This window comes from Euleptes europaea, chromosome 3 (genome assembly GCF_029931775.1).
Source record: "Euleptes europaea isolate rEulEur1 chromosome 3, rEulEur1.hap1, whole genome shotgun sequence".
NCBI classification, from domain to species: domain Eukaryota; kingdom Metazoa; phylum Chordata; class Lepidosauria; order Squamata; family Sphaerodactylidae; genus Euleptes; species Euleptes europaea.
In genome coordinates, this window is record NC_079314.1 from 111,821,966 (window position 1) to 111,894,054 (window position 72,089).

General features: G+C 45.7%; 2 protein-coding genes across 2 annotated transcripts in view; one reads left to right on the plus strand and one right to left on the minus strand.

Annotated features, from left to right (window-relative positions):
- Nucleotides 1-258: 258 nt before the first annotated feature.
- LOC130474916 (solute carrier organic anion transporter family member 1A2-like) lies at nt 259-38,117 on the minus strand. Its single transcript, XM_056846608.1, has 15 exons — nt 38,103-38,117; nt 37,110-37,220; nt 33,569-33,710; nt 30,935-31,067; nt 28,995-29,095; nt 24,952-25,098; nt 24,444-24,542; nt 22,621-22,854; nt 12,052-12,216; nt 9,768-9,963; nt 7,937-8,102; nt 6,446-6,630; nt 4,616-4,680; nt 2,074-2,191; nt 259-496 (listed from the first exon to the last, which is right to left on the minus strand). Exons 1-15 carry the CDS (start codon nt 38,115-38,117, stop codon nt 259-261), a joined length of 2,115 nt encoding a protein of 704 aa, XP_056702586.1.
- Nucleotides 38,118-62,007: 23,890 nt separating this feature from the next.
- IAPP (islet amyloid polypeptide) overlaps nt 62,008-72,089 on the plus strand; it is a 15,506-nt gene continuing 5,424 nt past the window's right edge. The window contains exons 1-3 of the mRNA XM_056847560.1: nt 62,008-62,105; nt 62,546-62,642; nt 62,799-62,936. Coding sequence (XP_056703538.1) covers nt 62,563-62,642; nt 62,799-62,936 — 218 coding nt within the window. The 5' untranslated portion in view covers nt 62,008-62,105; nt 62,546-62,562. The remainder of the gene's footprint in view (nt 62,106-62,545; nt 62,643-62,798; nt 62,937-72,089) is intronic.

Genomic DNA, 72,089 nt, shown 5'->3' on the forward strand with positions numbered 1-72,089 from the left:
TTGCCCGCTTACATTGATAGCAAAAGCTGTGCATAGACAGTAGAAATGCAGAGGAAGAACTGACCTACAAGATGAGGCATGGAAGTAAACATGAATACACAAACACACCTTACAACCTTATCGACGGAGAATTGACAGCAGATCCCAAAATTATCTTGAAAAAGCTGAATGTTTTCAGCTTTTTTGGGATTGGGATTTTCAGTTATAATTAAAAGACACCTTTTTCAGTCTGTATTTCTCAAAGGCACACCCCTAACTTCAGTCTTTATTGAAGTCCATGTTTACACGATCAATTACTTCTAGGGGTAAACTTATACACTGTTGCGCATCTGCGACATCGTTTTGTTCAGCCGATCCATTTTCCTCTTCTTTGGCTTCGATCTCTAGGTCTCCACTCGTCAGGTTCTTAGACCGTCTCCTTAAAATCAGGATTACGCACACACAAGGGATGTAGGATACCGCACGGATGATAGCGGGCACCGTCAGATACAGCAATCTGGAATGCAATTTCAATGGCATTAACCAAGAACCACCAAAATTCTCCATTCTCTGCCTATTTCCTATTATCTGCCAATATACACAAATGCCCCACAGCATTCCAGAGTTTGTTTCAGAGCCAGTGTAATTTAATGGTTAGAGTGTCAGACTGGAATCTGGGAGACCCAGGTTCAAATTCCCACTCTGCCATGAGCTAGTCACACACTGGTGTTTTCTACATAAGGACAGGCTTGTATAGTTTCCCTGGTTCTGAAGCCACCACAAATATGGTGCAACGGCAACAGAGCCTCCATGCAGCAGGTTTTTTTAAATCAGCAATTTAATAACACTATGGTCGTTTATGCATGGGAGTTTTACCTGAGGTTTGTTGCTGGCTGGACTCACACTTTCCTGTTGGGAATCTCTGCACCAGCAGTCTCCAAATTCAAATCAAGTCCCACCCCTTTAAATGCTGCTTTGTAATTGGCAGTGCTTACTGAAAGAACCCCCACCCCACCCAAAACCAATTACTGCATTAAAAAAAATTAAGGACAAAAAGCACAAAATGGAGCAATCTGAAAGGAAGCGGAGGGAGAAACCCAAGCCTCGGTTTTAAAAAACCTTTCTTTTGCTCAGAAAGAGCCCCCAGGAAGCAGGAAGCATTTGAATCCCCGCCTCTTTACACACTGCTTTGTGATTGGCTGTGAGATAAATCAGTCTTCTTTGTCCAGTGCTTTGCCTTCTGCATAGAGATTTCAGCCAGGCTAAGGTCAGGGAAGAGGGAAGAGTCAGGTAACAGAGGGATGGGAAGACCCGGGCATTGCGAGGGCTGGCAGCGAGGTTGTTTCTAATGGGCGGAAAACTCATGCAGAACTCCAAGGAACAACCGAGTCAGACAGAGGGTGAACGTGAGTCCAAGTACCCATACATAAATGACCTATATTGATATGTCATTATACTAGAATCTAGGTTTCAGAGTTCCCAGAACTTATTTTTTTTAAAATAAGTGAGTCCCTCGTCCATTTTGTTGGAGAGATATACTTTTCCCCCATATATCTCTCCAAGGAGAAAAGGTAGAGGTTTACCTTTTTAAAAAAATGAAACCAGGGAATTCAGACAACCTGGTGCATGTTTTGGAATAACAGTATTTTGCCGTAAGGCAATTAAATCACCGATTAAACAAAAAGAAAAACCCTCTGCAGTAGAGAGGGGATATGGCTACCTTGGGGGGAAATGGCTGCCGTGTAGGTAGGACCAAGGGAATCCAGATTTTTTCACCCACACAGAGGCGACCCAGGCTTTGCTGCTATCTTTCCCAAAATTTAGGAGCAAAGCAGGTTTGGGAAAGATTGGAGAAAAGGTGGGGAAACCCCAGGAGGTGCACAAATGGAGTCACTATTAGAGTAATGCATAACCTCACCCCCTGACATTTTGTGGTTGGTTCTGCCTACTCCTACAGCCACTTTGAGGGTGCGCCCACCACCCTGTGTCAGAATTCCAAAAGTGACCACAGGATCAAAAGGGCTGGGTACCTTTGCTCTGTAGTATAAAGTTTTTTTTGGGAAAGCAACAGAGGAAGTAGTAGAACACGGGTACCTGTATGTGTCCAAATCATACATTCGGCACGCTCCTTCTCCTCCACAGCGCTTGGTCCCCCATTTCAAGCAGGTGGTATCTATCATAGCTCCAAAATAAATGGGTGATGGTATTCCGGCTATATGGGACAGAAAGGATTACTTTAGTGCTTTTTCTAAGTCTTTGTTCCGCTGCTTAAGATAATCAATGCCAAAGTCCCTGAAACTGCATGTTTGTGGCACGACTTGATATGCTCTCTGGACTTTCAGATGTGATTCAGTGTGTTTGCCACATGATGGACTCTTACAGTGCAATCCTAAAGAGAGGGACTCCAGTCTAAGCCCATTCACTTCAATGGGGTTAGACTGGAGTAACTGCATTTACGATATCACAATTAATCTGCTACAGTTTTGTCAAGGTACAAAATCTGCATCCAAAGAGTGCAGCAGGATCCTAATAGAGTGCCCAGTTCTATGTGGGGTGAAGGTAAATATAGTTACACAGGGATAAACAGATCCCCACCCATTCTCCATTGCTATATTATTTTGCAATTAGTCTGCACTAGGGCTGTGTTGCGCCCATGCATAAGGGCTAATATAACACACACACACACATATGCCCTGAATGTTTGGGAAGTTGGCATCAGAAGATTATAAGCCACAACGCCTTTTCTTTGTGATAGGGCCCCTCACCTATTAAGCGTAGCCTTCCTTGAGTTAGCGAGTGGACTCTCTTATTTGTAGTTAGGAATGTAGTTTCTGTTTCCCGCTTGCGAAAACAAAGCACTTGTTAAGAACGCCTTCGGGCCACATTATAGGCTATGCTAATTAATGTATTCAGGTATGTAATTGTGTATTGGCTCTTTTGTCTTTATGATGTAATGTTCCTGCCCCGATCCTAAGGCATAAAGGATCCTAGCTCTCTTTTGTTCTCTTGTGGTGACTCTCCGCTCTGGTATTAGCAGTTAGCTCCACCCAGCTAGTTTATTTAGCTAAATAAAGAACTCCTGCTTTAATTCTAACCTCCTCCTAATTGTCTGTTTATTGGACTCTACGGAAGATCAGGCATTTCAGCTGGAGGTCCCCCCTGGCCACTGGAAGGGGATGGGGTGTATGGTTGCCAGATCCAGGTTGGGAAACTTCTGGGGATTTGGGGATTGAGCCTGGGGGGGACAGGGACCTCAGTGGGGCACAATGCCATACATTCCACCCTCCAAACAGCCATTTTCTCCAAGGGAACTGATCTCTGTAGTCTGGAGATGAGCTGTAATTCTGGGGGATCCCCATGTCCACCCAGAGGCTAGCATCCCTAATCTGCCCTGCATTCTACTCTGCCTTCATTCTAGTTTAACATGACTTTTACAAGTTAATTGCACAATTAGATCATGCACAGTTTGTTATATCTTTAAGCTGATTTGAGTTTTTCCTCACCTTTGGACTTATATGCACTGATAGATAAAACACCATTTAAAAGCCATCTTTGGGGTCTTGTTTCAGGAGATGTCAAGTGTGATCCAGTTTGGGAAGCCACACCCCCTCTGAATTAACATGAATTCTTTTCTCTCCAAACACAGGCAATCCCATTTCTTTGTTTCTGGTGATTCCTTGGCTCTTATATTAAGAGCTGCCAGCATTACCACCACTCATACCCTGCTCCAGATCTTGAGATTTTACTACTATATACCCTGAGTTCTAACTTTCTTCACATGTCAAGTTGCCAACCTCCAGATTGTATTGTATTGTGCAATTTGAATCATATGAGGAGCATTCACACATCTGATGAAGACATCGCGAAACAGGACAGCTTTACCGGAATCCTGTCACACTTATTGCCTCGCCGTTTCTACCACTACAGTGGTCTTTTGATATTGGGCCCATGAAAGCATTTAGCTATGACTTAGCTCCTTGGTATATATATTTTGTATGTTGTTATATTTTTGTGATTTATACATCATTGTGTGTGTATCTTTGCTGGCTCACACAATACAGTGTATCATATCTTTATTGTCACTTATTGTGTATCATTTTGGCCTGCGCTGCTGTGAATTTGTTAGCCTACATTATTTCTGACTGAAAAAGCAGGAATTCCATCAATCTCTATAGCTTTTACCATTGAGATCCGGGAGATTCCTGGAACACATCCACAATACTTGATGTCACTTCCTGTTTGTTTTGGACAGAAACAATGTTGTGGCAATGCGCGATCCCATTTTGGGCTCCCTGTTTCCTTCTACAGTTCATTGGAGCAGTGGTGGATGATGGGGAGGATTGGTGGGCGTCGTCTACTGGAAGCTGGTAAGTGGCATCCCTAACTGCATTCTGTACAAAATGCAGCAATGAAAAAAATGGAACCAGGGAGGGTTCCGAATGAACCAGTCCCACTTTGCAAACAAGACCAGATAATTTGCAACTTTATAGGGAGAGATTTGGATGGCAAGGATTTCAGAAGCATTCTTACACCCAATGTTGGAAACTACTTCCAGAGTAAACTCTCAGGGAACAAGGAAAATGTATTATTTCTCTCATTCTTAAGAGGAAAGCAGTTTAAAGTGACAGTGACTTACCAAACAGTCTTTCTGCCAGGGTGTGGAGGCCCACCCCAAACGATTTCTCCTCAGGCTTTAGAGACCTGGGTAATAAGAACATTCCATATTAAACCAATAAATGAAGTACGTTTTCCCCTTGGCTGTTTGCATCTGATTGCTGTTGAATGGCTTCCAGTTAAGGCAATTTGCTCCGTTGCACCTGATGCCCATCTCTTTAAAACATACTTTGCTTTTTATTGCTGTTTCAGACATTGCACAGTGGCAAACACGGGTTCACCACAGTGTGAACGCTCAGCAAGTCTCCACAGCCGATCCTGGCTGTCTAACTAGGGCTACATCCATGTGGAGGTCTTTCTCTACCATGGCATCCAGGGTACAATTTGGGGGGGGGGGGTGTCCACACAGCATTGTCCTGTAATTACCAGCTTTCCCCAGCCTCAGTATATTCTTTCAAACTCCTAGTCCGGTATAATCTTTCTCTAAAGAATACATTCCGAGCATGATAGCAAGCTATCTGGACAAGGAAGCCAAACGTTTTCAACAGTCTCATTCACATTGGTGTCATTTTCCATGACACAACACCACGTGGATTTTGAGAGCACTTTTTAAAAAAAAATCAGGAAGTGCTATACTACTACAGTGCTGTAACATTATAAGAATATATTGCCACAGTCTACCTCTTTTTGTTGTGCAGCTATAAGAGTAGATGGACAAATCTCCCATGCTTTGGCATTTGCAGCATTGATAACAGGGGAATGGAGAATCCTTACAGGGGAATGGAGGATATGAGGATTCATATCCTGGGATGCAGCCCAGGTAGGGTTGCCAAGTGCCCGGTGGTGGTGGGTAAAATCCCGCCAATCCACCGGGCTGTCCGCTGACCAGCTGAGGGCCGGCAGGCAACGTGTGTACGCGCGCCTGCGCGATGCACCCACATCACCTCCGGGTTTACCCGGAAGCGACACGGACCCTCTAACAACCTCCGCAGAAACTCTATGGAAACCGTACTACTATACTATACTATACTATACTATACTATACTATACTATACTATACTATACTATGGAAACCATAGAGTTTCAGCAGAAATTGATAGAGCGCGTCACTTCCGAGTAATCTGGGAAGTGATGTGGACGCACCTTGCAGGATGCGCGCATTGAGCCGGGCGCACGCGTGTATTGCGCGCTGTTGAAAAGCTCCCACCGGTGGAGCTGCCAGACCTGGTAAGCCTAAACCCAGAATATATGTAGATGCAAACTTGCTGTTTTAAGAAACCAGTTGAAGAAATCACACAAAGATGTGGAGTGCAGGGTTATCATTATGCTGATGATACCCTACTGTTTTCTCCTTTCCCTCAGAACTGTATGAAGTGTGGAGATACCTAGAATGGGCTGGATTCTACTCCTGTTTTACCACTCCTGATGAAAGGAGCTTGGACTCTCGAAAGCATATACCTTGAAAATCTTCTTAGTCTCTAAGGTGCTACCAGACTTGAATCTAGCTCTTGTACAGCAGACGGATACGACTACCCTCTGAATCTATCTTGCTGGAAATCTTGCTGATCTTTAAGGTGGTACTGGACTTGGATCTTTCTCTTCTACATCTGGGAGCGACTGCAAGGCTGTTTTCCTCAGGAGAAAAACCCCAAGGCCCTAAAGCAGGAGCACTGAAAAATCATTGCCCCATGCAGAAGCCAGTATTATGTCAAAAGAGAATCAGTTTTTTAAACGGACAAAACCTGCCCCAAAATATAAAGCTCAGCTGTTCGCAGGGGATACGAATGTGACTTCTTATGACAACAATTTTACTGGTCTTTAAAAAACAAACAAACAAGTATTACCCGCCTACCTTATTAGGACCATGTAACCTGGCATGGCACCAAAGGCATAAACAAAGCAGCAAACTAAAGACACAATTAAATAGTAGTTTAACATGTTGCCACACGCCTTTTCTCTGCCACACTGGCCTAGCACTGCTGAGCTGCTTCCCAATGGAAAACCCGAAGCTGGAATGCAACTGCAGTTTCCAAATACCTGCAAAAACATAGTTTGAAATCACGTCAGGATCATTTGTGGGCTGCTCCTAAGACCAGGAAGTATCAGGGGAGTTACAGACTCAAGAATACAGAACTTGGTTGTAAAGCTTGTATTTATCTCTGGGCAGATACTGGAAATTCCCCTTCCCCCAGCCTAATGGAAAGAGACATCCCAATTCATGTGCAGAGGAAGTAACTAAATTGCCTTAGGGTATTACTCTGTGCACACAGACTAGCTGGAGCTCATCAGATCTCAGAAGCTAAGCAGGGTCAGCCCTGGTTAGTACTTGGATGGGAGACCACCAAGGATGTCCAGGGTTGCTAAGCAGAGGCAGGCAATGGCAAGCCGCCTCTGAACATTTCTTGACTTGAAAACCCTACAGGGTGGCCATATGTCAGCTGGGACACAACAGCACTTTCCACCACCAATATTCTGTGCTGCCTGTTGGTAGCTCCTCTCATCTGTGCTTTGGACAGTTAGACATAAAAAGTCCCATCTTTGGTGGCACATCACATTTCAGCTTTCTCTCTGGAGTGGGATCTGAAGCATTAAATCATCTTAATCATTTTGGGGTACAGTTTCCATCCTCTATTTCACACATGCTTCTCACACTTTTCTGAATTTTTCTAATCTCTCTCTCTTTTGAGATACAGAGTCAGTATGATAAATAATTCCGCAGATAAGTATGCTTTCGCACTATTCTTTTACAAGAGCGCCGGATCTTTGTTCCAAAGAATGTCCTGTCTTGCAAGCAGCTTCTCAGTCATCCAGATGGTTTCAACAAACTGACCATTAGGTATGTTACTTCTCAACTGCTAAAGCAGGAAAGAAGGGATATGTTTGCCAGCTTTGTAACATCTTTGCTTTTCCTCTTCCTGTCTCAGGTACCTGAGTTTGATAGCCAGAGGCTCTTCAGCCAGAAGGGAAGGATGGAATAAGAAGAGGGACATCTTTACCAGCTGTGTCAGTATCTTTGCTGAAGACTGCAATTCCCTTTCCTCTTTCAGGCCGTGGCCAGAGGCATGAGCTATTGGGCACAAGCCAAGGAGCAAGAACCAAAGAGCCTGTGGCTCACAGCCTGTAACTTCAGTCAAGCCAGCCAATATTTTTGCTTTTTGTTTGTTTGACTTTCATTGGTTAATTTATGTATTTTTCTTGTTATTCAGTTTAGGTCCTTTCCAGAAAAAGCAGGATATAAATGCTTAAATAAATAAATGAACTAATAAAAAAGAGCTTTAAATCACTATGTCTATCATAGCTGCATGGAAAGGCAGCTGTGTGCTGTCCAAGTTGAGGGCCTTACTGTATTTCTCCCAGTTCCATTTATCACGTCACATCCAGCAAGGCATGCCGAAACATATGAAATTCCATTTTCTCCACAAACAGGGTCCCATTCTTTGGTTGAGCACCCACAGTGGCTGTTGCAGTCTGCAAATAAGCTTGTTTCCGAGTAGAAGACACGCTCTGCCCTGGAAAAAAATATTCAGAAAGGTGATCAAGAATACATGAAGCAATGAAATAAGCTCAAAAAACTTTTTTTCCTAAAGAGGAGTTCAGTGGTTGACCATATAGTCCAGATATGGATCATTTCTGTCTTGTGGGACTGCCAAAGACTTGTCAGATAATTTCAGGTATAATTTTGGCTTGGGTGTACCTGAATGCACACTAGGGTTGCCAACCTCCAGATACTAGCTGGAGATCTCCTGCGGTTACAACTGATCTCCAGCTGATATAGATCAGTTTTCCTGGAGAAAATGGTTGCTTTGGCAATTGGATTCTATGGCATTGAAGTCCCTCCCCTCCCCAAACCCACCCTACTCAGGCTCCGCCCCAAAAACTCCAGGTGTTTCCCAACCTGGAGCTGGCAACCTTAATGCACACCTCTAACCCAAACCGTTCAATAAGGGCTCAGACTATACAGAAGCTTGCTAATGTGCTTTCAATGCCATTCTTTGTGGTAGGGAGGCCTTGATTAGGGTTGTTGCCAACCTTCAGGTGGTGCCTGGAATTTTCCCAGAATTACAACTGATCTTCAGAGATCAGTTCCCATGGAGAAAATTGTGTATCCAAATCTGTGGCATCACATCTCTGCTGTGGTCCCTCCCTTCTACAAACCCTGCCCTCCCCAGGCACCACCCCCAAAGTTCCAGGAATTTCCCAAGCCAGAGTTGGCAACCTTGGCCTTGATTCATAGAACCACAGAATCATTGAGTTGGAAGGGACCACCAGGGTCATCTAGTCCAACCCCCATGCACAATGCAGGAAATTCCAAACTATCTCTCCCCCACACCCCCAGTGACTCATACTCCATGCCCAGAAGATGGCCAAGGTGCCCTCCCTCTCATCATCTGCCTAAGGTCATAGAATCAGCATTGCTGACAGATAGCCATCTAGCCTCTTCTTAAAAACCTCCAGGAAAGGAGAGCTTACCACATTCCGAGGAAGCCTGTTCCACTGAGGAACCGCTCTGTTAGAAAATTCTTCCTAATGTCTAGAATGGAAACTCTTCTGATTTAATTTCAACCTGTTGGTTCTGGTCCGACCTTCTGGAGCAACAGAAAACAACTCAGCACCCTCCTCTAAATGACAGCCCTTCAAGTACTTGAAGATGGTTATCATATCTCCTCTCAGTCTTCTCCTCTTCAGGCTAAACATACCCAGCTCCTTCAACCTTTCCTCATAGGACTTGGTCTCCAGACCCCTCGCCGTCTTTGTTGCCCTCCTCTGGACACATTCCGGCTTGTCTACATCTTTCTTAAATTGCAGTGCCCAAAACTGAACACAATACTCTAGGTGAGGTCTAACCAGAGCAGAGTAAAGTGATACCATCATTTCATGTGATCTCATTTCTGAGAGGATTATAGCAAGCACCAAAGAAGTTCTCTACACCCCAGTATGCTCTTGAAGGTACCATCGATAGCGTGCCAGACACAGAGGGCTTTGACATTTAAACTAGGATCTAGATGTAGACAGAAAATGCAAACCCCAAAAATCCAATTGGTGGAATGAGATCTAGTCCCCAACTGCTCCATCATTAGATGACTGTTCTATTCCTTTCCCCCCAATGTATTTCCATTATCTACTCATATGTTAATTACAGGCAATATACGGATTATCCCAGAGATGACATGTACCCTTCATAGGAGATAGTTAAACCAGCAACAGACAAATTTTTGCAGATCACGAAATAGGCACCGAAGTAGATGAGATAGTCAGCCATAGAACTCCAACAGCCTATGTGGGCAGCTTTGTAGGTGCTTATCTTGAATTTCTTCATCATAAGGCCTCCCAAAAAATATCCAGCGCATATAATTGGTAGAGTGTAAACCGCTGGGGCAGGGAGGGGGGGGGGGAAGCAAAAATCTGGTTTCAGATACATCCAAGATAATTTAAATCGCCAAAGCTGAAGCAAACATTCAAATTATGAATGTAGAATTACAAGTAGAATTATGTTGTAAATTTCAGGGAACACCACTATATATTTCCACTGAGATGCCTTTGCACCTGTGATAAGATTCTGGGCTGGATGAAATAATACATTCTTCAGTTAGGGTTGCCAAGCTCCAGGTACTAGCTGGAGATCTCCCGCTATTACAACTGATCTCCAGCCGATAGAGATCAGTTCACCTGGAGAAAATGGCCGCTTTGGCAATTAGTCTCTATGACATTGAAGTCCCTCCCCCCCAAACCCTGCCCTCCTCAGGCTCCACCCCAAAACCTCTAGGGTTTCCAGGTCCCTTTTCGCTACCGGCGGGAGGTTTTTGGGGAGGAACTTAAGGAGGGCGAGGTTTGGGGAGGAGAGGAACTTCAATGCCATAGAGTCCAATGGCCAAAGTAGCCATTTTCTCCAGGGGAACTGATCTCTATCGGCTGGAGATCAGTTGTAATAGCGGGAGATCTCCAGCTAGTACCTGGAGGTTGGCAACCCTAAAAACCTCCCACTGGTGGCGAAGAGGGACCTGGCAACCCTATCTCCAGTTACACCTCTATTCACAGAATATATTATCTAATACAGCCCTGTTGGATTCCCAAGAACCACAGGTTACACTTAAAAAAAAAAAAAGCATATTTCTAGTCCTCATGCCTGTTAGGACTGCCAGGTCTCCTGCTATGGTGTTTTACCATAGAGTTTCCAGTGATTCCTAGAGCTACTCTATGTCTTTTTCAGGTTTTTCCTGGAAGTAACATAGCAACGTCACCATCATCACCCCTCCATGTCCCTACTCCCAACCATTCCTCCTGGCTTGGCCTAATAATCCTAGTTGTTGCAGAGATTGGTTTGGCTCAGACATAACGCAAAACCAGGATTTATATTAGCTATGAAACCATGTGTTTATATCCTGCTTTTCTCCCCAGAACAGCTTACAGCATCATCCTACCCTCCTCCATTTTATCCGCACAACCACAGCCCTGCAAGTTAGTCTAAGGAGGAATGCCCTGAGGTCCCCTAGAACATTTCCCTAGTGGAGTAGGGATTCAGACTTAGCTCTCCCAGATTCTAGTCTGAATCTTTAACCACCTTTTGCAAATTCTTTCTTCTAAGGGCCAAACTACATGGTATGTCTGACACGTCACCACCACAGTAGGGTTGCCAGCCTCCAGATAGTAGCTAAAGATCTCCTGTTATTACAACTGACCTCCAGCCGATATCGATCAGTTCCCCTGGAGAAAATGGCCGCTTTGGTCATTGGACTCTATGGCATTGAAGTCCCTCCCCTCCCCAAACCCCACCCTCACAAAATCACAAAGTCACACAAGGTTGGAAGAGACCACAAGGGCCATCCAGTCCAACCCCCTGCCATGCAGGATCCCACAATCAAAGCACTCCTGACAGATGGCCATCCAACCTCTGCTTAAAGACCTCCAAAGACGGGGACTCCACCCCCCACCCCCCGAGGCAGGGCCCCAAAAACCTCCCACCGGTGGCGAAGAGGGACCTGGCAACCCTACCACCACAGGGACCTACAACTACAGCTCGTCTGTGAGTTCCCCATGGGAACTCAGTTCTCAAGGACACGGAGCCCTGATTTGGATTGGATCCTGGTCTGGGGGCGGGGAAGGAGTCCAGCCTTCCTCCCTGCACATATTTTCCTGACCTTCAATGGCCCCAGTGGGTGCTCTTTGGCTGACTGGCAGCTGCACATCAGTACCCAAGCAGCCACCAAAAGGACAAACATCTGCCCCAGGGATGTGTTGGGTTTGGGAAACAGTCTGGAGGGGGAGGCAGGTGCTCCTTCTCCCCAAGTGCCATGGTCCAGATCTGAATTGGAGCCTAACATGCTTGAAAACTGAATTCCACCAGGCAACCTCTCAGACTGTAAGTCCCCATGCTGGTCAAGTCTCAAACGTATCATCTTTGGACCAGCCCAAACGTTGACAATTGCTCCACCTTCTTTCAAACACATCTCTTTTGTTTACCTATTAAAAAGATGGCATCTGATGCAGATATCCCATATTGTTGTTCCAGATATTTTGGCATAAAAATAAACATTCCAATGTAAGCATTGAACTGCACCACAGTGATTAATATAAAAAGCATGTAAACTGGGTTGCAAAAAAGACGTTTCAGGTACGGGATGAAATCTGAAAATGAAACCAAAAGAAGAATTATTTGCAGTCGCTTATAACCTCTTGAAATTGTTCAAGACTTTCTATTCCTTGGCTCCACCATCAACCAAAAGGGAGACTGCAGCCAAGAAATCAGAAGGAGATTGAGACTGGGAAGGGCAGCCATGAAGGAGCTAGAAAAGATTTTGAAGTGTAAGGATGTGTCACTGGCCACCAAAACTAGATTAATTCATGCCATATTATTCCCTATTACTGTGTATGGGTGTGAAAGCTGGACAGTGAATAAAGCTGGTAGGAAGAAAATAGATTCCTCTGAAATGTGGTGTTGGAGGAGAGTGTTACGGATTCCATGGACTGCCAAAAAAACAAATCAGTAGGTTATAGATCAAATCAGGCCTGAACTGACCCTAGAAGCTAAAATGACTAAACTGAGGCTATCGTATTTTGGTCACGTCATGAGAAGACAAGAGTCACTGGAAAAGACAGTCATGCTAGGAAAAGTTGAGGGTAGCAGGAAAGGAGGAAGACCCAACCAGAGATGGATTGAGTCAATAAAGGAAGCCACAGCCTTCAATTTGCAAGATGTGAGCAAGGCTGTCAAAGATAGGACATTTTGGAGGACTTTCATTCACAGGGTCACCATGAGTCGGAAGCAACTTGACGGCACTTAACACACACATAACCTCTTGATCAAGCTCTTTAAAACATGTATGTGGCAAACTAGGCATTTAGGAATGGTTTTCTTCCTGTGTTTGGCCTCTGTTCACTGTAAATCAGCCTAGCATGCATGAAAAAACACCAATATGAACAGGCTAGAGGTTGGCAACTAGGGTTGCCAACCTCTAGGTACTCAAACAAAAACAACTAGTGCCCCAACGGAAACTGGGACTTCAAAAAATTGAGCACTTATGGCATAAAAAAGCTGTTAAGCCTGTTTCAAAATAACGCAATCTTTATCTGAGTCACTAACAACTTGTAGAATACAGTGTGCTGCCAGCTAGCAAGGGAGCGCCTTGCCGCTGTACAAATGTTAACAAGCTAAGGCTATCCAGTCATCCATTAGAAGCAGGAAGTTATACACCTTACGAACGGAACATAACTTCCAGTCGGAACAGTCAACATAGGATCACCACAACCAAAGAAGCAGACACGAAATGGGACTAAATACCGGAACCCCATTGTCGGTGGCCTCTATGGACATTTCTATTTTGCTATGTACAATTATGTACTATAAATATTGAAAAGTTACTTTATTGTGAAAACTTGTTAACATTTGTACAGCGGCAAGGCGCTCCCTTGCTAGCTGGCAACACACTGTATTCTACAAGTTGTTAGCGACTCAGATAAAGATTGCATTATTTTGAAACAGGCTTAACAGTTTTTCTATGCCATAAGAGCTCAATTTTTTGAATTCCCAACCTCCAGGTACTAGCTGGAGATCTCCTGCTATTACAACTGATCTCCAGCCGATAGAGATCAGTTCACCTGGAGAAAATGGCCGCTTTGGCAATTGGATTCTATGGCATTGAAGTCCTTCCCCTTCCCAAACCCCGACCTCCTCAGGCTGTGCCCCAAAAACCTCCCGTTGGTGGCAAAGAGGGACCTGGCAACCCTACTCGCAACTAGGATTGCCAGCTCTAGGTTGGGAAATACCTGGAGTTTTGGGGGGTGGAGCCTGAGGAGGGTGGGGTTTGGGGAGAGGTGGGGCGGGGCGGGACTCCATTGGGGTATAATGCCATAGTCTACCTTCCAAAGTGGCTATTTTCTCCAGGTGAACTGATCTCTGTCCTGGAGATCAGTTGTAATTACAGGAGATCTCCAGCCACCACCTGGAGCTTGGTAACCTTACTGGCAACCCAAATTCAAGGCAGCATACAAAAGATGATGCATCTGTTCGCACATTGCCCCTTTTGCTGAGCAGATCTGTGGGTGCAAGTCCTCCTTGGACTGCTTGAAAGTCTGCAGGTAGGAGGGGGAAGAGACTCCCTTTCCCCAGAAGTGAATGTTGGCACAACACATAAATCTGACCAAAAAAAATCCAGACCATAATCATTCATTTAGTGCATTAGACCAAGAGCCATAGCAATTAATGCAATAAAACAGTAACCAGGCATTAAACAGTGGGTAGCCGTGTTAGTCTGTCTGCAGTAGTAGAAAAGGGCAAGAGTCCAGTAGCACCTTAAAGACTAACAAAAATATTTTCTGGTAGGGTATGAGCTTTCGTGAGCCACAGCTCACTTCTTCAGGCTATAAACGTTAGACCACGAGCTCCCTTTCTTCCAGGTACGGGTAAATTCTGGACTGAATGTTTTCTTTCCCAATCGATCAATGTACAAAATATACGTTGCACAAGAATTTAGCGCTGGGGTGAAGGTTGTGTTGCCAGGCCATTTAAGGATTTGAACAGAGCTTGAAGAAGGCAAAGAAGGGCACCAGATGGGTTGTGCTTGAATATTAACTGCCCCCCTCTTGGTTTTACCATTCAGATTGCCAATCTGCAAGTGGTGGCTGAAGATCTCCCACTATTACTACTGATCTCCAGGCGACAGACATCAGTTCTACTGGAGGAAATGGCCACTTTGGAAGGTGGATTCTATGGCATTATATCCCACTGAAGCCACACCTCTAACCAAACCCTGCCCTCCTTAGGATCTGCAAAATCTCCAGGTATTTCCCAACCCAGTGCTAGAAATTCTATTTAACCACAGAGTTTCGTGCAATTCCTAGCTCTACCCTTTGTCACTTCTGGATTTTACCCAGAAGTGATGTAGCAATGACAACCGTAATTCTGGCCATTCTCCCTGAGATTTTTTTCTTTCCCCTTTGAAATGCAGGCCAAAGCTAGAAAAACTTTGAGATCTGGCAACTGTAGGATGGAGAACCTTAAACCCCATGGAGTAAGCTGGTTGAATGTTGTATCCAGTCTTTAGGAATCTCTCTTTCTGACCTAAAAGAGTGTGGGTCATCGGCAGCTCTTTCTTCCATCTTGAGCTGCTTGCAAAAACTGGATTCTGGAAGCACTAGAATAAGAGCATGTAGAATGTGCTCACCTTTATGTGTGTGTGTAAAGTGCAGTCAAGTCGCAGCCGACCTATGGCGACCCCTTATGGGGTTTTCAAGGCAAGAGACGAGCAGAGGTGATTTGCCAGTGCCTTCCTCTGCATATCAGCCCTGGTATTCCTTGGTGGTCCCCCATCCAAATAGTAACCAGGGCTGACCCTGCTTAGCTTCCGAGATCTGACAAGATCAGGCTATACCATGCTGCCTTCCGTCCCAGGCTCACCTTTATACCTAGGTCTAAACTTGCCGCAATCCATCCCAATGTATTTTGATTCTCTGACAATCCCGCGATACAGACTTTTATTTATGTTGGCTAGACTGGATGTCATCCCATCAGGGGAGTTAATAGGTCATTTAAATAGGGTACTGTATGTGAGTATGTCAACGTGGTTCTGGCCAAATAGACACTCCTTGTTTAGCTGTGACTTGCTCAACAAGGCTAGAGACAGATGGATAATGTCAGGCTGCTATCTCGGTTTCGTTATTGCCTCTGTCTCTGTGCTGTATTGTCTGCCCCCCAAGGTCGCATACCTAGGCCTGGGAACTCAGCTCCTGGGAAACTGTATTCATGCGTGTAATCTCCCGCCTTTCCTGCCTTATAATATCTCCCAGCTAGTGAGCCTCTCATAGCTGTCATTTTATTCGTTTGCACTGTATGCCTATTTGATCAGTAAAAGCCATCTGTTTGGACTCTATATGACTTTGTGGTGATTTCTGGTTCTGTGGGCCAAGGGCTGACATTATGACAGCTATCCCTCATCTTCACCGTTCTCCTAGCCAGGCTGGAGCCCAGGGGGGTTCGCCTGCCACTTGGATGGGAGCTGTGCAGCTCTCCAGGTGATCTACTACCCTGGAGCCCTTCTCAGAGGACCCTACTCTGTTACAAGACTTAATCGCTGAACTTTTCCGGACGACCCGAGAGGTTTGCCGCTTGAGGGGACTGGTACAGGCGCAGTGGCAATCTCTTACAGGACGTCTCTGGATGTTAACATCGGAGGATACTGATGCTCGTTTAGATCTTCAGGACTTGGATCAATTACTGGACGATGCCCGATTGGCGACTGAGGATTTACAAATATTAACTGGACTTTTGGATAATCTTATTTCTCGACAAACTCTTTCTACCATGGCGGGAGCCCCGCCGGAGGGTTTTTCCCTGATCCCGGATGCGGCCAGCTGCCAGGCTGAGGCCAAGCGAGTCACTATTAGCACCGCTCTTCTCCTTGTGGAATGTACAAAGGACACCCCGGTAGCCACCTTGGCTCAAGTTTTGACCCCGACGTTTGGAGCCGAGGCATCCGCACTGGCGGTTCGAGTACAACCTCTGCTGGGCGGGGAACCTGACCCCATACTCTTGCTCCTCGAGACAGAACTTTTGCCGCGCATTACGGCAGAGACTGCCCTAAGACTTGAGAACGCCAAAGTTCTTGCGGATCAGCAAGCCGCCGAAGCGGCTAGGGTCGCAAGAGAGAGAGAGGCGGCGGAAGCAGCCAGGGCGGCTGCAGCAAGGATTAGGAATCAGGCGAACGTGGACACGCGCCCCAAGGACTATGTACTAGGACTATCAGGTCTAACTTTTTCCCCGGCGTTTGTCCCGTCGCGTGCGACCCAACGCGCACGCCGTTTGGCTGACCGACGTCGAGACTCAGATGAGTCTGAAGACGAGGATTTATATGGGGATAGCTCTCAATGGGCCACGAGCTTCCGAACCAGTAAGCCTCATCTTACTGGTGGCCCAAGTGAGGAGGTTCATCTTTTACGAGCCCAGAATCGGGAGCTCTCCGACCGTGTTGATCAACTCCAGGAAGTAATGGAACTTATGCTTCAAGAGAACAGGCAATTACAACAAACCCTGATAGCTCAGAGACAGCCCGTTCCGATACCGGGTCAGGGGGTACCCGTACAACCACCCGCTAATGTGCCTGCTCCACCCTTACCTCCTGGAGCTCCTGTTGCTCCTCCGCCCGGACCACCCGTGCAACCACCTGCTAATGTGCCTGCTCCACCCTTGCCTCCTGGAGCTCCTGTTGCTCCTCCGCCCGGACCACCCGTGCAACCGGGTCAACCCGCGCCCGGCCCTTGGAAGCAACTCAAATTGAGGACTACGTATGACGGATCTCTTGAGACTTTGCCTTGTTTCTTGCATCAAGTGGACAGTTATATGCGAGAACAAGGTCAACTTTTCCCCACGGAAGATAGCCGGGTGCGGTACATAGCTTCCCTCCTGACAGGCAAAGCGGCTGACTGGATGGTCCTCCAGTTTGACACCCGCTCTCGTGCGATTCGTTCCCTCAACAACTTCATGACTGCCCTGAGAAGGAGGTTTGAGGACCCCTTCCTGGGGGAAAGAGCCAAAACGGAACTCTTACAATTAAAACAAGGCTCTGCTACAGTTCAGGAATTTGCCGATGAATTTCAGCGACTGGCAAGTAAAATTGTAGGTTGGCCCGAGACCACCCTAATCCATCATTTCAGGGAAGCCTTGCATCCTGACATTCTGAACTGGTCTTACATGCGGGGCGATCCCGATACCCTCGAAGGCTGGATCCTATTAGCCGAGGAAGTGGAAAGCCGCCGCCGCTTTATTTCTCTCGTCTGTCAAAAGCACAAGGAGAAGGGCACCCAAAAGCCTCAACCCAAGGCACCACTGCTCGTCCCACGAAATCCCCCACGTCCGCTCCAGGAACGTGAAGCCCGATTTCAGAGGGGTGCCTGTCTTACATGCGGAGAAATGGGCCACTTTGCAGCCGTTTGCCCACGCCGCCAGGAATTATTTCGTCCCAGCACGACAACCCGCGCCCGAGGTCGTCCACCACGCAGAGGCACCGCGGCCACCCGCAGCGCAGCTCCGGGAAGGCCCACACCCTCTGCACTCCATGCCGGGGACCCAGCCTCCCTGCCTGCTTCCAACGACCCCGCCGGGTCTCGGATTACAAGTGCCCCATTGGGGGACAGCTTTCCCTCTTCGGATGAGGAAAACCCTTGGATTTCTCCAGCCTTAAACCTGGAATCTCCCCTCGACTTGTCAAAAAACGGCTCCGGTCTGTGGTGAATGGAGCATCTCCACAGACCTCTCAGGATCTTCCTATCAAACCGAATGCTCCTACCAAAATCAAAGAAGTGGACTCCACCGTCTACGTGGATGCAGTTTTACAACAACTTAACGGAGGTCCACAAATCCCCGTCAAAGCACTAATTGACTCCGGTTGCTGTCGCACTCTCATAAGCGAAGCCACGTTTGCTGCACTCAGAGCCGACTCAGAGGCTTTACCCGCCCCCGTCCAATTTACTCAAATGGACGGGAGCCAATTCCAGGGGGGTCCAGTTGATCACCGCACCATAGGGGTGGCAATGGGAATTGGTTCCCACTGGGAACAAATAGACTTCACTATAGCCCCTATCCGATTTGAAGTGGTCTTGGGAATTAACTGGATTAAAGGACATAGTCCCAGTATTGATTGGGAAACAAACACTATCTCTTTCGCTAGTCCCACCTGCGACCAGCATCGGCAAAACTTTGCTCTGCCATTTCCGCCCGTTCCAGCATTAACCTCTACTGCCCCAGTACCACCGGCTCTACCCGCTGTATACCGGGACTTTGAAGATGTCTTCGACCTTAGGGAATGTGATGCCTTACCCCCCCACCGGGCCTCAGACTGTGCGATTGAAGTAGTAAAGGACTGCACATTAACCAAAAGTAAGATTTACCCTATGAGCGCTTCCGAGCGCACTGTCCTCCGGGACTTTTTGGACAAAAACCTCGCCAGAGGGTTCATTCGCCCTTCGAATGCCCCAAACTCGGCCCCCGCGTTTTTCGTCCGGAAAAAAGAGGGCGACCTTCGCCTGTGCATTGACTTCAGAAAGCTCAATGCGGTTACCCAGACCAACGCCTATCCTATCCCATTAATATCGGATATTTTGGGACAATTACAGGAAGGCCGTGTGTTCTCTAAATTAGACTTGGTGGAAGCCTACTACCGAGTCCGTATCCGCGAAGGAGATGAACACCTCACTGCCTTCTCTAGCTGTTTCGGAATGTATGAATTCCTTGTAATGCCATTCGGATTAAAAGGGGCCCCGGGGGTCTTCATGCAACTCATCAATGAAATCCTACATGACCTTCTATATCGTGGGGTGGTGGTCTACTTAGATGACATTCTCATTTATTCGAAAACTGTGGACGAGCATGTGACTCTGGTCAGGGAAGTTCTACAACGCCTGCGTAACCATCAACTGTTCGCTAAACTAGCTAAGTGTGAATTTCACCAAAGCAAACTCACGTTTTTGGGATACATCATCTCCCACCAAGGTCTTCGCATGGACCCCGCCAAAGTCCAAGCCGTCCTCAATTGGACTCCCCCCACCAACCGTAAGCAAGTACAGCAATTTCTGGGATTTGCAAACTTCTATCGGGGATTCATCCCTAACTTCGCCCAAGTGGCTCTACCCATTACGGACCTGCTGAAAACTAAGGGAAAAGTAAGCTCGGCTGCCTTGCCCTCCGCAAAAATCCTATGGACTGAGCAATGCCAAGCCGCCTTTCTGGCCCTCAAACGCCTCTTCACTTCGGAGCCGGTGCTACGGCACCCAGACCCAAATCAAATGTTCATTGTGCAAGTCGATGCTTCCGATGTAGCCATGGGAGGGGCTCTCCTCCAGCAAGGACCGGACGGTCTTCTTCACCCTTGCGCTTACTTTTCAAAAAAATTTGCGCACGCTCAATTAAACTGGCCCATCTGGGAGAAAGAGGCCTCTGCAGTTCATCATGCACTGACTTTATGGCGGCAATTCTTGGAAGGGTCTAAAGTACCCTTTGAAGTTTGGACCGATCACAAAAATCTAGCTGCCCTCACGGGGTCCCATAAGCTATCGGCGAAACAACAACGGTGGGCGGAGTTCTTTGCTCAGTTCCGTTTCACCCTGAAGCACGTCCCTGGGAAGCAGAACGTTCTCGCGGATGCCCTCTCCCGTTTACCACAATATCCGGTAAAACTCGAAAGACCCACCAACTCTCTGTTCACCCCTATGCAACGTGGGGCCCTACCTATGCTGGCTGTGCAAACCCGATCCCAGCATCAGCACACCTTCCCTAACTCGCAAGCTCCGCCAGCCCAACCGGCTGCCCAGCCGCCACCGCAACAGACCGGAGTTCCCGCCCCTCCTACCCCTCCGACCGCTCAGCCGCCTGCAGTCTGCGCGCCGCCGCACGTAAGCACTAGCCCTATAACTGTTTCTCAGATCTCCATGACCGATGGGGGGGCTCCCTCCAAAATCCCCATCTCCGAATCCTTTTTAACTGTCCTTCGGGACCAGTGCCTTTTAGAACGTTCCGCTCATACCCTACCTCCTGGTGTTTTGGAACAAGGGGGGTCCTGGTACAAAGACTCAAAATTGTATGTACCCAAAGCTCTCCGGAAGGACGTTTTACATTTAGCTCATGGAGCCAAAACAGCTGGGCACTTTGGGTTTCTGAAGACCCTTCACTTATTGCGCAGACAGTTCTGGTGGGGGGGAATGCGTTCCGACATTGACTCCTTCATCCGCAGCTGTCCCGTTTGTGCCGCTGCGAAACGATCGCAGGGCAAACCCCCGGGACTGCTACAACCTCTTGAAACGCCCAGCAGACCTTGGGAAGTGATTGCTATGGACTTCATGACTGATCTCCCTCTCAGTGGGGGTAAAACTGTGTTGTGGGTTGTTACTGATTTGTTTTCTAAGCAAATACATTTGATTCCATGCGCAGGGATCCCCTCTGCTCAGAAACTGGCCCGCCTCTTCGTGACGCATATCTTTCGTTTACATTCGTTTCCGCGTAAAATAATTTGTGACCGCGGAAGTGGTTTCGTTTCTAAGTTTTGGAAAGCTTTCCTCAAGTTGGTGGGGGTGGAACAGGGATTGTCTAGTGCATACCATCCTCAAACTGATGGTCAAACTGAACGTGTCAATGCTGTACTTGAATGTTATTTGCGTTGTTATGTTAACTACCACCAGGATAACTGGGTGGAACTGTTACCTTTAGCAGAATATGCCTACAATAATGCCATGCATCAATCCACAGGTTTTAGCCCGTTTTTTGCTGTGTATGGACAAGATTTCAGTCCCATCGCTCCTACAGATGATGTAGAGGGGGAGGGGAACCCCGACATTGCCTCCTGGGCACACGCCCTCCGTACCACTTGGCCCTGGCTCGTTAGCAACCTCAACCGGGCCAAACGTAAATACAAAGCGCAAGCTGACAAACATCGCTCCCCCGGGGGTGATCTGCAAGTGGGTGCTTTGGTTTACCTTTCCACCAAAAATCTCCGTTCCACCCAACCGTGCCATAAGCTCAGCGCCAAATTCATTGGCCCTTTCCCCATTACTCGGGTCATAAACCCTGTCACAGTGGAACTGGCTCTCCCCAAATCCTTGAGGCGTGTGCATCCTGTTTTCCACATAAGCCTCCTCAAACCCCATGTTGCTTCTCCACGGTGGCATCCGGACCCACCGCCTGCGCAACCCATCATGGTGGGGGGGGAAGAACACTTCGAAGTCTCCAAGATCCTTGACTCCCGTATTCACCATGGCAATCTGCAATATCTAGTTCGTTGGAAACATTTCCCCCCTGCCTATGACGAATGGGTGCGCGCACGGGATGTCTCCGCCCCCGACCTCGTCGACGCCTTTCACATTGCTTACCCGGACAGGCCAGCCCCCTTGCGAACTGGGAGGGGGCCTTGAGGGGAGCAGAATGTCAGGCTGCTATCTCGGTTTCGTTATTGCCTCTGTCTCTGTGCTGTATTGTCTGCCCCCCAAGGTCGCATACCTAGGCCTGGGAACTCAGCTCCTGGGAAACTGTATTCATGCGTGTAATCTCCCGCCTTTCCTGCCTTATAATATCTCCCAGCTAGTGAGCCTCTCATAGCTGTCATTTTATTCGTTTGCACTGTATGCCTATTTGATCAGTAAAAGCCATCTGTTTGGACTCTATATGACTTTGTGGTGATTTCTGGTTCTGTGGGCCAAGGGCTGACAGATAAAGCCTTTTATCCGGGAATCTGTCTCTAAACTGGATAATCTGAGGGTTCTTTTAGCAGGGATGGATTTTAATACTACCAATGTAGTATTTCTAAGTCAATCAAGATTTTAAAAAATACCAATTTCCTCATGGGCTATTTAGATAGTTCCTTTTTTTTCTTTGTTCCTTCCCCCACCTTCTCTTCATTTTGATCTCAGTGTGACATTGTTCAGAGCCGAATTGGCCATATGAATAGTATCATTAAAGTAAGTAAGATGGAGAACCTTCACATGGTTGTGTATCATTTTTACGGAGCCTTTTTTCCTTCTGTAAGGGAAAGAGTTATTTTAAAAAATGCTCACCTTTAACAATTTCACTTATTTTCTGGTTGGCCTCTCTTGCGCTTTGTCTTTGGAGCAGAGTTCTGTTTCGCTCGGATCCTAAATCAACATTATTTTCTTCTCCTTCCTTTGGAAGGGTCCTGGGCAAGAAGAAGAAGGGGATGGCGACCAGGAGGTTCACCCCAGCGCATACCATAGCTCCCAGCCACCAGGCCCCTACCCAGCGAGCGTCCAGGAGGCTCAATGTCACATCCACTGAACAGAAAAGGCAGGGAAGAGAAGGAATTAGTAGAGGCGAGTCATTGGTTATTCTCGGGGTTTATATCATCTCTTGCGGCTATTTGAGCAAAAAGCATTTACTTTTGCTAAGAAGAATACTGAATTCTGGGAAAGAAACGCAATAGAACCCCAAGGGCCCTGTCAAATGACTAATATCTGAGAATCGGATGGTGCCTGATACAGAATAAGTCCATGGAGAGCAACAGGAGCCTAGTGGTTAAGAGACTGAGCCGTGAACTAAACAGGGAAGGAAGGGAGGTAGTGATGTCACAGGCACAAGCCATAGATGTTCTCTACAAACAGATTTGCCTTTATTTAAACTGAAAATGCTAATACCTTGACTGAAACTTGAAAGGAGGTGTATCGGTACTCTATTTAGGGAGCCAAGTTGGTCTGAAAATGCTGTGCCTGACTTCACCCTAAACTTTTCTCATTCACTGTCAATACATCTTTTCGTTAATTTTGTTAAACTTCTTTAATTACAGTGTAGATATATTGTACAGTGTAGATATATTGTACATATGACTGGCAGTATGCAGTAGATACTAAATGTAAATACAGATTGTTGTAATTGATTTTTTTTAAAAAAATTAAATAAATAATTTTAAATAAATTGATTATATTTTCAAACTACTAAAAGGCCATTAACATTTTTTAACATATTGTCTAATGTTTAAGTGGGGGGCACTTGCCATCAGGCAAGCTGATACCCTGGCCAGTCTGCCACTGACTGGAGATGCCAGGGATTACAACGTGATCTTCTGCATATAAAAGCCAATGCTCTGCTGCTGAACCATGACTAGGGTTCCCAGGTGCCTGCTAATGGTGGACAATCTCCCAGGGATTCCTGCTGCTGCCCGCTGACACTCAGGTGTTTGGTGGGTGGAAGCAGGCCAGCAGAAAATGAGGGGAGTGATCTGCATCCCTACATGATAATGTCCCTTCAGGTGCAATGCGGAAGCACCAGCATCGCACAAGGGGATGCTCTATCACTCTCCCCAACAGAGTTTTTGGGCAAGTGGCAAAGCGTCCCCTTTGAACCTCACAACTTTCTGGAATAGTGATGCCAGGGACCCCTGGCAACCAGTCGAGGGTGGAAGGTGGGGGAGACTTGCTATCTGTAAATGGAGGCAATTTGGGCCAACACTCTACGGTAGAAGCTGTCTTTACCATAGAGTTTTGTCCAAATACTAGAGCATCCCTGTGGTCATAGGTGATATGATGACATCACTTCCTGAAATGACATTGACACATCAACAATGGCCTCTGTGTACAGCTAGAATAGAATAAATTTATTTACAGCCAAAGCCAGAATACAGTGTACAGCTAGTAAATCCCCCCGCTGTCCAACTGAATGGTGCCAGAGAGAGGGAGCTCAGAGCAGGGAATCCCTGCCTCTTGCGGGGGAATGGCGTCTCTGTTCTAGAATATAGCCAGACCATAACGAAGTAGAGTGGAAAACAGTGACTGTTACAGCTGACCATTAGCTGTTACCATTGCAAATCCGAGTGACATGATGCTTCTTCCTATTGAGTAATAGATTTAGCCAGTTTTAATTATGTTACCTAGGTCTATGAATCCGACATCCACATACAGCTGTGCACAGTAGGAACCCAACATTAAACCAAACAGAGGGCCCACGACAGTTGCTATCTGAATGCACCCTAAAAGAGGGAAAGGGAAAAAACATATAAAACCTCCCCAAAACATTTTATGCAAAATAAATAAATAAATAGTGTGTTTTCAACATTTATTTCATAAAGCTGTCTTGAGATTCTCAGGAGTTTCCTTTGTAAAGGCAACAGAGACTTATATTGGGGTCTAAATGCTGTCCTTGACCTCTAGGACAATTTGAGAGCAATCTTAAGTAGGTCTACTCAGAAGCTGCCTCGGAGAAGGTGGGATCCTACCTTTCTTAAATATAGTTTGAGCATGAATGACCCAAATACGTTGTTTTAGTTACACTTATCTATTGCCTTTCTTTCCTAAAGGAAGCCCAGGAAACCAAGGGTTTATGAAAACTTAATTTTCATATCAGTATATAATACAAAGCTTGGGCATTCATAGGATTACCAATGTAGAGAGGAGAATTTTCGGGTTTTGCGAAATCTTCCAAATACGAAATGCCTAAAGGAATGATGGGAGTTTCACCCACTCCTCGAATGATGTTTCCCACCAACACAAACACCCACATCAAAGATCCAGCCTGTTTTTCACATTCTGTGAATAAAAGGAACAAGGAAAGGCATCTGCGTGAAAGTTTTCACAGGTAACAAAATATTTTAGTGCTGTTCATTCACAAGTAATAAAACATTGTAAAACAATGTTATGTCTTCCTGGATTCCATCAAAATGAAGCTCCTTTGGTTATTTCATGGCATTCTATTTTGCATTCCTGGCTTCCCTAGGACTAAGAATTATGAAAAAACTAATTAGAAAGATCAGGATGTGAAATGGTATAAAATAACCCAATCCTGTCAGATCTCAGAAGTTAAACAGGCTCGCCTCTGGTTAGTACTTGGATGGGAGACCTCCAAGGAAGTCCAGGGTCATTATGCAGAGGAAGGCACTGGAAAACCACCTCTGCTTAATCGCTTGTCTTGAAAACCTTATGGGGTTGGCACACTTGGAATACTGTGTACAGTTCTGGTCACCACGCCTAAAAAAGGATATTACAGAGCTTGAGAAGGTGCAGAAAAGAGCAACCAAAATGATCAGGGGAGTAGAGCAACTGTCCTATGGGGAGCGGGTAAGACGCTTAGGGCTGTTTAGCTTGGAAAGAAGGCGGCTAAGGGAAACATGATAGAGGTCTATAAAATTATGCATGGTTTGGAGAGAGTGGACAGGGAGAAGTTTTTCTCCCTCTCCCATAATACTAGAACACGGGGTCATCTGCTAAAGCTGGAGGGTGAGAGATTCAAAACAGATAAAAGGAAGTGTTTTTTTTCACTCAAGGCATAGTTAAATTGTGGAACTCCCTGCCCCAGGATGTGGTGATGGCTGCCAACTTGGAGGGCTTTAAGAGGGGAGTGGACATGTTCATTGGAGGAGAGGGGTATTAATGGCTATTAGTTAGAATGGATACTAGTCATGCTGCATACCTATACTCTCTAGTATCAGAGGAGCATGCCTATTATTTTGGGTGCGGTGGAACACATGCAGGATGGTGCTGCTGCAGTCATCTTGTTTGTGGGTTTCCTAGAAGCAGCTGGTTGGCCACTGTGTGAACAGACTGCTGGACTTGATGGGCCTTGGTCTGATCCAGCAGGGCCTTTCTTATGTTCTTATGTTCATAAGTCAGCTGGGACTTGAGGGTACTTTACACACACACAACTAGATAGATCACAGCCTGGTACCTTAGATGATCTGAATTCCCCCCTGACCTTCTGCTGTTTGCAACTTATGTGAACACTTTCATGCAGTTTATAGTGCCGACTCATGGAAGGTTATGCTGGAATAAATATGAGTAGCCTTTACAGTGCCACCACTTGGACTCCTATTTAATATGTCCCAGGAAGGCATTGGAAATTGAAGTCTCATAAAAAATTTTTAATTCATTAATGTAAGTGTAAGCTACAAATAAGTTCTACAATTTCACAGCCATTTCTTCCATGGGAACTAGGGTTGCCAACCTCCAGGTGAGGGCTGGAGTTCACTTGGAATTACAGATGATAGGAATTAGCTCCCCTGGAGAAAATGGCTGCTTTGGAGGGTGGACTCTATGGAATTATACCCTGCTGAGGTTGCTTCCCTCCCCTCCTTACTTCCTAAGGTTCTACCCCCAAATCTCCAGGAATGTCCTAACCTGGAGCTGGCAACCCTAAAAAGCAGGAGACGGGGAGAGGCTATGGGGGCTTTCAGGAAAGGGAAAAGTGAAATAGTGGGGGAAGTGGAAAGGAATGCCTCCTACAAGTCCTTGTGGGTTCCCACTTGTTAAGTCTAACAATCTAGTCCTCTTAACAATCTAGTCCTCTTAATACAAATTTACCAGTCCAGATGTGTGTGTGTGTGTGTGTGTGTGTAAAGTGCCGTCAAGTCGCAGCCGACTTATGGCGACCCCTTTGGGGTTTTCATGGCAAGAGACTAACAGAGGTGGTTTGCCAGTGCCTTCCTCTGCACAGAAACCCTGGTATTCCTTGGTGGTCTCCCATCCAAATACTAACCTGGCCCGTTGACGCACTAGCAAATAACACCGCAACAGAAACGCGCTCACAACAGCAGATTCCAAAACGATTTAAAAATTCTGTACCCACCTATCGCCCTTTCCCGGATTTTTTCTCAAAAAATCGGATCTTCTCCCTTCACACTGTGCAGTAAAGTTTGAAAGAAGGGAGGGCCAGCGCCCCCGCCATCACAGCGGAGCCCTCGTCCCGAGAAATGGACATGCGCGGCACACTCCGCGCGGATATTAGGAAAAAAATGTGATTGGCCAGTTTTCAGCTTGAGGGATTGTGGGATGGCAGCGAGGGGAGAAATAAAGTGGATTTTCAGATCGCACTCCAGGCTTCGGGTGGGAAAAACGGCTTTTTTATTTACATCACCGTATATGCGATTTCTGTTAACGCGGAGAACGTGCGCTGAGGCCGCTTCCAACATCCTTCGCGTGACATGAGGTGCGGACATGCAGGGAAAACGCGCGTGAGAAGGCGGCGCAAATGGTGAGTGTGGACACGGCCCAGGGCTGACCCTGCTTAGCTTCTGAGATCTGACGAGATCGGGCTAGCCTGGGCCATCCAGGTCAGGGCACCAGTCAAGATAGTTACACAAAAAGTATCAAACTGGAACTTGTAGGGCTGCAATGTGGAACACACTATCTGCTATGGGGGGAAAACTGGAAGAAAAATCTAGAAGAAATTAAGGGTCATCCAACTGTAGAAAACATGGTGACTACTTGGCAGAAACTTAAACCAAGACTGAGTTCTAACGGGTCATTGTTGATAGCACCCTTTAACGCATTTGGTACGACAATGGACAGAAAGCAATATGGGACAATACAATATCAAGACCTGGTGAAAACAGATGGTACAATTAAAACGTTGTTGGAGTTACAAGATGACTATCAGCAGATGCCATGGCTAACTTATCACCAACTAATTTCAAGATTTAAGGAAGATTGCATAACTAGGGGAGCACTGAAGCCAAAAACAGAGTTTGAGCAGATGATAAGTAAAATTCCTCAACATCTACTAGGTAAAATCTATAAGCTCTTGGTGACATACGACACGGAAGACGAACAAGTGAAGACATGCCAAATTAAATGGATGGAAAATCTGAATGAAATTATAACAATCGATCAATGGGAACAACTATTTCGCAGAAATCTTAAGTTCACTCTATGCCAAGGGATTCATGAAAACTGGTTGAAAATGCTACATAGATGGTACCTGACGCCGAGTGATATTCAAAATATGAATAGCTCGACATCTGGCCTATGTTGGAAATGTGGTAAAGCCAGGGGCACCTTTTATCATTGCTGGTGGACATGTAAATCAGTCCAGAAATTCTGGATGAAAATACACAAGAACATAGAAGACATTCTCGGCTATAAGATTATATATGACCCTAAACTATACCTACTGAATAAAACCCCAGACAGCATCGACAAAGACCAACAAGACATGTTAAAATACTTAGTTACAGCTGCAAGGATAGTATTAGCATCGCTATGGAAGACAAATAGAATTCCACAAATCGAAACTTGGATTGATAAAGCATACGAATATATCACAATGGCACAATTAACTGAAATACTACAGAAAGAAACTCAAAAACAAAATAGAGACAAATGGAAATCCTTCTACAAATATATTAAAACCAAAAAATGACAACAAAACCTTATAAGACACAGCAGATTCATAATCGAAATCGAACATAACCTATTAATAAGTTAATGTATTATGACAACCTATAAGGGGGCGGTATTAGATATACTAACGTTGAATAATACTAATACACGTATTTATCTTTATATATATTTTCCCTCTCTTTAATTTTCCCTTGCCCCTCTTTCCTTCTGTATCCCATTTGCTATTAAAAACCAATAAAAATATTCATTAAAAAAAAGATAGTTACACAAAAAGAGAAATAAGAACGAATAAATAGAGAAGGGAACCTCACCTTCTGAGGGTTGTTCAGTAGGCATGGTATGATTGGCAAGGCAAACAGACGTGAATGAGGAAGAATTTTCTGATAAAGAAGCAGCATGTTTATACTGGTACCTGTGGACAAAAAAATTAAAAAGTATATGGAATGAAAGTAGGGTGTCCGCCTTTTGCCTTGGTTTCCTTTCCCAGGATCTAACATTAGCAAGTTTTCTCAGCAGTGGGAAAACTCATGTAATAAACTTAAAAGAAATAAGTTACAGTTACTCTGGGGTAGTCAAACAAATGAAACTTCTGGGGAATGTTTGCATCACACGAAGGGAAATGAGCAAAGAATGTGCTCTGGGAAAAACATTTGTGTACCGAAGTATGATTTAGCCTTGCACCCAAGTCCTTTTCAGATGTTACAGTTGCATAATAGCAGTTGCTAACTGTGCATTGATCTTACGGATTTGCATGGTTGCCACGTTGTCTGAACAGGAGCAATGTGCATATTTACCATGCACATTCAGCTCTGGTACACACAAAATGATCACCGGATTATCAGGGTTTGCATTCAAATTTCCTAAGCCTCTACATATATTGAGAGGATTGTGGGTGGCCCAGTATCAGCAGTTGGTAGGCTCCCAGCATTCATAGGGTTGCGAGGTCCCTCTTCCCCACCGGCGGGAGGTTTTTGGGGTGGAGCCTAAGAAGGGAGGAGTTTGGGGAGGGGAGGGACTTCAATGCCATAGAGTCCAATTGCCAAAGCGGCCATTTTCTCCCGGTGAACTGATCTCTATCGGCTGGAGATCAGTTATAATAGCAGGGGATCTCCAACTAGTACCTGGAGGTTGGCAACTCCAAGGATTTGTAACATTTGAGAAAGGCTAGAGGTCCAGTGCCACATCTGTTTCTTTTAGGAATGCTAGCCTCCAAGTGGGATCTGGGCATCCCCCCAGAATTACAGCTCATCTCCAGACTTGGAGGGACTTGGCAACCCTAGGCTGGGGCCGGGGGTGGGGGGGCGGGACCTGGCAACCAGTACTGCAAGGATTACTTTAAAGTGGGACATGGAGTATTCCTGGAATTGCAATTGATCTCCAGACTACAGAGATGAATGGCAGTTTTGGAGGGTGGGATCAATGGTATCACATATCCGCTGAGCTCCCTCCCCTCCCAAATTCTGTCTTGCTGGGCACTGCCCCCAGATCTCCATCTTGGGAAACTCCTGGGGATTTGGGGATAGAGCCTGGGTAAGACAGGGACTACAGTGGGGTACAATCATAGAATCATAGAGTTGGAAGGGCCCACCAGGGTCATCTAGTCCAACCCCCTGCACAATGAAGGAAATTAACAACTACCTCCCCCCACATCCCCAGTGACCCCAACCCTCCCCCCGCCATGCAGGATCCCACAATCAAAGCACTCCCGACAGATGGCCATCCAGCCTCTGCTTAAAGACCTCCAAAGACGGGGATTCCACCACCCTCTGAGGCAGTGCATTCCACCGTCGAACAGCCCTCACCATCAGAAAGTTCTTCCTAATGTTTAGGTGGAATTGCTTTTCTCTTAGTTTAAATCCATTACTCCGTGTCCTTGTCTCTGGAGCAACAGAGAACAAGCTAGTTCCCTCATCAACAATGCCAGAGTCCACCCTCCAAAGCATCCGTTTTCTCCTGGGGTACTGATCTCTGTAGTCTGGAGATGAGCTGGTATTCAGTGGGATCCCCAGGTCCCACCTGGAGGATGGCATCCCTATAGTCCTTACACACTTCTTTTGCAGACGTTTTGCCTTTCTTCTTCTCCTAGCTTATTTTGTGGAAGAAGTGGACATGGTAAATATTCTACACACTTTCATTATTATTATTATTATTATTATTATTATTATTATTGGTTCATTATTATCGTAGGCAGAGAAATTACAAAATTAGGCACAACGCAGTGGATATATATGGAAGGCAAACAAAGACTCACCTTCCCATCAGAAAATGAGGCAGCCCTATCAAAAAACACCCCAAGGCCATAACTGAACAACCCAGAGCAATTAGGCGTGGTCTATGACATTTTGCTCCTATGTAACTCACAACAGCAATCACCAGCAAGTTACCTAAAGACAGAAAGAATACAGTGCATGAACATGTTTAAAGCGACAAGGCTTGGAGATATGATGTCGTCCCCTCAATCTTGTGCCTTCCCTCTCCAAGGATTCATGTTACCTTTCATCAACATTGTAAGCAGCTAAAATGAGAGGGACTGAACATATTAAACCACTTCATCTAGCTTGGTATTATCTAGGCCAGAGGCCCCCAACCTTGTTGAGCCTGCTGGCCCTTTTGGAATTTTGAGAACATGTAATGGGTGCCACCATAAAATGGTCCCAAGGGAGATGGAACCAGTTTTATGGTGGCACCCATTACATGCAAAATGGGTGCCATGGGAGCTGGAACCAATCACAAAACGGCTGCCGTGCAGAAGGCTTTGGGCCAAATCAAGCGGGAGGTTTCCAGAATGTTAGGAGGTTTCAAGCTATGCATCTTCCTATAATGACGACAGCAGTTTCTGGAAGACTTGTTCCCTGAAGACTCAAGCGCCATGCCTCTTGGACTGAGTTGAAACACCTCTTCATTAAGACAGAGGAAAGCTAGGACTGGGTCTTTGCTTTGCTGAAGAAGCAAATGGGCACCACAGAAGACATGGTTTACATGTTTCTCAATGGCAACCTCAGGCATAGGGTTTGCTGCCTGGAGATCTGGTATTATCACTGATCCCTACACAACAGAGATCAGTTCCCCTGGAGAAAATGGCTGCCTTGGAGGGTGGACTCTATGTCATTATACCCTGCTCAGGCCTTACCCTGCCTCAAACTCTGCTCTCTTCAGGCTCTACCCCCCCTCCACATCTCCAGGAATTTCCCAACCTGGAGCTGGCAATCCTACCAGGCATCATAATGAGGTAGGGTTGAACACATGAACACATGAAGCTGCCTTATACCGAATCAGACCCTCGGTCCATCAAAGTCAGTATTGTCTCCTCAGACTGGCAGCAGCTCTCCAGGGTCTCAGGCAGGGGTCTTTCACATCACCTACTCGCCTAGTCCCTTTAACTGGAGATGCCGGGATTGAATTTGGGACCTTCTGCACGCCAAGCAGATGCTTTACCCCTCCCCTTTAGGGTTGCCAGGTAGAAGCCATTTTTACCATAGAGTTTTGCACAAAAACCAGTATGTCCCCACAGTTATCGGCAACATCATGACATCACTACTGAACTGACATTTCCGTGTCACCACCAGCCTCCATTTGCAGCTAGTAAGTTCTTCTTCTTCCTCTTCCTCCTCCAGCTGGCTGAACAGCGCTGGGGGAAGGGGGCTCGGTGTGGGGAGTCCACTGTCCCCAGTGGGGGAATGGCAATCCTACACTGAGAATCACTATCTATTCTGACAGGCAACAATTCTCCAGGGTCTGAGGCAGCGAAAGGTCTTCTTCTTCAACACCTATTACCTGAAATCTTTTTAACTAAAGATATGAACTGAACCTCAAACCTTCTGCATGTGTTCCACCACTGAGCCTCCCCTTTGTTTCCTTCTCTAAGGTGTTCCTGATTGCAGATGCTTTCTTCTGCTCTATAGATGATAAGGGAAAGAGAGACTTTCCTTCCATTCACTTGTATGGAGGGAGGAGTGGAAATGCTTCAATCAGATAAAAGGTGGTCAGAGATCAGATCACCTGGAGAAAATGGCCAATTTAGAAGGTAGACTCTATGGATTTATACCCCCATTGAAGTCTCTCCTCTCTCGAAACCCCAATCACCTAAGGCTCAATCCCCAAAATCTCCAAGTATGTCCCAACCAGGAGCTGGCAACCCTAACACTTGCTTTATGTCCAATTATTCTCAGTTGGGGTTCCCACATGGTAGCATAGCCTTCCTTGATGAAGTCAGGAAAACTCTCTCACTTCTATCATTCCACTGAATCTGTAAAACAGAATTGTTCAGAACATTTTGTATAAAGAAAGGAGGGCTATCTGTGGAAATTTTGCAAAACTTTTTGTTGCATTGTTGACAATGTGTATTATACTAATTTTGTTGCATCATTTTCTGATTTTGTAATTCAGCTTCACTGCATCCATATCCCTCTTCTTGTTTATTGTATGTACTACAACATCTGCAGTGCATTATTCTCCAAATTTTGTAATAATGCTTTATTTGCTGACTACGTTATACTGTCGATTTTTGCATTCTTTAATTTTTTAACCCAGTGTTGAATGCTATGTTTGTATTATTATACTGGCTTTAGTACATGTAATTGTTTGATCCTCCTGGAGTCTGAGTGAAGAAGGTGGAGTATAAATGATGTAAACAAAGCAATTCTCTGTACAGGTGCCCAGAGAGTCTAAGGTGAAGTTCTGAACTGCATGTTTCAAGCCTATGCAAAGGTTGGATCCAGACGAAATTTCCCATCAGTTAATAGAACTTTTCTGCCTCCCCTTCCCAGTGCAGCCCAAATGCTGCTCCTAGAAATGACATCAGAGGGGGTGTGAAGCTGGAAGGGGAAATCATCAGACATTACCAATGTAGCTTAGATCCAGCCAAGAACTGTAACAACTGGCATACCCATTTCAAAGCTTCCACTGATAAACCCAACCAGTGAGGAGGGGATGTTGAACCGCCGTTCGATCTGGGTGAGCATGCTGTTCACGTAAGACCCGGACATGGTCTTGCTCAGATAGGCAAAAAATAGCGCCAGCAGAAACACCTAAAAGAGAATGAAGAAAACCCTTTTGATAAACAACAGGAGATTGCTAAAGAGTATTAAAGCCGAATGTCAGGTTTCTGATCTCCAGGGTTGCAAAAATAATGACTGGAGAAATCATCATGGTTTCCATGGGAAGCCATCAACAAACATCATACCTGTGGTGAGTGATTCCTACCCTGTTCATAATATCTGCAAACATGCCATGATTCTTTCAACCATGGCTGGTAAGACCTTGGGAAGGGCCCATGGCTCAGTAGTAGAGCAACTGATTGGCGGTGGAAAGTGTTGTCAAGTCGCAGCCAATGTAGGACAACCCTGTAGGGTTTATAAGGCAAGAGAAGGTCGGAGATGGTTTACCATTGCCTGCCTCAGTGTATCCACCCTCAGGGTGCTGGCTCACAATGTATAGGGTTTAAGGTCCCGAAAACATGAGGCACAATGGCAGTGACTGACAACTGTAAAAGTTAGAGATGGGTGGAACCTCCTGGCTTCACTTCCAGATTTGATTGTGTGTGTGTGTGTGTTAAGTGCCGTCAAGTCGCTTCCAACTCATGGCGACCCTATGAATGAAAGTCCTCCAAATGTCCTATCTTTGACAGCCTTGCTCACATCTTGCAAATTGAAGGCTGTGGCTTCCTTTATTGAGTCAATCCATCTCTTGTTGGGTCTTCCTCTTTTCCTGCTGCCCTCAACGTTTCCTAGCATGACTGTCTTTTCCAGTGACTCTTGTCGTCTCATGACGTGACCAAAATACGATAGCCTCAGTTTAGTCATTTTAGCTTCTAGGACCAGTTCAGGCCTGATTTGATCTATAACCCACTGATTTGTTTTTTTTTTTTTTTTTTTTGGCAGTCCATGGAATCCGTAACACTCTCCTCCAACACCACATTTCAAAGGAATCTATTTTCTTCCTATCAGCTTTCTTCACTGTCCAGCTTTCACACCCACACATAGTAATAGGGAATACGATGGCATGAATTAATCTAGTCTTGGTGGCCAGTGACACATCCTTACACTTCAAAATCTTTTCTAGCTCCTTCATGGCTGCCCTTCCCAGTCTCAATCTCCTTCTGATTTCTTGGCTGCAGTCTCACTTGATTTGATTGGTGGACTTGAAATATTGTCTCCAGAGTCCGGAATGCATCTTGGAACTTATTTTTGCATTCCTACCAGAATGTCCCACTACAATCTAGGTCATTACAATAGTTCTGGAGGCTCAGTAGGTCTAGCTGTTATGCTCCAATCAAGGGGAAAGGCAGGATGTGTTGATTTTTATTTCTGAAGAACACACCAAACATGAACTAAAATATTTTCAGAAGCAAAATCACTTCAGCGCTGAAGTCTGCTAAGTGCCCTCTCTAGGGTTGCCAGGTCCCCCCTGGCCACCGGAGGGGGGGAATATGAAGCCTGGCAGTGGCCCTCTCCTGAACTGTGTTACCTGGCCACCACAACAACACATGTCGCCACCATTCCAGATATGCAGCAAGCTCTAGATGCAAAGGGAAAAACTCATGCATCATCCCGCGAGACAGGCACCAAGGATCCACGGGCAGGACGACCCCTCCGAGTGAACCAGAGAGAATCCATTTTCCTGCAATCCCGTCCCAGTATCCAGCAGATGCCATTTCACAAGGAACTACTAGACACGTAGCCAGCCCCCCCTCCATCTGCATCACTAACGATCCATCGGAAGCCCCCAAGGTATCCGCACCAAAGAGATCGCACCTCAGGCAACCAGGAAGTGATTCGCCCCAGATGCAGATGTTCGTGCCTTTGTGTCAACTCAATAAACCCATCAGCACTTGTCTCCTGGATCTTCCGGAATTGCGCAAAGCCCATAGGTTCTAGTTAGCCCATTTAAATCACCCATCGCCCCACCCCGGTAGCCAATCGTTAACGCCATTGTCCAGCAGCTCACTTCAAGCCTAAACCCTATCTCACTGCTAAATAATATGCCATGTGCTTCAGATTTTAGTAGAACAGCAAAGAGATTTCCAGGAGACCAAAATCAAAGTGAATTTCAAAATCCCACTGGTAAGTATATTAATTAATGTATTGTAAATCAATCCCAGTTAATTAGAACCACAGCTGTGCTGTTTGCACCTTCAAACAGTCACTTTTCAAGTGATTTGTGCCTTTTGCATGCCTGGGCACAGCCAAGGACAGGGTATAGTTGGAGCCTGGTGGATGTCCTCTGACTCTATGGTATTGAAGTCCCTCCCCTCTCCAAACTCGCCCTCCTCCAACTCCACGCAAGAACCTCCCGCTGGCGGTGAAGAGAGACCTGGCAACCCTATGTGGAGATCCCATCGCCAATGCAGAAGCCTCTGTGTTTGTACCAGCATTGAGAGCACAGCAGGGAATTCTCCCTGCATGGAAGCATCAATAACAATCCATTTTTGTCCAGCTTGCATTAAAAAACAAGAAAACCTCTGAGACCGTTCAGAATACATTTCCAGCTTTAGTAATTCAAGCTTCTGTTTGAAAATAAACCATCTGTGGGCTATTCTGGAGAAAAACAGGTGTCCTGTTTCCAGCCAACGTTCACCAGCATTGGCAGCGGTAACTGTTTCCCCCTCCCCCCAAAAAAATATATATTTTATCTTGGTGTCTACAGTAATAGTGGTCAAATACCTAATGTGTTTCATTTCATTCATTTGAAATGAAACACATTAGGTATTTGACCGCTATTACTGTAGACACCAAGATAAAATATTTTTGGGGGGGGGAGGGGAAACAAGTATAGTTAATGAATTATAGATAGAATGTAGTGTTTTTTATTATAATAATAGTATAAGGTAACTTTAAATACTGTCAAAACACTTCTCCGGACGTTTTTTGGGTGATGGGACACATTGTTAAGGTGGGTGGTGGGCATTAGAGCACTGTGTATTTTACAATTTATATTATATGGTGTAATTTTTGATGGTTGTATAAGTGCTCTTTTTGTATCTCTGTATCTTTTATGTTTTTTTCCGTTTTCCTTTTTATGATTTTTATAATTTGTTTTGTTTTTCTTATTATATATATATATATAAAAATACCTAATTTGTTTACAGTGCAACCCTTAGCAGAGTTACACCCTTCTAAGTCTATTGAAGTCAATGGACTTGGAAGGGTGTACCTCTGCTTAGGACTGCTCTGCTATGATTTTCCCTGGTTGCAGCTCTTTACGACAAGCCATATGTGAAAGAGGATGGAAGAAGCTGGAAGGCGTCTTGGGATGCCCAACTACATGCCCTCTTGGAGTTCCATGTTGTGTGTGATTGACTCTTCAGGGGCTCCCAGAGGACTGTTGTATCCTTTATCAGTTAGAAGCTTATTCAAGGGACATCCAGAAAATCAGTTATAAGTTCTATTTTTTAGTTTATCAGATAATTACAATTATAATTGCAGTACCTTCAGCTTGGATATACGAAAGATATCAGTTATCTTCCTCGCACCTTCTGTTTTGCTCTTTGAATGGGCCATGGAATCGTCCTTGTGGTTATCTGTATTCGTCCCACTGGCCTTTTAAAAGAAGAAAACAAGCATGTCGATAATAAAGAAACTAACTTTGAAAATTGCCGTTCCGTTATTAGGCTCTCTTGTGAATGTTCGTATGCTCATTGGTAAAACACCAAAAACAAACAAAAGCATTTCATTTAGGATCTACACAGCAATTGCATTCAGGTTCAGCTCAGTAAATTTTTGTTTGGCTTCTTTCACATTGTGATAGCCACGCTCAGATTGGTTATCAGTTTGGCAGTTGTTTACCTATGATGCACTGGGAAATATAATCCAACCTGTAACTACTCCCACAATTAGGGTGAAATTCTTAGTGATTATACCCCTCACCCAGGGGAATCTTCCTACCTTACTGCACACAGAGAGGAAAACATCTCCACATTGTACAGGGAATTTAAATTTCACTAGGCGAGTGAGCATACAGACATGCAAACATGAATTTGTCCTCTATCCTTTCCTGCTGCTACTGTTCTGAAATGGGGGTTCACTTTTAAATGTTGAAATCAGTTTTATGTATTCAGGGATGTCTATCCCACTTTTTGCCTTGACGGTGACCCAAAGCAGCTTACAACAATGTTCTTCTGCTGCAGATGTGGGCTTCCTAGAGGCACTTGGTATGCCACTGTGTGAACAGACTGCTGGACTTGATGGACCTTGGTCGTCTGATCCAGCATGGCTTTTCTTATGTTCTTATGTTCTCTTCTTTATGTTTATTTATTTTATTTTCAACATCCGTATCCTGCCTTTCTGCCCTTACAACAGCACCAAGGCGGCTAACAATTTAAAACATACATGATAAAATCATATTTTAAACCCATTAAAATCAATCAACAAACATCATTAAAACATTTTAAAAAAACAGAGATACAACACTAAGTTACGTACAACATTCAAGTACATGGTGACGGCAGCGAGAGTAAAATATGCAGCAAAATGGAAGGCAGAGGAACATTCAGATTTGAATGAATGGATGAATAAGCGAACTGAATATGCAGCTATGGCAAAACTAACATCCTTTATACATAATAGACCAATCCTGAGGAGAAATCCTCCACCAGACAGCTTACAAAGCTGTTTTCAACTTGCAGTTCTTAACTGGCAGAGTTCTAACTAGTGGTGTGCATTTGGCAAAGCTGAACCAAAATCCCCCCCCCCCGAATACGTAATTGGAATGGATTTTTTGGGGGGGGTACAGGTTTAGTAGACCTGAAAATTTTTGAATTTCCAAAAAAAAGCCACACAAAAAACCCCATACCGGTATGGGGATTCGGCTTTCCCCGGAATTTTCAGACATTTCCAGATCTAATAAGCCCAAACCCGAAAAATGCAGAATAAAAATAGTGCACACCCCTAGTTCTGACTGCCTCTCTCAGAATTCTATTCGAACGCCCTGTCAATCATTGGTTCTATGACCAGGACAACTCTTTAGAATGCAGCTGTCTGTCACACCAGCCTTCAAACATGGGTTTCTGTTAGTAAAAGGCAGGAAGGAGGACCCTTTCCAAGGCTATTTTAGCCACTGCTGCTCCTCTCCCTCCTGCCCTGTAGGGAAGGAATATGGAATAGAGGACATGATAATCAAATTTGCAGATGACACCAAGTTGGGAGGGGTAGTTAATACCCCAGAGGACAGGGTCAGAGTTCAGACTGACCTTGATAGACTGGAGAGCTGGGCCATAAGCAATAAAATGGATTTTAATAGGGAGAAGTGAAAGGTACTTCACCTAGGCAGAAGCAACATAAGGCACAGGTACAGGATGGGAGATAGTTAGCTTGACAACAGTACATGTGAAAGAGATCTGGGAGTCTTAGTGGACCACAAACTGAATATGAGTCAACAGTGTGATATGGTGGCTAAGAAGGCCAATGCAATTCTGGGCTGCATCAATAGGAGTATTGTGTCTAGATCAAGGGAAGTAATACTACCACTGTATTCTGCATTGGTCAGACTTCACTTGGAATACTGTGTCCAGTTTTGGGCTCCACAATTTAAGAAGGATGTTGACAAGTCGGAGCGTGTCTAGAGGAGGGCGACCAGAATGGTCAGAAGTCTGGAATCTATGCCCTATAAGGAGAGACTTAAGGAGCTGGGTTTGTTTAGTCTGGAGAAGAGAAGGTTAAGGGCTGACATGATAGCCATGTTTAAATATTTGAAGGGATGCCATGTTAATGAGGGAACTAGCTTGTTCTCTGTTGCTTCGGAGACTAGGACACGGAGTAATGGATTTAAACTAAGAGAAAAGTGATTCCACCGAAACATTAGGAAGAACTTTCTGATGGTGAGGGCTGTTTGACGATGGAATGTGCTGCCTCAGGGGGGATGATGGAGTCCCCGTCTTTGGAGGTCTTTAAGCAGAGGTTTGATGGCCATCTGTCAGGAGTACTTTAATATTCTGGCCATGTAGTAGGGGTCACTGGGGGTGTGGGGGGAGGTAGTTGTGAATTTCCTGCATTGTTCAGGGGGTTGGACTAGATGACCCTGGTGGTCCCTTCCAACCCTATGATTCTATAAGACTCGCTTATATGATTCTATAAGACTCACTTATTCAGATATGGAAAACAAAACAATGGCTCACAGACTGGAAACGATCCATTTACATTCCAATTCCCAAGAAAGGAGACATCAAAGATTGCAGCAACTATGGGACCATCGCATTAATTTCTCACGCGAGTAAAGTGATGATCAAAATCTTACAGCAAAGGCTGTTACCAAAAATGGAACGAGAAATGCCTGATGTTCAAGCTGGCTTCAGAAAAGAAAGAAGCACCAGAGATCATATTGCAAATATACGCTGGTTGCTGGAGCATATGAGAGAATTTCAGAAGAAAATCAGCTTGTGTTTCATAGATTACAGCAAAGCTTTTGACTGTGTGGATCATGAAAAGCTATGGCTGGTTTTAAAGGAAATGGATGTGCCACTACATCTGATTGTTTTGATGCGCAACCTGTACTCTGGACAAGAGGCCACAGTTAAAACAGAATATGGAGAAACAGAATGGTTTCCAATTGGCAAAGCTGTCAGACAAGGATGTATTTTATCTCCCTATCTCTTCAATCTATATGCAGAACATATAATTAGGAAAACTGGATGAAGGTGGAGTGAAATTGGAGGGAGGAACATTAATAATTTGAGATATGCCGATGACACTACATTATTGGCAGAAAATAGTGAAGATTTGAAACGACTACTGCTGCAAGTTAAAAGAGAAAGTGCCAAAGCAGGACTACAGCTGAACATCAAGAAAACAAAAGTAATGACTACAGGAGAATTACACAACTTTAAGGTTGACAATGAGGACATTGAAATTGTTCAAGACTTTCTATTCCTTGGCTCCATCATCAACCAAAAGGGAGACTGCAGCCAAGAAATCAGAAGGAGATTGAGACTGGGAAGGGCAGCCATGAAGCAGCTAGAAAAGATTTTGAAGTGTAAGGATGTGTCACCAAGGCTAGATTAATTCATGCCATCGTATTCCCTATTACTATGTATGGGTGTGAAAGCTGGACAGTGAAGAAAGCTGATAGGAAGAAAATAGATTCCTTTGAAATGTGGTGTTGGAGGAGAGTGTTACAGATTCCGTGGACTGCCAAAAAGCCCAAGTCATTGGGTTATAGATCAAATCAAGCCTGAACTGACCCTAGAAGCTAAAATGACTAAACTGAGGCTATTGTATTGTATTGTATTGGTCACATCATGAGACGACAAGAGTCACTGGAAAAGACAGTCATGCTAGGAAAAGTTGAGGGCAGCAGGAAAAGAGGAAGACCCAACAAGAGATGGATTGACTCAATAAAGGAAGCCACAGCCTTCAGTTTGCAAGATGTGAGCAAGGCTGTCAAAGATAGGACATTTTGGAGGACTTTCATTCATAGGGTCGCCATGAGTCGGAAGCTACTTGACGGCACTTAGCACACACACACATAAGACTCACTGGGGTCAGGCCCAACAGCAACCAATGGGCAAACTGCTACCATGCAACTTGCATGACTCATGCAGGTGAGGCGGTGGCTACCAGATGACTCGATGCCACACAACTGGCCTGGGCTCAGCAGAAGCCTCCACATGCCTTGGGCCACTCTTCCTGGCCCAGCGATGGCTACCACACAACTCACCTAAGAAAATTGCTACCACTCAATGTTTGCAACTTAGCCAGCCTTTTCCCAGGGAGAGGCTGCCAGGGGAAGGAAAGAAGGGAAAATTGACAGCCTTGTGGTGTAGTGGTTAGAATGTCAGACTAGGAGCCGGGAGACCAAGGTTCAAATCCCCACTCTGGAATGGAATCATGCTGGGTAACCTTAAACCAGTGACTTTCTCTCAGCCTAATCTACCTCACAGAGTTGTTGTGAGGATAAAATAGAGGAAAGAGCAGTGATGTGAACTGATTTCGGTCGCCATTGGGGAGTAGGGTGGGGTATAAATGAAGTAAATAAATAAATAAATAAAGCTGGAGACCTTGGGCAGGCAGATAAAAGAAAGGTTGGTCGGTGAGCAGGAAAAAGAGAAGGAAGCAAGAAAGGAGAGAGGACATAGGAGCTGCCAGCAGGAGAGGGAAAAAGGAAATAGTGTGGGGAATGGGATACAGGGGGGATACACCTTGTAGGTTCCTTGCTTGCTAAAATATATTTAACACACATCTGGAGAATTCTGTCCCAGCCAACTTTGTATAAACCAGTGGGGTTTTTTCTAAAGTAGCGCTTATGCAATTTTGCCTCTTCCCACAGGGCAATCTGATAAACAAAGTTGCCTTTGTAGTCCTCGTACTTCGCTACCATTTCATCATTTTATCATCCAATACAAATTTAAAATCACTTTCCAAGATCAACATCAAGAGCATGCAGCCGGACAGCCCCAGGTTGCCACTGAGTACTGAAATCTGAATCATCCCAACATTTTAAAAAGTAAGTTTCTAGTTCTCAGAACAGGAAGATGAATATGAAACTGCAACAATTCTGCATACCCCACTGTAACATTCAATATTTTTTGTAAAACAGATTCTGTTTACCCCCTCCCCTCTACAACAGGACAGATTTTCCTTTCCATCCTCTTTGCTCTAATATCTCCATGGCTCCCACCTTTCTATCCATACCTTGTTGATCCCCTTAAAGGGAAATGAATTGGCCCTTCTCTTCAAATCTAACACATCCTGGAGTTTCCTCTGGGATAAAGGCACAGCAGTCTTACGTACTGGCAGATCTTTCAACAGAGAGGCAAAGCAGGGGCGGAAAAAAAGAACAGCCTTGAATGCACTATTTTGTAAGAAGTCTGTGAAGCCTTTTGTTTTATTCGTCAACAACATGCTGAGAAAGAGAAAAGGAGAGAAGTTGAGCCAAATAAAGCTGAAGAAGCCAGCAAACGGCCCTGTCCCTCCAGTGGACGCTTGTATAGTTCTCCTTTACGATCATGCAAACAACCAACTGAGTACAATTCTAACTAGAGGGATCACCCACCTTGATGCCATCACTTATGGAGGCTTCGGTTTCCACCTCAGACTCAGATTGGACTATATACTACTTGTCTGTGTTCACTGCTCTCTTTTCTTTTCTTGCCGAGCCTGTGAAAGACCGAGTCTCTAATTCCCTAATCAATGTTAATCCTTGCAGGCCTTTTACTACCTTGATTTTGGGCCAGCCCACAGACAATTAACTCCTAATAAGACCCAAGTATCACCAGTATCTACAGTATCACCTGTAGAAACAATGCTTCATATTTCCATACACATGATGCCAGATAAGCTGGCCATTTGTGACAGGGAAAATACACTTTAGATTAGATTTCTCTCTCTTCCTTTCGACTGCAGCCTGAATGTGAACAGAATCATCTCGAGTAAATGTAAGTTTTACGTTTTGCAATATACTTCTTGGGAGATTTGTTCTTCTGTGCTTGTATGATTGGGAAAACTCTGCTATATTAAACAAATATCCCAAGACATTTCAGGTCAAGAAATTGGTGCTGTGGGCAGAGACATTCCTGGGGTGTTCCTGGGGGCGGAAGGCAGCTTCCTAATCCCTTTCGCCCCAGGAACGCCCCTTCCCTCAGCGGCGTAGCCACATCACCTTTTAGGGTGTCGTAGCCCTGTTGACGTACATGGGGGCATTTTCCTAATTATCATTTTCAAAAGGAGTTACATTTCTTTTCAGCAGTAGGGGATCCTCTGAGGAGGAGGAGAGGCAGCGCCGCTCCCAGCCACTGTCGTTAACACACACACCCTTAGGAATGGGCTGCCACACAGAGAGGTTGGCATGCATTGTGCATTGTTCGGTTCCCTCCCCCCTTCTGCAATCCCAGCTTAACAGCATTATTTTGTCTTACAAGGAATTTTTGCTGTTGGATTCAAATCTTGTAATCCACTTACTAATTTCCTGATAGTTTCAGAGAGTATCTATATTGGTCTGCATTAGAACAGCTAGATTCACGTCCAGTAGCACCTTAGAGAGCAGCAAGATTTTCGGGGTATACATTCTGGAGAGTCAATGCTCCCTTGGTCCTCGACTCTTGAAGGCCTATACCCTGAAAATCGTGTTGGCTTCTAAGGCGCTACCGGATGTGAATCTAGCTATCAACTGCCTGATGTTATTATATTGTATCATAATCGTCTTATTTATTGATGTTTTTATCATACTTGTAATCTGCCCTATGAGAAAGGTGGACCATAAATTAATAATAATAACAACAGTAATAAGTCTAATAGCGCATTCCTAAGGAGAGTTGCTCCATTCTAAGCCCATTCATTTCAATGGGCTTAGACTGGAGTAACTCTCCTTAGGAATGCACTGTAAGAATGTTTTTCCCGGGAGTAAACACCACTTAAATTACACAACTTTAAGGTTGAGAAAGAGGAAATTGAAATTGTTCAAGACTTTCTATTCCTTGGCTCCATCATCAACCAAAAGGGAGACTGCAGCCAAGAAATCAGAAGGAGATTGAGACTGGGAAGGGCAGCCATGAAGGAGCTAGAAAAGATTTTGAAGTGTAAGGATGTGTCACTGGCCACCAAGGCTAGATTAATTCATGCCATCGTATTCCCTATTACTATGTATGGGTGTGAAAGCTGGACAGTGAAGAAAGCTGATAGGAAGAAAATAGATTCCTTTGAAATGTGGTGTTGGAGGAGAGTGTTACAGATTCCGTGGACTGCCAAAAAACCCAAGTCATTGGGTTATAGATCAAATCAAGCCTGAACTGACCCTAGAAGCTAAAATGACCCTAGAACAGTGATGGCGAACCTTTTAGAGACCGAGTGCCCAAACTGCAACCCAAAACCCACTTATTTATCTCCGAGTGCCAGTGCGCACCACGGCAACACGGCACAGCCCTAGGCCAGTGGTCAGCAAACTCATTAGTCAACAGAACCAAATATCAAAAGTACAATGATTGAGATTTCTTTTGAGAGCCAAATTTCTTAAACTTAAACTATATAGGTAGGTACACTGAATAAAACTTGATATCATACTTAATAATGATCTTATTTATTGATAAAAATTAAATTGTAAGTCCCTGCCATTTCCCCCTCCCCGTCCGGAGTCCCATTGGGAGGCCAGGTCTACCCATTGGCTTTCTTGGCAGCAGACCTGGCCTCTGGAGGCCCATAGAAGCCAATTGGTAGATCTGGCCTCTGAAGGGGGACTTTTTTCCCCTCCTCGGAGTCCAGGTCTACCGCCAAGAAAGCCAGTGGGTAGACATGGCCTCTGAGGAGGGAAAAAAGTAAGTAAGGCATCCATAAAATTAAATCATGACAATGACTGACAAACACTGTACATTTTCCTCATCTGCATTCTCAAAACTCTGCAGGGGGGCTTATTGTTGAGTTGTGCATCTGAGTGGCAAATCCAAGGCAAAACCTCCCATTCATAAATGGCCAATAACTCCCCATGCAGAGTTTTGAGAATCTGTATGGGAAAAATGTGCATCTGAGTGGCAAATCCAAGGCAAAACCTCCCATTCATAAATGGCCAATAACTCCCCATGCAGAGTTTTGAGAATCTGTATGGGGAAAATGTGCATCTGAGTGGCAAATCCAAGGCAAAACCTCCCATTCACAAATGGCCAATAACCCCTGTCCCGAGCCCAGGCCTCCCCGGGCCACCTCGGGACTTCCCAGACACCGGCGGGGGCTAGCCACCACACGCGGGGGGAGAAAAGGAGTCAGGACGGCAGGATAAAAGCCCCTTCCACCCGTCCTTCCCTCCGCCCGCCGACAAACCTCCGCGGTTGGGCGCCTGGCCGGGGGGGGGCAAGCACTGACCACACCACCCCCAGGCAGGAGCCGACCCCCACAACCTACCTTTCCCCCGCAGGTTCCCCAAAGGCAAGAAGGGCAGACGCCCCTGAACCGGCCTAACCGAAGAGGGATGGGGGGCTTCTGGCGGGCTGGGAGTCCAGCCCCCCCAAATACACGTGTGTGCGCTCGCCCCACTCCTCCGCGTGGGCCCCTCCAGAGGGGGCCACCGGGAGTGAGAAGGGCGGCGGGAGTAAGAAGGGCGGCGGGGCGGAACACCCTCCGGAGGGGCGGGGGGCGCCAGTCGCCGAAGGAGGCGGGACAGGGTCAGCGAGCGGAAGCGGCGATGGACTCCCCTCTTCCGGGCGGCAAGAGGCGAGGAGGCCCGGCTCAACGGCCGGGGAAGGAGCAGCGGGAGGCCCCGATGCCCGCACCCCCCCACAGGGATTTCTCCCCCCATGGCCAGGCCCGGGAGTGGCGCAGGAGGCCGCGGGGAGGGGGGGTTCTCCACCCCCCCTCGGCTCCGGGCAGGGGGGGATCGGGACTGAGGCCAGGGCGGAAAAATCTGGCAGGGAGTCCAGGAAAGGGGGGGCTTTGAAACGAGCGGTTCAAAGCCCCCGCGGCCCAGCTGGGTGGCCGCCTGCCTATAGCCTCCCCCATCCGGGGCGGGGCAGAGCCGGAAAGGCCAGCAGCTGGGAGGAACCGCGCGTGCTGGCAGAGAGGGCAACGCGTGCCGGAAGTGGCACACGTGCCATAGGTTCGCCAACACGGCCCTAGAAGCTAAAACTGAGGCTATCGTATTTTGGTCACGTCATGAGACGACAAGAGTCGCTGGAAAAGACAGTCATTCTAGGAAACGTTGAGGGCAGTAGGAAAAGAGGAAGACCCAACAAGAGATGGATTGAGTCAATAAAGGAAGCCACAGCCTTCAATTTGCAAGATGTGAGCAAGGCTGTCAAAGATAGGACATTTTGGAGGACTTTCATTCATGGCTTGCCATAAGTCAGAAGCGACTTGACAGCACTTCACATACACACAAGCACCACTCAATACAATGGGACTTACTTCTGAGCTGACCTGCTTAGGACTGCCCCTAAACTGTGCACTCCTAAGCAAAGTTACATCTTTTTCATACTATAGACTAGAGTTGACTTCAAAGGGTGAAATTCAGCTTTGGGATCATTGTTGTAAAACAACAGTCCCAGTTTCAAAATATCCTCTTCCAGAATGGGCAAGACGCATTTTGCAAAATACTCAAGAGCTTGTAATTTTGCATGGCTACCTTGGCTACAAAAATACAGGGGTTGACAACTGTACAGGTGGCTCTAGTTGCTGTGCCACTAACAGTGGCACAGTGGGCACATTTTAACAAGCGATGCTTCCCTCTGTGCCACGGAGTGCCTTACCTGATATTCACTTTGCATCACATTACTGGACGGCTTTGTTTTCTGGCTCAGTTGTCAATTCTGTTTAAACATCCAAGCAAGCGTCCAAAGTGGAAAAACATTAGAAAAACAAATGTCATCATTTACTTACTGAGATCGCTGCGCGTGTTTCAGAGTACCTCGAATAATGGCTCTTTAATCTGACTTTGATCTTTAGTACCTGAGCTGTTGAAAATTAACTAGGATATACCTCAACAGCAGCCTCAACGTGATCGACTTCTGTCAAATATTTCCAGTCTCACTTTTTAAAGTGGCTCTGAAATTGTTTCTCTCTGATTTTCATTTGCAATGTCTACTCACTTCTCAACATCCCCACAATAGATGATTTATTAGTACCCTTCAAGTATGCCCAAGAAGCTGCCCTATAGGGCTGTTGGGTGGCAATCTGGAGATCCAATAGTCCAAGGTCCAGGAGAGAATGGAGCTACTGTTGTTAAACTACCAAAGTTGCCTTATAATAAGTCAGGTCATTGGTCCATCAAGGTCAACATCCCCACAATAGATGATTTATTAGTACCCTTCAAGTATGCACAAGAAGCTGCCCTATAGGGCTGTTGGGTGGCTATCTGGAAGATCCAATAGTCCAAGGACCAGGAGAGAATGCAGCTACTGCTGTTGAACACACAAAGCTGCCTTATATCAAGTCAGATCATTGGTCCATGAAGGCCAGGACTTGCTCTGACTGTCAGAGGCTATCAAAGGTCTCAGATGGACATCACATGCTGTCTGGTCCTTTTTAAATACTAGGGTTGCCAACCTCCAGGTACTAGTTAAGGAGAAATACAGCACCCAGCTTAATTAGTAATTTTTTATAAACGTAAATAACCGAAAAAAGTTATCAGAACATTCAAGATTGAGGAAGACTAAGGAGAGTATACAACTATCAAAGTATTCAAAATAATTTCCCAACCATGCTAATAAGCTGCATCTAGCAACAAGGACAAAAATACAACACAAGTGCCCGGTTACCTCACCAGTCGCACTGAACTGAAAATGCAACACAAGTGCCTGGTTGTCTCACCAGTCAGCACAAACTGAAAAAGCAAAAAAAAATTCAAATCTAAAGTCCAAAATCCAAGATCCAAAGTCCAGTGTCAAAGTCCAATCCAGGGTCCAAAGTCCATATGCATTCAAAGGTTCAAATTTCAAAACGACACCTCCGGATTTGTGTACGTTTCGCCAAGCAGTAGCTTCTTCAGTTGATTTGCTCAGTTGGTGAAAATATGTCATTCATAAGGGGGTTCAAAGACCTCTGTAAAAACATAAACATTTCCAACAGAACCATAGAATATAGTAACAATTTCCCATAGAATACAGTGACCCTCAAATAATTCATACATACCGTTGACCAGCAGACCCATAGGGCTCTAGACTATCTCTGAGAGCTGGTACCGATAGCTCAAGACACATGATTAAATCCTGATCAACCCAGCTGATTTACATCAGGAGGAAAAGAGAAAGAATTTTTAAAGGAAAGTTTTAAAGTTCTAAAAAAGGGTTTTTTTAGAGGAAGCTAGTGAGATCAAACTCACTATTCAGACCTGCAGGAGATAGTGTTTTGAATAGATATATGAACTTCATTTCATGTCTGTGTAGGGTTTTAGCAATATCTTCATGATGAAATCTGTGCGGTTTGTACTGCCAAAGCGCAAAGAAAAGTAAATCCGAGTCCGAATGTTCCTTCTGTAAAAAATGGCTAGTAAGCAGTGCCTCCAGGGTCCTAGAGCATATCCTCGCTCTGTGTTCACCAATACATAGCTTTAATTGGCGACACATTGAACCGATGTACATTAAAAAACAGGGGCAAATAATTGCGTAAATAACATTTTTGGATGCACAGTTGGTGAATTGTTGTAATGTTTGTTTAAAGTTAGAACTCGACACGCTTACTTCCTTGATAGGCAAACTAAAAGGACAGAATGCGCATGCGCCACATTTATGATGTCCAGGGACGTTAACCCCTTCCCGACTGGGTAACCTGTCGGTTTTTACAAGAAAGTTCCACAAAGACTTGGTTTTTCTGAGGCCAAAAATCAGGGGCTCAGAGCACCCTGGTATGTTGTACAAAATGTGTCAATGTCAGCGGATGATTTTATGGAGTTCATGGGTAAGATGGTTGTATTCAAAAGAGGCATAAATCCTAGAAGGTTTCAGTGTGTTATCAGTTTGGGGGTGGAGCAAGGTTCCTTGGTCCTTCAATGCCACTTTAGACATGGCATTAGAAATCAAAGGTGGATCATATCCTCTGTCAAGTAATTTCTTATTCAAATTCTGAGCTGCGTCTATGAAGTCTCGCTGAAAGGTGAGACCTAAGAAGTTTTAACCTAAGAAGTTGACTGTAGGGTAAATTACGCCGTAAGTGAAGCGAATGATATGATGAGAAGTGGAGCATCAGCATACCCTGAGGTTGGGCATCTGCCATGGCCCAGGATTTCCAGCAGCGCCCCCTCCATTTGCTAGCACTCTACCACGCTCCCAGCTATGCTCACTGCCCAGTGCCACTGAAAAAAGGGCTTCAGGCAACAGTGAGCACAGGCAGTGGGGAAACGCACAAGAGGGCACAGGAAGGACACTCAGTATGGTTGCCAACCTCCAGGTGTTGGGTGGAGACCTCCTGGAATTACATCTGATCTCCAGGCAACAGAGATCAGTTCACCTGGCGAAAATGACTGCTTTGGAAGGTGGAATTTATGGCATTATACCCCATTCAATTGTAAAGTGGAATTTCATCCTGAAGGAGAAGAACATGCTGTCAAGTTGCAGCCCACATTTGGCAACCCCTTTCGCAGGGCGCTGCAGGCAAGAAATGAACCGAGGTGGAGTTTGCCATTGCCTTACTCCGTGTAGCAATCCCAGCCTTCCTTGGTGGGCTCCCATCCAAGTTCTGACCATGGCCAACACTGCTTAGCTCCAAAACCCTGACAAGCTCAGGCCAAATTGGGCTAATAAGGCTGCTATTTATCCTTGAGGGTCTCAGATATTAAATGCTTCAGAAAAAAATTGCTCCCCAAATCCTTTGCAAAATTCTTGGATAATTTTCTGGGTATGTAAATATCCCCCTCCCCCCCCCAAAAAAAAAGATTTAGCAGTAGCAATCAGTGTTTGATGTACCTGATGATCAGACTAAATGGGACACTGGAATTTTTCCACTCAAAATCCAGGCTTGTTATTTGACTCTTAAAAGCAGCTATAGATGGGTAGGATCGATACTGGGACTGTGATGCTTAACAAATGGGTAGGGTTACCAGGTCCCTCTTTGGTACCGGCAGGAGGTTTTTGGGGCGGAGCTTGAGGAGGGTGGGGTTTGGGGAGGGGAGGGACCTCGAAGTCATAGAGTCCAATTGCCAAAGCAGCCCCTTTCTCCAAGTGAACTGATCTCTATCAGCTGGAGGTCAGTTGTGAAAGCAGGAGATCTCCAGCTAGTACCTGGATGTTGACAACCCTACAGATGGGCCTGGCCACTCTCCCAGATGCTCTTTCCCTGGTAAGAAATTGGCTTGTCAAGTTGCCTTCATGATCAGCAGAAGAAAGGGTCAGGGGACTGTCATTTTCTTCTCTCTGGTCTTGAAGCAGCAGGGGAGGGGAGTTCCTACGGGGAAATGGAGCTAGAGGAGTTAATCAAAATAAATGAAAAAGTGGGAGGTGAAATTATCCTCCAACAACCCCAACAGTATATGAAACCCAAGCTGAGGAAGTGTCCATATAAACCATCAACTTAGGGTTGCCATCTGCCAGGTAGCCACAATAATTTCAAACTTGGACCGCAAAATTAAAGTTAGTCAACTATATGCAGTCACTATGGCTTAAGAAATAATAATGAAAAACCAACAACACAAAAATGTATAAGAAGTGAAATTAACGTATAATAGTCATTTGTTACTTCACAAGGACCATATGGTTCATACACTTTCTTAATTGCAGCTTATACAGTAATCACATAAATCATAGAAGGACTATAAACAAGACATGGATCTGGTAAGTATCCTGTTTCAAAGTTAATTTCTTCAGTTGGTAAGTATAATAGTCCATAAATTATAATAAACAATATTTTCTGCTCTTCTGAGTATCTTTTTGTTTTCTTTTGCAGGTTTCTTGTTTCCTCGCTGCACTTGACAGATGCTTGAGGATTTCCAATGCTCATTATAATTTCTGTTCCAAGATTTCTTCTATTCGAATCATTAAAAAATCGTTTGTTTTATCAAAAGGTGTCAGGTAGCAGCAGGAGATCTCCTGCTAATACAACTGATCTCCAGCCGATAGATCACCTGAAGAAAAATAGCCGCTTTGGCAATTGAAGTCTATGGCATTGAAGTCCCTCCCCTCCCCAAACCCCACCCTCTTCAGGCTCCACCCCCAAAATCTCCCGCCGGTGGTGAAGAGGGACCTGGCAACCCTTCATCAACTGAATATAATAAATAGCCAACTGGTTGCAAGCAGTAAATCATCCTAAACAAGAGGTGCAAAATGCAGATTACAATCTTACTGTCATCAAACATTAACCGTTTCAAACAAATCATTTCCTAAAGATTAAGAGATCTATATCTAGATTTAAAAACATTAAAATAAAACATGTTTCAACCAAAAGGTCTTCTCAGTGATGCCAGCATGTTGCCCTGACTTGGATGGCCCAGGCCAGCCCGCTCTCATCAGATCTCGGAAGTGAAGCAGGGTCAGCCCTGGTTAGTATTTGGATTGGAGACCGTCAAGGAAGTCCTGGGTCCTGACGCAGAGCCAGGCAATGGCAAACCGCCTCTGCACATCTCTTGCCTTGAAAAGTGCAGACTCAGGACTCACCTGGAGCCCCGGTTTGCTGGCCCGTGAAGGGAGGGTGGCCAGAGAGGGCACCGGGAGGAGGAGAGGTGACTTTGGCCCTCTCATGTGGCTCAGAGGCAAGACTGGCTCAGCTGGACCCGGCCGAAGGCTCCCTGTAAAGGCTCCCTGTGTGGGGAGCCTGCCGAATGGGGTCCCTGGCGGGAACTTTCTCATCCAGCTGTTTACCTCCCTGGCCTGGGCCCTTATTCAAAGGTGCCAATCATGTGAAAGGCAGGGGTGGGAGGAGCTAGCTGACGGACTGCAGGGCTGCAGTTTCCACTCAGCCAGCCATGTATAGATGCAAGCCCTCCCCTCGCCTCCCTGCTCGCTCAGCCTTTCATCTTGTCCCACTCTCCTTCCCTTGACTTGGTGTAATGCAAGTTATTGTTCTTTCCATTTTTATGCCACAACTTTTTGGTAGCGTTGCATGGGGTCGGATCCAGTTTTTTGGGGAAAGCCGGCCTGCTTGCCCCTTTTTCCACACTCTGGGGATCCCAATAAGGGATTTCGAGGGAGGCGTTGCAGTGGACATGCCCAGCTCGGGGGCTCTCAGGGCTGCCTCCCACCCAGTGGCAGGAGAATTATGGTGCTGCTCAAGCTAGGGTTGCTAACCTCCAAGTACTAGCTGGAGATCTCCTGCTATTACAACTGATCTCCAGCCGATAGAGATCAACTCACCTGGAGAAAATGGCCACTTTGGCAATTGGGCTCTATGGCATTGAGGTCCCTCCCTTACCCAAACACTGCCCTCTTCAGGCTCCGCCCCAAAAAACTCCCGCTGGTGGCAAAGAGGGACCAGGCAACCCTAACTCAAGCCCTAGTGGTGTCCCACATACTGCCATCCCAAGCTACTCTCCAGCACGCAGGCTGGGAGTAGGAGGTTATTCATCAGTCGGTAGGCGGTAGGGTTGCCAACTCTAGGTAGTGGCTGGAGACCTCCAACTATTACAACTAATCTCCAGCCGACAGAGATCAGTTCACCTGGAGAAAATGTCCGCTTTGGCAATTGGACTCTATGACATTGAAGCCCCTCCCCTCTCCAAACCCCGCCCTCCTCAGGTTCCACCCCCAAAATCTCCTGGTATTTCACATCATGGAGCTGGCAACCCTAGTAGGCGGGTTGGCCAATGCCCTGGATCCAGCCCCTATGCACACCAGTGCTCTCAGGTGTAACCAATAAAGTTGTGGCCATTTCCATCCCAAAATTGTGTCCTCTTCTGTGCATTCAGGGTCTTTGTGTGTGTGTGTGGGGGGGGGGCTTTAGGTTCGTTGTTTCCATAGAGTCAGCAACCCTATGGAGTTGCCATACGTCGGCTGCAAAAAATTGACGGCAAAAAAAAGTGTTTAAAAACATCAACATCCCAAATTCTCACAAGCTTTAAGCAAGAGCTCACAGGAAAAGCTCAGTCTTATAAAAATACAAAAGGAGAAATACCCAGCAATAGATCCATTAAAGGCTTCTAAGATCAAATGACATCAGATTATAGAATATTGGTCTGGAAGGTTTCGGTGGACAGAAGGGAATTCTGTCCGAGGAGCATCATCCCTGCCATTTCCCTGATGCTGTGGTTCACATGCCCCCTAAAGGTTGCCTCGGGGAAGGGGGCAGGGAGCCCCCAGGAACAGGGTGGAAGAGTCAGAGGTCTGCTGCAGAAGGGGGGAGTGCCCCATCGTAAGCCTGTGGAAGTGCTCCAGCCAGCCTCATGACTGTTTAAAGAATATTATTGCCCAAGGCTCTGGTGGTAAAGGAAGACTCAGCTCTGAAACTCTTACAGCCAAAGGGCAAATGTGTGTGTGTGTGTGTGTGTACTGGAATGGATCCAACGGCAATCAAAACCCTCAGCGTTGTAACCTGTCTAAAGCCTGAATTTTGGTGCGATCATAATCTGCACGTTAGACTTCTTGGGTCGAAAAGATTTACAGTTTGCAATCGGCTGGTTGTTTCCGTTTACGGAGTTGAAGTTTTATCATCTAGTTGGGCTCTTCATCCAGTACTGTTTGGTCATCTGCGGGGAGGAGCTAATCTTCAGCCGATCCCTGATCTGATTTGATCCCCTCTGCTCCCTTACAGAAACCAGTGACACTTCTTGAACGTTCGGCAGAATGTGAAAGCTGGCGTTCAGAAGTTTCAGCCAGTAATTGACACTGCCAGATAGAGGGTTTAGTAAAGCATGGATCAATTTCTGGTTTTGAATGAGTTGGAAAAGCCACATATTAATACAAATTCAAGCGCTGAATCTTGAGATCCTATTTTCACCATCAGTGTCGGAGCTGTGTGGAATTTGAAATTGCATCAAGATTCAAAATGTTGCTGAAATTTCGTTGTGCTTCTGCTCTTTATGGGAGGGACTGCGTTTCAAAAATTTTATTTTGGTTCTACTCTTTATAGGGTGAAAAAAAGGTAAAGGCCCCCTGTGCAAGCACCGGGTCATTACTGACCCATGGGATGACGTCACATCCTGACGTTTCCTAGTCAGACTTTGTTTACGGGGTGGTTTGCCAGTGCCTTCCCCAGTCATCTTCCCTTTACCCCCAGCAAGCTGGGTCCTCATTTGACTGACCTCGGAAGGATGGAAGGCTGAGTCAACCTTGAGCCGACTACCTGAAACCGACTTCCGTCGGGATCGAACTCAGGTCGTGAGCAGAGCTTGGACTGCAGTACTGCAGCTTACCACTCTGCACCACGGGGCTCTTTATAGGGAGGGGGTCCTTTATCACAATGAGGAGGAGTTTGCCTAATCTCGTGCAACAAAGATCATAAGAACTGCCTGAAATTGACTTGAATGTCATGCACTTGAATGTCATGCACCTGGCCACCGCCGGGAGATGAGGGGGGAGGGTTGCCAGATCCAGACTGCAAAACTGGAGATTTGGGGATGGAACCTGGGGAGGACAGGGACCTCAGTGGGGTACAATGCCACAAAGTCCACTCTCCAAAGCATCCATTTTCTCCACAGGAACTGATCTCTGTAGAGTGGAGATGAGCTGTAATTCGGGGGATCCCCAGGCTCCACCTGGGCACTGGCATCCCTACAAGGGATTGACACACAGAAGCCCAGTACCGATACACCCACCCTGTATGTTGACTGAATATGCAGTAAGGGAGGGCATTCATGAATCCCTGGCCCCCATATTCCTGCAGGATTGCTGACTGTTGGCAGCGGAGGATAGGACTCGCAACAATAGCTCCCCTCACTGGCCGTCTTTAAGCAGAGGCAGGACAAGCACTTGTCAGGGATGCTGTAGGCTGATCCTGCATTGAGCAAAGGGATGGACTAGATGGCCTGAATGGCCCCTTCCAACTCTATGATTCTATGATTCTACTCACAGACACTTGCTCTGCACATTCTTACCATGCAGATGACCCATTGATGGCACAGAGGCAGGAGGCAGGGCCAGCATGCATTGCTCATGACCCCTGTCCCTCCCCATGCTTTCAGTGAATACACTGGGGAAGGGTCATCTGTTCAGGGCTAGTGTGGAGTTTGAAGACTTGCTGGTTTCGAGCCAACCACAGTGTGCTGTGATCTCTGAATCCGATGAAACCACAAACTAAGATCACTTTCCTGTGAGTAAGCCCCTTGGAATAGATCTTGGTACGATTCTGAGTAGACCTGCTTCGGATTGCTCTCAAAATGTGGTTTGTTCTATTTGCCTGCAGAGCTGGAATCTAAATGAAAATTTAATTCTGGTTTGTAGACAAGAGGATAAACCCCAGATTGCCATTTTGTCCAATTTGAACATTTCGTTAAATGAATTGCAGTCTGTTCCAAACCAGGAAGTTTTCAATCTCAGTGTTGTCTGCAGCCTAAACACACAACAGGAATGGGCTTTCCTGTAATTTTTCAGTAATATAATTTTATTCATGCCTTTCAAAATACACTTATTGCCAACATCTTTCTCTCTTTCGAAAGAAATTTAGATCTCTAATTTATTTCCATTGCAGGTGAAAGCAAGTTAATGCCGTCTGGAGGTAAATTTGTTAAGATATCCCGTCAGAGAAAATCTAATGTTTGAATGTGGGGAAATATCAAATATTCTGGCTGTCCTATTAATTGACATTTGGGGAAAGAGTGGTGGATCCAGCGAAACGCTTTTAGGTTAAAAAAAGAAAAAGGCCTCTGGTTTAAGATAAAGGAATTTTTACATGCATCTGTTATGCATTCACCTGAGGCATATTGCGCATACTTTAAAAAATGTCTCAGGAACTAACGTACGGCAGGTTGACTGACAGTTCAAAGGCATCAGTGCATCTCTGGAGTCCTCTTTCCCCCCCTGAAAAATGCCATTAACTATGATTCATCAATCAATGTTTTATATAATCCGATAACATTTCCATTTTGTTATCCACCAGGTCCCATTTCTTCAAGTGGGGCACCGGTGTTCCCGGTGGGAAGAAGTAATCAAGCTCATTTTATTAGATTCCAAGTAAAGGAGAAAGGGATTGCTTTAAAAGGGGGCGGAACACTGTACCGTTTTTAAAATATTTAGAATATTTTGTCTTAATGCACATAAGCACCAGGTGTGGTGAATAGGATTGCCAACTCCAGGTTGGGAAATACCTGAAGATTTGGGGGGGGGGGTAAAGCCTGGTGAGGGTGGGGTTTAGGGAGGGGAGGGAGCTCAGTGAGGTATAATGCCGTAAAGTCCATTTTCCAATACAGCCATTTTCTCCAGAGGAAATGATCTCTGTCACCTGGAGATCAGTTGTAATCCCAGGAGATCTCCAGCTACTACCTAGAAGCTGGAGAAAAGAGGCACTTGGTACTAATGGAATTTGGGAGAAAATAAGTACCAACACAACGTAAATGCAACCTAAGTTTAGTACAGTGAAAGAGTGCAAAGTGAACAAACAACAAACATTACAAGCAGGAAGAATACATGGCTCTTAAAGAGTCTCACGGAATCTTCAACAATCTTCACTGAAGTTCTTACTAAAGTCCAAAAGGCTTCAACAAGCAAAGTCCATAAGAAGGACGGTGGAAAAAAACGGATAGTGTGAAACGCAGTCCGGATTAACTTTAACGTTTTCACCGCCGCGCAAGCGGCTTCATCAGCACACCGTTCTAATATCGGGAGACAAGGCTCATCATCAGCTGCACACACCACTTTTTCTGATACGCTCCTATGCCTGTCTTCAAATTCCAGCTCTCCAGGAGCAGTATCAAATGGTAACAGTGGACGGATCCTGCAGTGTACTCTGATATTGCCCCTGAGTTCCTGGCTGAACAAGCTCTTAGCTCACTTGTAAAGGTGGATGGCGAATCTGTGTCAACTCTATGAGTGGGCTGGAGAAGAAGAAGAAGAGTTGGCTTTTTATATGCCAACTCTCTCTACCACTTAAGGAAGAATCAAACTGGCTTACAATCACCTTCCCTTCCCCTCCCCACAACAAACGCCCTGTGAGGGAGGTGGGGCGGAGAGAGTGTGACTAGCCCAGGGTCACCCATCTGGCTTCATGTGGAGGAGCGGGGAAACAAATCCAGTTCACCAGATTAGCCTCTGCCGCTCATGTGGAGGAGTGGGGAATCAAACTCAGTACTCCAGATCAGAGTCTACCATTCCAAACCACCGCTCTTAACCACTACACCATGCTGGCTCGCAAGAGTGTTGCACTTGAATATGGGTTCAGTCCTGTCTCCCTTAACTCTGAAGCTCTCAGGGTGTTTTTGTGTCTACAGAGGCTTTTCAGACTAGCCTACTACCTAGGGTTGTTGAAAGAGTAATGTGGGAACAATCTGAAGACCGGCCCAAATAAGAAGAAGAAGAAGAAGAAGAAGAAGAAGAAGAAGAAGAAGAAGAAGAAGAAGAAGAAGAAGAAGAAGAAGAAGAAGAAGAAGAAGGAGTTGATTTTTATATGCCGACTTTCTCTACCACCTAAGGCAGAATCAAACCGGCTTACAATCGCCTTCCCCTCCCCACAACAGACACCCTGTGAGGTAGGTGGGGTTGAGGGAATGTGACTAGCCCAAGGTCACCCAGCTGGCTTCGTGTGGAGGAGTGGGGAAACAAATCCAGTTCACCAGATTAGCCTCTGCTGCTCATGTGGAGGAGTGGGGGAATCAAACCCGGTTCTCCAGATCAGACTCCACCGCTCCAAACCACCGCTCTTAACCACTACACCACGCTGGCTCTCCATTTAGGTGTTTGACATGGAAAATCTGGATGGTAATTCTGCCCAATATAAAAATATTAATAAATAATTGCTGGTTCATTCCCAGTCAACGGTATACCCCTCAAGAAAAAACAATAAGGTGTGCTACCAGAGATGGGTCCTTGATGGGAGCCCTAGAAATATATCTTAGCTTTGAAAGGAAAAGTGGAGTTCAAGGATGATTTCAAATTAATACATATCATTTTGTATTTCAGCAATTCCTGTAGGACAAGGGTCCCCAACCCATTCTACAGGAATTGCTGAAAAGGTGTCGGCGGGCACTATGGTGCCCCCAGGCAAAACATTAGGGACCCCTGTTTTAAAAACTGTAGCTGTCATACATGGTGTGTGAGTGTGTGTGTGTGTGGAGGGGGTACTTCCTTTTATAGGGCTGGTTTCCTTGTGAGGAGAGTGTTGTTTGTTTACTGAGGCATCTACACCCTGCTTTTCTTCCCAATGGGACTCAAAGAGGCTTACAACATCATTGTCCTTTCCTCCACTTTGCCATTTGCAATAAACTGGTGAGCTTCAAGTGTACAGGCTCAGCCGGTGGTCATGCAAGAAAGTTAAGAAATTCTGGACAGATATTCATACAGAAATGCAAAAGATTTTAAAAATGGACTTTCCTCTAGACCCAGGGACAATGCTTTTAGGGATATTGCCGACAGCTTTGAACAAAGATAATATAGAACTTTCAAATTATATGATTACGGCAACCAGAGTAGTCTTAACATCAATGTGGAAGCAAGAGGAAATCCCAGAGATCGGAAAAATGGCGAGAGGAAATGGCAGAATTTGGTGTGATGGCCAAGCTGATGCACCTGTTGAATAAAAGACCCTGGGGGAATTGCAAAGAAAATGGGGAAGTTATTATTATGATGCAAAACAATTATGATGATAAAGTAGCATAGTGATATGGAGAAACCTATATTAAGATAGAGACGTTATAGCTCTTTAATAGTATCTTTATTGTATCGATGGATTAGATATTTCAAATATAGTAACTTTAATTACGAGCTATTTTTAACCAAGAAAGTTATTTTTATTAAGTGCACAGGTTGAGGAGATGGGAAACAAGTACCGTATGCAGTCACGTCCCAACACAAACAGCCTTTTAGAATTCCATTGTGGCAGAACCTGCTTCTGCCAAACATCTTCTCCTGTGGACTCCAAACTCAAAGATTCTCCCCGTTTTCAAACTGGGGTGGGGGGGGAGATGTATCTCTGCCTGCACCCTGGAACTTCCTACAGCCCGGGGAAGTGGAGGAGTACAAAGTGTTACGCTCGTTCCTAGCATCATAAATCCACCTCCACGAATGACTGCGCGGTGTTTTATTATTATTATTTATGTATTTATTTCCAGCCTTTGCTGCCGGCAGAAAACTATTATGAACATCTCTGATTCCCAGTTGGGCTCAGCTCTGCTTTTTCAGACCAGGAGAAAAAGCCGCTATTAATAGCGAAACTGTCAAGGAAGCCTCATCTGAAACTCCAAAGAGCGCCTTAAGACAAAGGTTAGTTGTCATTCATTTTTTTCCCCCTCTGCAATTTTCAGAAGTATGTGTGTGTGTTGGCGGTGGCTGCAGAATGCAATCCTGACTGCTTCGAGTGAGACATGTTGATGAAAACTTAAGTAGAACTTAGACCCAAATAAGTTGTTACCTGCCGTTGCAGCACACTGGTTAGGAGTCTCCGGACAAGCGCTTCCTCTCCGCAGGGACTTTGCATTTTTCTCCCTCTCCCATAATACTAGAACGCGGGGTCATCTGCTGAAGCTGGAGGGTGAGAGATTCAAAACAGATAAAAGGAAGTATTTTTTTCACACAATGCATAGTTAACTTGTGGAACTCCCTGCCCCAAAATGTGGTGATGGCTGCCAACTTGGAAGGCTTTAAGAGGGGAATGGACTTGTTCATGGAGGAAAGGGGTATTCATGGCTACTAGTTAAAATGGATACTAGTCATGATGCATCCCTATTTTCTCCAGGATCAGAGGAGCATGCCTATTATCTTAAGTACTGTGGAACACAGGCAGGATGGTGCTGCTGCAGTCGTCTTGTTTGAGGGCTTCCTAGAGGCCCCTGGTTGGCCACTGTGTGAACAGACTGCGGGACCTGATGGGCCCTTGGTCTGGTCCGGCAGGGCTTTTCTTATGTTCTTATGACAAAAAAACAGATGCTTCATCTGTAAAGTGTCAAACAGTAGTCTTGTGCAGCCTCACTTTGCCTGAGGGCAATGCAAGGACCGGAGACAAATTAACCCTTGAACTTCCAGTTACTTTTACTATTCAACAGTGGGCTCCCTGCTTTGTACTTAGTAGTTCAAGAGGGGGAAAGATGCATTTTTAAAAACACGCCTTTTTGCCTTTAAAATGCTAATAACCGATTGGGGTGCAGAAGCTGGTTTGATGTAGCAAAACTGAGTAGCAGTTGAAAGGCTAAACTCTCTCCCCCACCTAACCCAGATACAAACTGAGGCTGCAGGAGCCTGCAGTTTGCATTTTATAGACATACCAAGATGCATGATCTTCCTTGTGTACGTTTTTGTCCTCTGAAGAACAGGGACCTCAGTGAGGTACAATGACATAGAGTCGACCCTACAAAGCAGCCATTTTATCCAGGGGAGCTGATCTCTGTAGTCTGGAGATAAGCTCTAATTCTGGATGATCCCCAGGTCCCATCTGGAGGCCGGCAACCCTATGTGGAGCTCCCAACGGGGAAAAATACTGTACTCCTGGGGCGCTTAGGTCAGGCTGCTTTGGAGAGTTGCCTCTATGGCCTTGTACCCTACTGCGGCCTCTGTCCTCCCCAGGCTCCATCCCCAAATCTCCAGGAGTTTCCCAACCAGGATCTAGCCCACACACACACCCATCCCCAGCCAGTGGCCAGGGGGGGACCTGGCAACCCTAGCTCCACAGGTACTGGCGGGGTACACATCAAACAGCACTCCCCCAGGCTTTCCTCCAATGCGACATAAAAGCTGCGGTTGTCTTCTTTTTATTTGGAGCTGATGAAAGCCCTTGAAACGTGCACCAAAGACTAGCCACACGTTCTCCTCTTCCTTTCTTTTTCGATTGTCAAGGACACCCTGGACCGTGTTTGATTATTGCATCGAATTGGACTACCATTATTTTCGAGACTGTTTATTTGCTATTTAGGGACAGGACTCTCCCGCCCCTTTCCGGAGCTATTTTGGATTTATATTTTGACTTGAATGTTAGTCGGGATTGACTAAATGCTGATCTATATCTTGAGAATTGCATTAATGAATGCTTATACATTATTATATGGTTTATTGTTTAATTCCAGTGTGGTTTGATATTTTTGAGCCTTTGTGCCGCCATTTTCTGCAACGAAGTTATCTCTGGCACAGGTGTTCCTCATTATTGTAACCTCCAGATACTAACTGGAGGTCTCCTGCTATTACAACTGATCGCCAGCTGATAGAGATCCGTTCACCTGGAGAAAATGGCCGCTTCACCAATTGGACTCTATGGCATTGAAATCCCTCCCCTCCCCAAACTCACCCTCCTCAGGCTCTGCCCCAAACACCTCCCACCAGTGGCAAAGAGGGACCTGGCAACTCTAGGCTGGATCTAGCCTGTGGGCCTTATGTTTGACACCCTTGCTCTAACCACTACACCACTTCCTGAGATTTTCCCTGCTTGATTTTTTTTTGTAACTGCCATCCAGTGGCAAGTTTGCGGATGGCTTCTTTGTCAATGTTGCTCCTCGCAAAATGTCTGCCTCGTGGCATTTCAGCGGCTTCGCGTCCTGCATTCCAGTTACTTCGTTCGTAATTTTTTTTTGTTACCCTATTCAGCTGTCATTGACGCCCACAGCAACAGCTACCTCAGCATCTTATCAGGATTTCTTGAAACGGTGGTGCCGATGCTCGTATCACACCACCTTATTTTATTAGGACCACTTCAATGAGCGCTCCCTGAATGGGCTCGCCTAAAATTTGCCATTGCGCTAATGCAGTCATGACCCATCAGCCTCTGTTCCTTTCTGGGGCACTTTCTATCTATAGGGAGAGAAATTAATGACAGGGTTTCTGTGTGTGTGTGTGTGTGTACTGCCTGATGTCAGAGCAGAGAAAGGTGTGAAGGGTATATAAGAGCAAGATAGCTTGCCAGAAAAGAAGGTAGAGGGAAAGGGTACTCCACAGTCAGAAGCAAGTGAAAATCATCGCTCATATTCTTCCTTCAAAAGCAGAATTTGCTGGGATTTCTTCAGCTAAATTCCTCGGCCGCTGAAAGGTAACTACATCACTTCGGGTTTTGCTCTTGATTTTCTAAAGATCTGAAAAGCGAGGTAGGGGAAAGGAGGAGAAAACTCCACAGTGCATGTGGTTCGGCTAATTTAATCTGGAAAAGGCTGTTTTGTTAAAAAAATAAAACATTTGGGCAAACCACAAAATATGACAGTGGGCTGAAACCCATATAAATTTAGTCTGGAATAAAATCTTACTTTAAGGTGCCATAAAACTCCTCCTTTTTTGATAGAACAAAGGGTTTTTTTAGAATTTAGACTAAAAGGGGGGAATTTGATGTTGTTTCACAAAAGTTGGGAAAAAAATTTCTAATCCTGCTGGAATATTCTAGTTTATCTGGGGAACTACGACAGCTGTCCTTCGACAAACATAGCTGCTTGCATGGTTTAGACTCAAGTTTTGCTTTGTGATTTTCCCCCCTCTCAGAAACATCCAAAAGAGAGATGTGCAGCCTCAAAGGACCTTTTCTTTTCATCTTCTTATCAATTACTTTAAATTCCCTGGAAGCAACACCTGTCGAGAGGTCAGTAACCTTTGCACATAACTTCCTTTTGCTAGGAGAGATCAGTTTGTCATTCCACTGCTTGCTTATACCAGATAGCGTAAAATACTCTGGAGGGGGTGTAGCATAAAACAAAAGAGAAATTTTTGCTCTCTCTCTTTTTTTTTCTTATTAAAGACTGCTCTCTTTGGCTGACGATTTCTCTGACGGGACTCCCAACAGACAAGAATGGCTCTTACCTGTCCTTTTGAGAAGTACTGGCTTCTTAGGACTGAACGGAGCTCTCCTGGGAGAAGAAACAGTGAAGCCCAAAAGGTATCCGTTATTTCTGATTGCTTTTGATTCCAATGTAAGACATGTCTTTAACAATATACGCAATTTGCATCAGATTTCTTTTCTCCTTTTCCTGTATTTAGAGGTCTGCAGTTCTGTTCAGAGAGCATGCCTGTCTCAAAATTAAGCTTGCAATAATGTTCAGATATAGCAACCCCCAAATGAGCTGGCACGGCACAGTTCTGCAAGTGGAATTATTCTGTAACCAGGGGTTATAGATCCTTTGTTTCTGTGCTAAACAGCGAGGGAGCAGGAATGCCATGCCAGTCCCCCGATTTGAGTCCTCCTGCACTTCTTAATAGCACTTTAGTAAAAACATTGCAATTCAAAGTAGGGATGCCAGCTTCTAGGTGGGACCTGGGGAATCCCCCAGAATTACAGCACATGTCCAGATTACAGATATGAGCTACCTCGGAGGAAATGGGTGCTTTGGAGGGTGGCCTCTAGGGCATTGTATCCCACTGAGGTCCCTATCCTTCCAGGGCTCCATCCCCAAATCTCCAGGAATTTTCCCAACCTGGATCTGGCAACTCTAGTCTCCCTCCCCCCAATGCCCACCGTGGCCGGGGGGGGGGGAACACACACACCAGGCAACCCTAACTCAAAGGTAGTCATAGATTTTTAAAACATAAAAAAGAAGAGTTTTTTTTAATACGGCAACTTTCTCTACCACTTAAGGAAGAATCGATGTGACTTACAATCGCCTTCCCTTCCCCTCCCCACAACAGACACCCAGTGAGGTTGGTGGGGCTGAGACAGCTCTAAGAGAGCTGTGACTAGTCCAAGGTCACCCAGCTGGCTTCATGTGGAGAACTGGGGGGACCAACCCGGTTCACTAGATTAGCATCCGCCGCTCATGTGGAGGAGCGGGGAATCAAACCCGGTTCTCCAGATCAGAGTCCTCCGCTCCAAACCACCTTAACCACTACACCACGCTGGCTTGTTTGTTTATTTATTTATTTAAAACATTTATATGCCACCTTTCCTCCCAAATGGGAGGGGAAGCAGCATGGTATAGCCCAGTCTCGTCAGAGCTTGGAAGCTAAGCAGGGTTGGTACTTGGATGGGAGGGCAGCAAGAAAAGCTCTGCAGAGGGAGGCAAGGGCCAACCCCCCCTCTGCTTCTCACTTGACTTGAAAGCCCTTTGCTGGTGTTGCCAGAAGTCAGTTGCGACTTAACGGTCCTTACATACATTTCCACCCAAATAGGGTCCCCGAGGCGGTGAACATCAAAACATTAAACCTTTTAAAACATGAAAACAACATTTTAAATAAAGTGTATATAAAATATTTAAACAATTCAGTCAAATCTTGCAGATACACAAACACACCCAACCAAAGAGGACGGCCATTAAGAGTCACGGGGAGTGGGTGGGATGCCAACCAAAACAAAAAAGCGTTTACCTGCTAGCAGCAGACAATTTTAGAGGGATACAGGCAAATGATATTTATTTGACAATGTCACTAATTCAAGGCAAAAAAGATGAAACTGTATTAAGGGTTATTGTTTTACGAAACAAAGAAATAATTGTACAGGAATAGAAATGGGTGTGTGCAATCATCCCAAATGCTAATTCTAGCGGGGTATCACAGAAGCCCTGTGGCGCAGAGCATTAAGCTGCAGTACTGCACTCCAAAGCTCTGCTCATGACCTGAGTTCGATCCTGATGGAAGTCGGTTTCAGGTAGCCGGCTCAAGGTTGACTCAGCCTTCCATCCTTCCGAGGTCGGTAAAATGAGGACCCAACTTGCTGGGGGTAAAGGGAAGATGACTGGGGAAGGCACTGGCAAACCACCCCGCAAACAAAAGTCTGCCTAGAAAATGTCGGGATGTGACATCTACCCATGGGTCAGGAATGACCTGGTGCTTGCACAGGGGACCTTTACCTTTTTATCACAGAAGCAGATAGTTTTCTCACACACCTTTCCTTCAGTGCAAAACCTCTCGGAAGTATGCCTTTAAAAAATTGTAAATGGTTACACACCTCCTCATCAGCTGCTGCATCAATGTAAGGTATAGTGTGCTGTTACTGAGAGGTTTTTCCATCTTGGGATCATTTAGACCCCCCTGTACCTTGGGTGGGAACTGTTTCTCTTCCCCCAGCCTCTTTAATTTAAGTCTAAGGGGAGCCTAGTCTGAGTTTAATGAAACTGTCATTTCTTCTTAAATGCTACCATAAGTTCATTCATTATGAAATAATAAATGTTTAAGTTAAAAAAGAGGGGAAGAGTTAGATGCATATACCTATTTATGGATATATTTCCTTCTCTGCCAATAGGATTACACAGCTCACTAGAAGCTGTGCCCCTAGGGTCACCAGGTCCCTCTTCGCCACCGGCGGGAGGTTTTTGGGGTGGAGCTTGAGGAGGCCGGGTTTTGGGGAGGGGAGGGACTTCAATGCCATAGAGTCCAATAGCCAAAACAGCCATTTTCTCCAGCTGAACTGATCTCTATCAGCTGGAGATCAATTGTAATAGCAGGAGATCTCCAGCTAGAACCTGGAGGTTGGCAACCCTATGTGCCCCCCAAAATTCATTTTGGAAAACCGGCACCATTTCCCCTTCCTTTTCTTATTTGGTTTGGTTCTTTCCCTGTGTGCGTTGTTAGCCGCTTTGGATCCCCATTGGAGGAAAAAAGTGGAATATGAATAAGCTTAAGAAATAAAATAAATTTTTAAATTCTATTTTACGGTTTCGGCAAAGAGTCAGTTGCGACTTTCTGGCTCATTTCCCTCCCACACGCCAGTTTTCTTTGTTTTTAATCAACAAAGCGATCACTAGGATGCTATTGGGGAATGAACCCCATCGCAATGAATGAGCAGATGAAAGCACTTGGCACCTAAGCTTATGGGGGTCTTATTAACCCATGGAGAGCCAGCGTGGTATAGTGGTTAAGGTGTCGGACTAGGATCTGGGAAACCCAGGCTTAAATCCCCACTCTGCCATGGAAACTTGCTGGGTGACCTTGGGCCAGTCACACACTCTCAGCCTCAACCCAGTGGAAAGTATTTGGATGGGAGACCTCCAAGGAATACCAGGTCATGACACGGAGGCAGGCCATTGCAAACCACCTCTGAACGTCTCTTGCCTTGAAACTAGGGTTGAGACCCTCAGGGTGGTGGCTGGAGATCTCCTGCTATTACAACTGATCTCCAGGCGATAGAGATCAGTTCCCCTGGAGAAAATGGCCGCCTTGGCAATTGGACTCTATGGCATTGAAGTCCCTCCCCTCCCCAAACACCACCCTCCTCAGGCTCCCCTCCCAAAATCTCCAGGTATTTCCCAACCCTGAACTGGCAACCCTACTTGAAACCCCTATGGGGTCACGCTAAGTCAGCTGTAACCACACTTTAAAACAATATAAAACCATAAAACTTCCAATTTAAAACAGCAATAATCATAAAATAATTATAAATATACCAAGATGGCACTAATTCAGATAGTAATGATGGATGGTAATACCCACTGAAGATTCGGTCAAGCAGTTGAACCCCACAAATAAACAGAAGGTGGGGGAGGGATGGGGAGGCCAGAACCGATGTACAACGTACGGCTGCCCTAGCTGTAGCCCTGGTGGTGGTATAGTGTCCAGATCACGCGAAGTGATGGTATTGCTTTACTTTGCTCTGGTTAGACCTCACCTACAGTATTGTGTTCAGTTTTGGGCACTACAATTTAAGAAGGATGTAGACAAGTTGGAACGTGTCCAGAGGAGGGCAACAAAGATGGTGAGGGGTCTGGAGACCAAGTCCTATGAGGAAAGTTTGAAGGAGCCAAGTTGTTTTCTGTTGCCCCAGAAGCTCGGACCAGAAAGAACGGGTTGAAATTAAATCAAAAAGAGTTTCTGTCTAAACACTAGGAAGAACTTTCTAACTGTTAGAGCAGTTCCTCAGTGGAACAGGCTTCCTTGGGAGGTGGTGAGCTCTCCTTCCCTGAAGATTTTTAAGCAGGGGCTAGATGGCCATCTGTCAGCAGTGCTGATTCTATGATTTTAGGCAGATCACGAGAGGGAGGGCATCTTGGCCATCTTCTGGGCATGGAGTAGAGGGTCACTGGCGGTATGGGGGGAGGTAGTTATGAATGTCCTGCATTGTGCAGGGGGTTGGACTAGATGACCCTCTTGGTCCCTTCCAACTCTATGATTCTATGAATTCTATTTTGCCGGCCCTGCAGAACTCTTTAAGATCCCACAGAGCCCTGATGTTACCAGGAAGGGAATTCTTCCAGGCCGGGGCAAGGGCCGAAAAATCCCTGGATAGTAGAAAGTTCTTTGACACTCAACTTAAACAGAAAAAAGGATACTCTGGAAAACACTGGGAGACCCAGTTAAGGCGCAATGAGATCTTACAAGCAGTGAGCAGCTGCCGCTGAAAACCGCAGCCTTGTGTCATTTCCTCAATCCTCAAATTAACAGGAAAGATCATGCAACACAACATCATTGTGCTTTTGATTATCCCATCTTAACTCGGCTTCTTGGACTGCCATGTGCCATGAAGGGGGGAAATAAAAAATTGTGGCATCAAGCCTTGCAGGGAAGAGTGGTTAAAAAAGAAATAGGCTCATAGCTGCAGCTTCCATCAGTAGTTGTGAGTCTCTTCCGATCTCAAGTTCAGCCTTCAGCCGCAGAGCAGCACGGGGAATATCTGACACTCTCTCTACTTTCCCTTTTCAGGAGAGAGAGTTCTCACCCACACAAATGCAAATTACCACTCATGCAAATCCTAGAGAATTTTGATAATTACTGAGCTCATTGGCGAAGATGGAGAAAGTGCGTGAACTAAACACCTGCACAAGAATGGGAACGCCTGAAATTTTAAAACATCAGTTAACAAAATGTCTTTGCTAAGCTGATGATAAAGAGATGTCAGTAAAACTTGACCCTCCCCACCCCAACACAAATCCCCGTAGATCTCCCCTCAGTGGGCGTACGGAAAGATCCAATGCAAGCATAACTTACCTTGTACTATCTGGAGATCTCCTGCTGTTACAGATCTCCAGCTGATAGAAATCGGTTCACCTGGGGAAAATGGCTGCTTTGGCCATTGGACTCTATGGCATTGAAGTCCCTCCCCTCCCCAAACCCCGCCCTCCTCAGACTCTGCCCCAAAAAACTCCTGCTGGTGGTGAAGAGGGACCTGGCAACCCTACCTTGGAGCAGACTAAAATGTAATGCACTGCTCTCTCTCCAATGCCACTTTTAGAAATATCACTGCCCAGCCCTTCTCAGACTGTACCACTTCAGACAGTGGGGCAGGGATCATACGTTTAAATACTTCTAGTATGTTTTTAAAAAGTGACCGAATGAATCTGGGTCTGGTGCCATCTCCTGCTCAATAATTCATGAAACACGAATATTCATAGTTGCCAGTAATGGGGGTTGAAACTGGACATTGTGGTGATCTCACATAGGGTTGCCAGGTCCCTCTTCGCCACTGGCGGGAGTTTTTTTGGGCGGAGCGTGAGGAGGGCGGGGTTTGGGGAGGGGAGGGACTTCAGTGCCATAGAGTCCAATTGCCAAAGCGGCCATTTTCTCCAGGGGAACTGATCTCATGAAGCTGCCTTATACGGAATCAGACCCTTGGTCCATCAAAGTCAGTATTGTCTACTCAGGCCGGTAGCGGCTCTCCAGGGTCTCAGTCAGAGGTCTTTCACATCTGCTACTTGCCTAGTCCCTTTAACTGGAGATGCCGGGGATTGAATCTGGGACCTTCTGCATGCCAAGCAGGTGCTCTACCACTGAGCCACAGCCCCCTCCCCTCTCTCTCGGCTGGAGAGAAGTTGTAATAGCAGGAGATCTCCAGCTAGTACCTGGAGGATGGCAACCCAACTCCTCCCACCTTCTGACTGAGATAAAAAGACTCAGAGATCTCTGTTCCCGTTTGTGTCTGATGAAGGTAGCTTTGACTCTCGAAAGCTCATACCTCGAAAATCTTGTTGGTCTCTAAGGGGCTACTGGACTCCAACCTAACTGATCTGTTGCAAACCAATATGCCCGCTCTCCGAAACTATCTGCATAGGGGAGCGAATTCTTCTATATGTTTGTCAAGTGAAATTGTAGAAATGGCAGCAAATGTCTGGGGAAGGCAGTGGAGAAGGTCCCGGGGGAAGAGTTGGCATTCAGCGGAGCAGAAAGTGTGTGTGGGGGGGAGTTCCACAGCTTCGGGAGTCGCTAAAAAGAGCACGTTTTGCTTGTCATGCTAATCGTTCCATTGATATCAGCAAGTGCTGTAAATAACCTTTAAAAAGTTCACCGGGAAGGTAAACATTGAGTCATTGTTACCGCCTAATGACATGACGATACTATAATTATCCAGTTCTGGAGGTGCCAGGAAGGCGCTGCATTGACAAATTACATCTAAATTTCACTCTGTTCGTATCAAGTATACTGTTAGATGAGACCAACGATCCCTCTAGAGAGAGCCGGAATGGTGTAGTGGTTCAGAGCGGTGGTTCAGAGCAGTGGACTCTGATCTGGAGAACTGGGTTTGATTCCCCACTCCTCCACATGAGCGGCGGACGCTAATCTGGTGAACTGGGTTGTTTTCCCCACTCCTCCACATGCGTGGCGGACGCTAATCTGGTGAACTGGATTTGTTTCCCCACTCCTACACACGAAGCCAGATGGGTGACCTTGGGCTAGTCACACACTCTCAGCCCCATCTACCTCACAGGGGGTCTGTTGCGGGGAGGGGAAGGGAAGGTGATTGTAAGCCGGTTTGATTCTTCCTTAAGTGGTAGAGAACGTCGCCATATAAAAACCAACTCTTCTTCTTCTCTAGACCCCCTTGGTGTTAGAAAAGAGACTTGTCCAAATATGCTATAAAAACCTCTGAATCTTCCATAAGTAGGCTGGATATCACCTGGGATTACAACAGATCTCCAGGCAACAGAGATCAGTTCACCTGGAGATAATGGCCGTTCTGTCTCTGAGCTGGGGCCCCTTACTCTATTCAAACCACTTTAAAAATTCATAACCCAATATCAAGTTTCCCACCTCTAGTCATCTTTTTTTAGGGTAGCAATGTTTTAGGGGCCAACAACCCTAAACTGGCATATTCAGTGGACTTACTCCCATGGTAGCGATATTAGCATTGTCATGCTACAAGGATGATCCGGGGCCTGGAGGCCAAGCCCTACAAGGAAAGGCTGAGGGACTTGGGAATGTTCAGTCTGGAGAAGAGGAGGTTAAGGGGGGACACGATCGCTCTCTTGAAATATTTCAAGGGCTGTCACTTAGAGGAGGGCAGGGAGTTGTTCCTGTTGGCAGCAGAGGATAGGATTCACAGTAATGGGTTTAAATTGCAGACGGAAAGGTACCGGATGGATATTAGGGGGAAAAAACATTTTTACAGTTCAACAGTTGAATCAGCTACCTAGGGAGGTGGTGAGCTCCCACTCTCTGGCAGTCTTTAAGCAGCAGCTGGACAAACACTTGTCAGGGATTCCCTAGGCCAGTGATGGCGAACCTTTTAGAGACCGAGTGCCCAAACTGCAACCGAAAACCCACATATTTATCGCCGAGTGCCAATGCGGCAATTTAACCTGAATACCACCCCCAGAGGGGGCCCAGAGGGAGAGGCTAGGGTTGCCAAGTTCCTCTTCGCCATGAGTGGGAGGTTTTTGGGGTGGTGCCTGAGGAGGGCGGGGTTTGGGAAAGTGCCATAGAGTCCAATTGCCAAAGTGGCAATTTTTTCCAGGGGAACTGATCTCTATTGGTTGGAGATCACCCGGAAAGCCGGAAAGGCCAGCGGCTTGGAGGAACCGTGCGTGCCGGCAGAGAGGGCTACGCGTGCCGGAAGTGGCACGCGTGCCATAGGTTCGCCAACACGGCCCTAGGCTGATCCTGCAGGGGGTTGGACCAAGGGATTGAACCAGATGGCCTGAATGACCCACCTCTATGATGCTGTGATTGAAGTTTGTTATGTATATTGATTAAGAAATTCTTTGGTCAAATTAAATAAGTCCCTAATTCATGAGGCAATAGATTTTTTAAAAACGTGTTTTTAATCAAAGTACTTTTAACTCCATGGAGTTTTATCACAGTGGGAAAATAGTAAATTAAATGATGGGGGACAAAAAAATGGAAGGGCTTTTGAGTATGGCTAAATTCCAGCAAAGCCACTAAGAAAAATCAATAGAATAACTATTTTAGAAAAGGCCACATTGCACTTAATATCTTTAATTTAGCCATCCTGTAATACATGGTTTGGCCTTTAATGAGAAGAGAAAGAAGAAGAGTTGGTTTTCAAACTAAAGACAATGCATTTACGTGATGGGATTAGGTGTGGTATGCAGAAGAGTCTGTGATGTCCAGGGGAGAGATGGGTGTGGAGAAATCAGCATTGATAATGAGCCATGAATGCAAGGTCTTTATTCAGCCCAGGTAAATGCATTGTCTTTAGTTTGATATTCAAACTAAAGACAATGCATTTACCTGGGCTGAATAAAGACCTTGCATTCATGGTGCATTACCAATGCTGATTTCTCCACACCCATCTCTCCCCTGGACATCACAGACTCTTCTGCATACCACACCTAATCCCATCACGCCTGCTATTCACAGTTACATACTGTTAACATTTACATACTAATGCTTGTCTGAATTCACTCTCCTCTACTTAAAGACAGATGGATTCACATTCTAGCTGTATCTGAAGAAGTGAGCTGTGGCTCACGAAAGCTCAGACCCGGCCAGAAAATATTATTGTTAGTCTTTAAGGTGCTACTGGACTCTTGCTCTTTTCTATCCTAAATAAAGTGCTTAAGTGTGCCTTCCTATATGAGTTACACCTTTCTAAGTCCACTGAAGTCAATGAATTTGGAAGGGTGTAACTCTGCTAAAGATGGAACTGTAAATGAAAGTTCTAGATTTAAGCAACAAACAAAATTAATTATGTCACTGGCATAGGGTTGCCAACCTTACAACTGATCTCCAGGTGATAGAGATCAGTTCCCCTGGTAAAAATGGCCACTTTGGAAGGTGGATTCTATGGCATTATACCCCACTGAAGACCCTCACCTCCCCAAACCCTTTCCTTCTCAGGCTCCACCCCCAAAATCTCCAGGTATTTCCTAATTTGGAGGCAGCCCTATACTGACATCTTTCCTGATGGCTTTTGGAATCAGCTGTTTCTAGA

What these genes read in the sequence shown, in the direction of transcription:
- LOC130474916 (XM_056846608.1), bottom strand. An exon ending in AAATTCTCCTCTCTACATTG is followed by an intron (nt 24,543 to 24,951) that starts GTAATCCTATGA and finishes TCCCTCTTTTAG; the next exon opens with GGTGCATTCAGATAGCAACT. An exon ending in GGTTACATGGTCCTAATAAG is followed by an intron (nt 4,681 to 6,445) that starts GTAGGCGGGTAA and finishes CTTATTACCCAG; the next exon opens with GTCTCTAAAGCCTGAGGAGA.